Consider the following 52,323-nt stretch of genomic DNA (forward strand, 5'->3'; position numbering starts at 1 on the left):
CCTCTTTTATAAATATCCTGCCATACTCAAGTATCTCTCAACGTAATTTATAAAGACTTGTCTAAATTTTTTACTTACTAATTTAAGCATTAAAGTCTTTTGCAGATATACTACTCCCACACCATCCTCAGAATAGTACTAATAATTCATGATGATTATGGTCTGAAATGAAGTTAGTAACCCGCTACTCACTTGGAAACATGTCCTTGCACTTTTGCAAATTTATTCGCAAATGAGCTTTGCATTTACCTCTACAGGATTTTCTCTTTCTTTGCTCACGATAATAGAAAAAGTCACGATAGATCGAGAAGAAGTTTCCAAAGTTGTTTAGAGTATCAAATCAGAAGGACAGCACTATCAACGACTGTAGTGTGTGGGTGGGTATAATGTGGTCTAGAATCTCTAATGGAGACGAAATTTTTTTGAGATAGAAAAAACACAAATGGGTGAGTTATACAATATGTTTATGTACAGGTTACAGGAATCGTGACGTGGACATTTAGCTCTGATGACGGATGGACTGAGCACAAAGGATAAGCTAATAAGGAAAAATATCATTAATAAAAGAGATGATTCAGATGAAGCTTATGTATTATGATAATGTGTATTGGGTTGGACCAAAGGAAGTTAGAATTTGGTTTGAAATATGGGAGGAATAGGGGCTTGTAATATATATATGCCAAGAAAGAAATGGATAATCTTTTTCTTTGTCATAATATGGTCTATTTGGAGATGTAGGAATGTTAGAATTTTTGAAGACAAAGTTATCACATGAAATAGAGCATAGAAACAAGTGAAAGCTCAAGCTAATCGATGGTATAAGGATAAGAAATGAAGGAATGTAAGATGCAATAGAGTAATTCGTGGTGTATTGGGAACAAATTATTTTGAGAAATAAAACCATGAATTTGAAGTGCATCATACAAAATTTGAGTGTGGAATTTGCAAGCCAAAAAGAGTTCATATATAGAGAAGAGTAGAAAGAAAAAGAAAAGAGAAAGTCTAGAGACTAGCACTTTTATTAAAATTTGGCCAACACTTAACTAACAAAAGAAAAGTGAGTAATTTTATACCATTAAAAATACCAATAATAACTAATTAATGGCTACAAATCACAAAACCTGTTGGTCCTAACACTTCTCTAAAGAAAATATTGGAGGTGAAAGTTAGACAAAGTAGATGCAACAATGAGACGGATTAGTTGAAAGGAGATTTATGGAACCGAATGCACAAGGCAGATATCAATGAATTGATTTTAATATTAGCATACTTACTACATTTGTTGGGAGACATGGTGTTAAGAGAAAATGTTAAGTGATGAAGGGTATAATGTATATCATGAAAATGGGGTGACATGGGATTTGGAAGTCCATCATCTCGAGAGAGCATAAAGAATGAATTAATAAAAGGAAGGTTCATTGATTTTAATTGTTATTCATGTTTGTTGTTTTGCTTTCCTTTAGTTGTTAAAATTTTTACATTCTCTTCTTGTATTTTTGTACTTGTTTGGTTTGTGATCAATTTTGATGACAATATGGAAGGGGTTTATTCACAAATAAAAACTCTTCCCCCTAATTTTGGGTCGAGTAAATAAGCTATCTAAAAATTGACAAATTTTTTTTTTGAATTGAAAATCCTTATTGACTTGCATTTTTTTTTTTTAAAAAACAAATACTTCTTCTTCACTTAAAAAATTTTGACCAATAAAAGATATGAAATCATCTTTTTGAATTGCAGTATTATTTTTTATAACATCTAAATTTTGATATGATCATTTGAAATGTTCATTATTTTCTATAGGGTTAAGTATGATTTTGGTCTTTAAGGTATAGGTTGTAAATTTTTTCAGTCCCCAATCTTATAAAATCATCCCTAAAACTGTGTTTGTTTTTGTAGACAGGACAGGATATGACACTGATACAAAGACACTGAGACAGAAACATTAAAAATTACTCTTTATGTATTATGTTTGGATATAATGGACAAGACATTAATATAATGTCTAGTATTATATTTGGATTAATATGAACAAGACTACAATATGACATAAAATTACTAAAATAGACATATTTAGTTTTAACTTTCATAGCCACCTCTCATCACTGTCTCTCTCTCGGACTCCTTCACTGCCGCCCTAACTGTACCTTTCACGAAGAACTGTGGAAGAATGATTCTTGTTCTACCTGCACGACGTTGCCTGTTTTTCGCGCTGCTGCCAACTCGTTTTCTGTTTCTGCCCACTCAGTTTCTCTTCCTTCTCTTTTCAGTTGTTGTTCTGAATCTTCTCTTTGTAAGTTCTATCTCGTTTGATTTTTATTAGATTTGGAGAAGATGTTTCAAATCCTTGATTTGATAATATCCCAAGACAAGTAAATTGATGTTTTTCCCTTAACCTTGATTTATTGATTTAAACATGTCAAGGAAAAGTTTATTTGAAAAAAGAAATTAGGGTTTTAAAAAGCTCCCTTTTCAATTATTCTTTTTCTCAATTGCTCCTTGTTCACAATTTTAACATGAAAATTTGAACAATTTATTACAATATATTGTATAATACATCTCGTTAACTATTCGCATGGAGTTTCACAGTTGCTGATGTTCTAGCTTTTCGCATAGACTTTGGACACGTATGACCAAGAATAACACCTCGTTGAAATACTTACTTATTGTTTCTCCTGACCTATAAAATCTAACTTGAAGCGTGCGATTCTTTTTATGATGAGCTAGTATTATTAAAAACGTAATCACTTGTTCAGGTATACTTACATGACATTCATCTCTTAATCTACTTTGAACTTTTAGTAACTCACACAATCTTCCTAATGCATCTACGCTCATCCTTAATTTCCAAATATAATTTCTATCGCTCCCTCCTATTATGAGGTTTAATACATTCCGTCTTAAGGGATTAGTATTAATTTTTCTATTCCTAATCAACAAATGTTCTCTTATCCTATTTCTCAAATACAAAAATACAAACATCAAAACTAATATCGTAACAGCTTCAAGTTCAGCCTGAATCATAAAAAAAAAAAAAGAAATTGTCTAAGTTATTCAGAGCGGTACGTACGATGGTTCCATTCTTCCCTAATCAACACATAAAAAACAACTTATATAATTAACACATACTAAAAATTATCAACAATAATGAGCACAGCAGCCATAAGAGCAACAACAATATAACTCACAAATTATTTTAATTTTTCGTTCAAACTAATAATAAGAGACAAATTCAATACAATTTTTTCATTCATTCTTTCATTATAAACAAATACATCAACATATTAAAATTTAAAATTATTTTTTTATTCATTCATTCATACTATCATTATAAACATTTAACAATTTGTCAAAGAAAAGAATGTAGCTCTTCTTCTTATATGATTTTTAGATTGAAAAATCATAAAAAATTTAAAACAAAAAAATAAAGACAAAGCATAACGAATTTTTTTTAATAGAAAAATAAAAACAAAAATAAGAAACAATAAAGGGATAGACAGAGTAATACCTAATTATGTGACTGATAAAGATAAGAACAGGCTTCTGAAAATTGTAACAAGAAGGAGTAGTAATTGGCTGCACACAAAAATCAATAAAAAATAAAAAAGATAAGAAGATACAAAATCAGAAGAGAGAAGAATCCTAAAAAAATCAAGAAAAGAATCAGAAAGAAAACAAGAAGATTAAGAATCAGAAAAAAGAAAACGAAGAAAGAGAGACAAAAATAAAGAGCAAGAAGAAGATATTGTGAAAGAAGTTAAAGAAGAGGAAGAACAAATCAAAGTAGAAGACGACGACAGAATGAGCAAGAAGAAGAGAGAGTACCTGAAACGACGGTGAAGAAAACTTAAGGTTAGGATTTTTCACAAGATAATATAAAAGGGTAATAGTGGAATAATAAAAAATAACCAGGGACAAAAAGGAGAAAAAAATTTATTAAAAATCTCGTGTCCACCGTCTTATTTTTGTGTCCATCAGTGTCCTTCGTTTAGAAGTGGACACAAAAATAAAAAAATGTCCCAGAGACACTATGTCTAGTGTCCATGTCTCTCTATCCAAACACATTTTATGAATTTGGATCCTCTAAAGTTTGAATTTCACTTTAGAAAGTAAAGTGTGATCTTCTATCCTTAAATAGTTTCTCTTTCATATTTATTTTTGGTCCCACCTATGAAATCAATGGTGAGAGATCACACTTTACTCTCTAAAGTGAAATTCAAACTTTAGAGGATCCAAATCCATGTTTTATATGTGTACTGTCCATGTCTCTGTGTCCTGTTCACAAAAACAAACGCAACCTAAGGTTCAATGTAGTTTTAAAATCGTCCTTTTGACTCTTAAAATTCTGGACTTAATTACTCTAACGAAAAGAATTTTAAAATTAAAAAAAAAAAGAATAGAGAATCCATTAATGGAGGAAAAAGAACTACAAAGAAGCCATTAGTAAAACACCACCAACAACAATACACAATATTCAAATTCAAAAACATCAACATTATTTATTACAATCTAATATTTAAAATTCAACAACAACATAGAAAAAAAAAGAGAAGGAGATCCGAAACCGTTACCAAAACAAATTTGCAGGAATTCAGTTACCAAAACTATAATTTTTCAATACCCAATAAACTTTCACACCAATAAAACAAAATTCAATCACCAAGTTAGGTTTCTAAGATTTTCAGTAAGGCCTCACAAAATTGAATTCCCCTTGAAAGCTTGTTTCAGTTTGTGGGAGAAAAATCATAAAAATCACAAAATAAAACAATTGCCGGAAATAAGAACTAATAATCAGCATTAACAGAACAATAAGACCAAACCTTTATTCAATTTTCTTTAATTTCAGTATTGAATTGGTGTCAGTGCTGGATCAAATAACTTCAACAGTATTTGCTAAATTGGTAAAACCAAATAATCAAATCATCAAAGAATTAGCTCTAAAATATTCATTCGTCCTAAAAAATTTAAGAATGCATCAAAATCAACAAGTAAAACTAACTCAACTGCAAAATCAACTAATTCAAGATAAAAAAAAAAAAGAACAAGGGGAAGAGGAAGTGAATTGAAAAGGAAATAGGAAAGAAAAGGGAAAAGAAGGTGTCGAAGAAGACCTAAAGATAGGGGTGGTAACATGCACCCTACCCATGGGTACCCAACCCAGTCGGGTAGGGTAGGGTGCGGGTTGAGTCTCAACTCTACCCGACCAATCTGCATCATATATATATATATATATATATATATATATATATATATATATATATATGTTTTAAGTGGATTTTGAACTAAAAGACCTCTCACTAAATATAAAATATTCTTAGCTACTAAAAGAAGATCATTAATTGATAATTGAATACATTTATTTTTACATAAAAGTCAGTTCTATTTTAAATTATCGTCAAGTTATATAATAATATTGCATCTTTTTGGTAACCCGCGGGTTAAGAATGGATAACTCAACCTGCGAATAAGGTAGACCGATAGAGTTGAATTTATATAAAAATCTCAACTTGCGGGTAGGATTAAGGTTGGATCTACACCCTACCCTACCCATTTTCACCCCTACCTGAAGAAGCGTAGGGAATGGTCGTCATCATCCCCGTAAACAATCAAAACTCAAAAGGCATACCACACGGTTTGAAAAGTAAAATGATTTTGGTTTCTTGTCCTAGTTGTCACCACTTCACATGCTCCATTGTCGTTGCTGCTGTTTTTACGTTTTTTTGTTTTTGTTTTTGCTTCTAATGAAGAAGAATAAGAAGGAATGTTGTGATGAAGAAGAAGGAAAAAAAAAAAGAAAAGAAGGGTATTTTGGAAGTAAAGACCCAATCTGGTCTTTGTCCATTTTTATGAAGGACAAAGTGATTTCTGTCCAAAAAAAAGGACACTTCGAATCTCAACCCTTTTATTTTGGGACAATACGGTCCCTCTGTTAAAAAATTCATTAAATAATAATAAAAATTAAGTTTGTGGGAGTTTTATTTGTATTTTGTGGGGAGTTTTAAACCTTCACAAAAATCTTTTCAACAATATAACCAATTACTACCACTACTACCATTATCTTTTTCATCCTCATTATTATTACTCCTACCTCTATTATTTTTATTGTGTAACCATACTTTATTATTATCATTATCTCCTCTACCGTCATCATCACCAATACCAATATTATCAACATTAAAGTTCTCTTCTTTCATTTCTTATTCGATGTTATTTTTTTCCTTTAAAAGGTATTGTATTATAATTACTTTTTTTTGTGGCATCATTTTTATCAATGATTTTTCTTCACTTAACCACCATTAACAAAGGAATTTTTTTAAAAACAAAGTTATTAATAGTTTGTGGAAGTTTAAAACTCCCACAAATTATAAATAAAACTCCCACAAAATTAATTTTTATTATTATTTAATAAATTTTTTATAGAGGGACCGTATTGTCATAAAACAAAAAAGTTGAGGGTCGAAGTGTCCCTTTTTTTTGGGACAGGAATCACTTTGTCCTTCGTAAAAATGGACAAGGACCGGATTGGATATTTACTCGTATTTTAGTCTGAAAGACAATTTTAAAACTACGTTGAACTTTAGGGACAATTTGATATGCAAAAAAAGTTAGAAATAAAAAAAATTCGACTTATATCTTAGAGACCAAAATCATATTTAACCCTTTTTTTTAATATCTTTTGAAGATTCTTCAATTGTCTTTTTTAACTATTGACATAATACTTCATTAGGTAATGCATTCCAATCAAATTTGTCCAAAAATTTGGAAATTTTATTTGTACCTTTATTATTTGTTTTCTCTTGCTACAATATAAAACATGACAAATAAAAAAATTTTTCAAATAAATTCAAAAGTATAATGTAAACATACAACTCAATAATTAAAAGGAATAAAAATTTAAATTGTAATTTAGCAGAAATCATAGTTACATGAAGCAGTAAAAAAAAACAAATAATTACAATAGAGAGAGTAATTAACAAGTAAAAGAAAATTAAAAAAACTCGTTTTTAATAAATAAAGATGGATACAAATCTCTATTTTTTAAATAGTATTTTGCTGTATCTTTGATTTGCTTTATTTTATGTATGATAATTGCAAATAGACAGATAATCACAATTTTTAAAACAGAAAAAAGAGCAAATAATAGAGAAAGTGAATTGAATAGATTAAGAAATTAAAATAGAAATAAAAATATGTACTCCACTGCATCTTTGGTTTGCTTGTTTTTATGTATAAGAAAATATAGAGAATAAATAAAAGAATAATGTATAAGATCTATTGAGTTGTCACTAATAATTTTAGAGAATAATTTTAAAGAAAAATTTATACATATACTAGAGTCAAGAGTTAAATTGTACTTATAATATTTTGGAAGAAAATTTTAACAATGTAATTAAAATTTTAATTTAATCATAAAAATATGAAAAAAATTATATTAATTAAATAACATAAAAGTTTTAATTAACAGATATAATTAATGGTTTTTAAATCTATGTCCTCAGAACATAGGAAAGTGAAATTCAAAAACTTTTACTAAAAGGAGTTGTTATTATTGCCTGTTAGAACGAACAATTAAGTAATGTTAAATATAATAAATATATAATTATAAATATTATATATATAAAATTATGGATGTTAAATTAAATAAAATAATTTTAGTAAAAAAATATAATAAGCAGAGTTTAATAAGGTTAAAAATTCAAGGGACATTATAACATTTTTTAAATGTCTAATTTAAATAATATAATTTTTTCATACTTATTTAAAAGTTACGGGTTTGAGTTTTAATCTTAATTTTGGTTAAAAAAAGAAGTTTCTGTTAGTCAAATGGCAATAGTTACACATTACTCACCAAATGCATTGTACAAGGCTACAACTACAAGCAATCATCACTTGAATTTAAACCGACAAATATTATATATATATATATATATATATATATATATATATATATATGTTTGAAACAACTCATGTTTTTTGCTTAATCATAACGAAAGATTGTCGAACTCTGGTCTCAATATTTTTCAAACTAGATTTATTAGGAGCTTTAATTTGTGGCTTTTTGGAATGGCGGTTTCTCTCGTGTGATTAGCCAGCCTACCCCTCAATTAATTTCAAATTTAAACCCATCATTACACATGTTAATATGAAAACTTTGGTAATGAAACCACCATCACCCATTTATATATAACTTTTGAAGGGAATAAATTCCAAAGCAACAATGTCAAAAAGGGGCCATCATCTTTCTTGAGTGACGTATCATATGGCTAGCTCGCTATTAACTTTATTGTTCAATTTTCTTTTTCAATATCAAACATTCAGATTTTGACCTATAACTATTGAAATCATAAAAAATGGGCCATAGAAGCACTTTAGCGTGTAATTATTGAGCTCTCAAATAGTTTCCATTAGGAAATTGTTTTGTTGTGAACATATATATTGGCAAACAAATTAAATTGAGGTAGATAATGTGTAGTCACTACTCCTTTTGTGTATATAAATAATTAACTCACTGTCTTATACTATTGAAGGAAATATAAAATTTAAATTAATATCTATCTCACATTATTTAGTTTCATCCAAAAGTAAAAAATGAAAGAAGAAATAGTTACACGCATCTTTTAACGCATTTAATACATACTCTAAAAAATTACACAATTATTTATTAGTTTTAAACTTTTATGTAACTTTTAATATTATAAATAAAAGAAAAAGTCTAGGACCAGCAGTTTTATTGAATTTTGGCCAGCATGTAACTAGCAGAGGAAGGTGAGTCATTGGATGAAATCTCACACCAATCTCACACCATCAAATCATCATTAATGACTAGTTGATGATTAACAATCACAAAAATTACTGCCCCCTAACATTGCTCTAAATAAAAATATGTGATTATATATGTTTCCAAAATATACTCTAAAATATCTTTCTCATTTGTGGGGTGTTGTTGTGAAAACTCAAAAGCCATTTTACACATGCAAAATTGGATGTGAAGAAATTAAAGCCCCTCCACACACTTTTGTTTTTCCTCGTTGGTGATAAGAATTAATTAAGAAAATTGAAGCAACAGAAATTCTCAAAACTAGGGCAACAAGCAGCGTTGGCCCAAAGATATATATTAGTGTTGGTTCTAGGAATGCCTAAGCACAAGTAAAGTTTAGTACGCTACTTGATTTGATCTTCCTCTTTAATTTGTTTGGTTGTGTGTATCTTTCTGTTGACAGCAATGTGTGTTGGGGAATCTTAACACGGTTTTTTCTAACAAAGTTGGAGGTGAGGATTTTACGGAAAAAGGGTGGTTTCAATTATATGAGCAAAAGGGAGGGTTGCCAATTTGCCATTAAAAGATGAACTATTATAACTAACATGTGTTTAATTTAGGATAAAGTATTATTTTAGCACCAAATATTTTGATTAAATTTTAGTTTGGTACTTAAGGTTTAAAACGTTTTATTTTCGTTTCAAATATTTTATTTGATTTTCTCTTATTAAATTAATTTTTTATTATTATCTTTTTTTTCTTTTTCTTCTGTTACTTTTCATTTTTAAATCACTATAATTATCACTATAATCGTACAATTACGATTTTTGTCTTCACCTAAAAAAAAATCATAATAACAAAAAAAAGATATTTTAAAAATCTTGAGCAGAAAAAATAAATAATGATAATGTTAATATTACAAAACAAAATTTTCGGTTTGGTCTTATGCTCCTATCTCAATTTTTATCACTTATTGACGATGATGGCATGAAAAGACAAGACTTTGATGTTTTAACATAAGCATATATGATTAGTGTTGGTTTTGAATTCATGAAATTAAAGATATAAGCTAGTGACTTGTTCAAATAATTCACCATCAGCAATTAGCTATATCCCAATAATATATTTATACATTTGTGTTAAGTAGATAGTGTATTATCCAAGTCACATATGTGAATTAATTAGAATTTAGAATTAATGATTAACTTGGCTGTTAAGTCAATTGGCATTCCAGCCAACTCGCCCAATCAATCAATCAATTTATTTTAAGACCCTTGAATGATGCACCTTTGACCATTATAGTTTACTTAGTATATCAATCAACGACAAGATGGAGATTGGTTTCAACTTTCAACGATATGATGATTAGAATTACTGTGAGATCGAGACGAAAAACCTTGACCTACTATAAATGAAGAATATTATCTTAACAACAGTTACTTATAAATTACACATGTTCTAGCTTCTTAAAAGAGTGATCACGTAATAAATACATCTCTCAATACTCATTAAATAATTTAGATGAAAAATTTGTAGACATTATAAAAATGTCCTTAAAATAATATGACATACATAACTGATAAGAGAAGACATAACATAAAGGGCATTAATGATGGATTAGGAAAAGTACCAAAAAAAAAGAAAAATATCTATATTAAAAATATAATTATTTATGTATCATTTTTTATTCATTTAAATTTTTAAAAAAATAATTTTATAATATGATATTAAAATTTTAATAACCTAAAAGTCTAAAATTTGATCTTGACAAAAAAAATCAGCATAAGTCAAATTAAAAAAAGAAAGAAAGAAAAAAATCTATATAAAAAAATCGAAAAGAAACTCTTGTTTAAAAAGACATATTATTAGAGATATAACTATTTATATATAATTTTAGCTATCAGAAATATATTTGATATAAATAAATAAAATTTTGGGATAAATTTGTGACAAATTAAGAGATATTTTAAAAAATTTTAACAATTTTTAAAGACAAAAAAATATAATTTATCTTTAATTTATTTAATAGCTCTCCATTGAGTTTAATCACAGTCAAAACTAAAGGAGAATAGATATTGTCACTCTTTTTTTGTTTTTGTTTTTTAAATTTAAACATACATACAAAGTAAAAAATCATGTGAGGAGTGACATTATCAAAAATAAAAAGAAAAGTATAGGTAGACAACGAAAATATTAAACAATGTGAACAATAGATATATCGGATGTTCAATTTATTATGTATGTGGATGGTTATTCTAATATTAAGATTTAGGGTGAGTAATTTAGAGTGTAGCGTGTTTTACTTGAATTTGGCCAATTTTGGGACTCGTTGTTCATATTGTTCAAGAAAGTATTGATTACCTAGCATAATTCTAAATAAAATAAAATTCAAAAATCTGCCATGTGTCAGTATTTTATTCGCTAATGTGTTATAACAATCATACTCATCTTAAAATGTGGCCATAGTACAATGCAAGTTAAAGTTTGTAATTTGGGGTTTGACCGTTTGAGGATGGTTATTATGATTTAAAATTTAGGGTATGACCTCAGTGTGATTTCGCAAGAGCTGTGTTAAGCGATACACGGGTTTGTTGTAACTTCACACAAGTCATGTAAATTAAAGTTCAACGTGAATGTAAAAAATGTAATTCGTTACAGGACTTGTCTACAATCAGATGAAAAGTGTTAGAAATGAATAATCTCACACGGGTTGAAAATGGATTAAAAATACTATATAACAATATGAAAATCCCATATAGTGATTATGTTAAGGTTTTCATTTAAGATGTGTTATTCAACCTTTTATTATGGTTACACTATTAATTATTTGAGAAAATATAGGAGAATATCACTCATACTAAACAACATAAACATCAACATGTTAAAAAAAAATCAGATTTCAAATTTGAGGGAACATAAACCAAAGGTTTCAAATATGAGAAGCCAAGTTAGTTATAACAAACAAGTTTGAATTCTATATATATATATGTAACTTTTATATGTATATTATATGTAACTTTTAGTTTAATCCCTCCTAAAATTTTATTTTAGTCTTAATTCATTGTGTAAATATTTTTTGTCCCCCTCTAATATTTCATCTAGTTTCTTCCTCGATATATATATATATATATATATATATATATATATATTTGATTTAGTATCCTCTACTCAAGAATTTTCCAACTATGCAATTAATTAAAAAGAGATGGTGTTATATTTTGGCCATGATTGTGCACGTACAATTGCATGACCACAAGTCCACAACTTTATAAATGGCTGAGGTTGAACCAAGCAACTATTGGAGTCTTATTCTGCGTGTAAATAAAAACATTACCACTATTCTTTCTGTAGGGTGATGATGATGTCCAATGTCATATATATAACTACCAATTGGTGATGACTTGATGAGTATAGTACATGTAATAATTTTGTTTTGTACATTTATATTTATAGTTTTCCTTTTGATACATTAGTATGTAAAATTTGTAATGTTATCAATTTCTGTTTTTTTAATGTTATCAAATGATTATATTTATATTACTGAATAATTGTTGTAAGTATTAATATTTTTAATTCAATATTTAATTTTGAAAAATTAAATAGTATAAACTGATAATATATATAAATTAAATTACTTTACATTCTCAACCAATAAGAATTTTTTGATATACAGAATTAAATATATTTAAAAATCAATTGAGTTTACTTGTTTGGGACTTTATAAATTATAATTGGATAATGTAATTAATTTCACACCGTTCATTTCATGCAATTTAAGTCCATTTTTATTTGTTTTTAATAACATGATCAAGTTAAATAACCCTATAAAATTTTAACATTAGTAGCACATCAAATAAGTATTTTTAGATATTATCATTTTTTTAATTTTAGACATTAGTAGCGACTTCATTTCCGACGACGAGAGAAAACGATAGATCATTTTTTTTGTCAAGAAATATAATAAATGGTCTAATTTTTTTCTTTTATTTACACTCATAAACATGTCATTATTTATTAATAAAACTGAAACGTACTTCAATTTTTTATTTTATTTGGTTGAAAATATCATTTTGTGAAGTTCATAGCCACCATAGACACCAAAACTTGTGGCCACCATAGACTACACCTCTCTCTCTCTCTCTCTATATATATATATATATATATATATATATATATATATATATATATATATATATATATATATATAGTTTAACTCATTTTTAATGTGTATTTTATATTCTAATGTGTATTCTACTCTAATAACTGATTTTGGTGACTAATTTTGATGTCACCTACCATGATTGGTAAATTATATATGTTGTTACTTTTTAATTCGTTAGTGCAATCAATGTATGTATGTGTGGTCACTAACGTGAAGTGAATCATGAAACCATCTCGTGTATGATCCCGAGCAAGGTATCGTGCTATATTTCATGACACCTGTAGAAAGTAAAATCAAATTGTTTAGAAATTTTGTAGCAGATGTGGGCACATGCATGCGTAATTAATAATAATAATAATAATAATAATGATAATAATAATAATAATAATAATAATAACAACAACATACAATTGTAATCAAATCCCCAGTGTGATGTTTCTTTTCTTAAATTAATTGTTTTGGTAATGTCAGCAATATCCTTCTAACTATATATAATCTCCCTTCAGTACATACAAGGAGAATTTATTACTTTCCGTTGCCCTGCAATTATTCGGATAGTATCCAAGCACAGACATAAATCATTATTTTTTGTTTATGACAAGAGGCCTAAATTTTAAGAAAAAGTCTAGAGAGCTAATTACAGTATAAGCCAACTCAAGCCAATTTCTTTGTTTTTCAACTAATTGATTCTAGTTGGCTACACTTCTAGTTGATTCCCTAGCGAAAACGAAATTTTAATGACTCTGTCTCACTATAAATCTGTATTCTCTCTTAAAATAATAATAGAATATTTAAAAGTAAATCAATCAATATCGGTAGAAGTTTAGACCATCGTAATTTGAGTAAGAAGCCATAAACTAATTGTGTGAGTGCGTTTTAAACGAAAGAGTAGGGGAGAAACTTACCCGAAGGATCGAAGGGATACCCAGCCAAAGAGCAAAAGCATTCACATGGAGGACATGGAGAATGAATAGTTGTGGCCTCCTTCAACGGCCATTGGGAGAGTGGTCCAACTTTGAATACAATGAAACAAAAACTCATCCAAATAAGAACCCACTTCAAAACGCCATGTGGTGGATGAACCCTCCACGCCCTCATTGCAAAAATGCAAACTTTGACTCTCAGAACTTACTCAATGTTCTCAAGTGCAAAAGTCATGGTACCATGTTAGCATGACTCGGTGTAATACTGTGAAGCAATCGCGCTGTGTGTGTGTGAGAAAGAGAGAGAGAGATTGAGAGAAAGAAGATTATAGAATAGCACAAGTAAAGGATCAGGTCATGGAGGTTAGCTCTTTTCAATTATAAACTTGAGAATAAAAAACCACTATATTCTGGGAATTCAACCATAGTTGCTACATTAATATTACCAATAATCTCCACATGAACAAGATCCATTCTTAAAATGGTGAAATCTGCTATTATCCCTGACAATGATTTCCCTGTTAACAATCTTTGCAATAAACTTAATTGCTGTATGGCAGTCCACACAAACCCGAATATTCTTTATTACGCGGATAGTTGTACCTGCAGGAGTGCTAATGATGCCAAATGCTATGGCAAGCCTCTCACTGTGGGTGAGTAACAAGTCACGTTTGTGTTCCTCATCAACATCATGAAGTGCCTCACTTGTGTCAAGAACATAACCTTCTTTCTCCATCTGCTCCAATAATACATACAATGCCTCGTTTATTTTGTCATAATATGGATGTGACTTATCTCCAGCCGTAAAAGTATGGACTTTGTATCCAACTTCAATCCAGCTGCATGCTGGAGTCTTCTTCAAGCCCTTTTTCCTCATGTAGGTTCTCAACTTTGAAGCATCTTTCCATCTTTGAGCTGATGAATAGATGTTTGACATCAAAATATAAGCACCTATGTTTTCAGGATCGACCAAAATTATCTTGTCGAGAACCTTCTCGGCTAATTCAACATTCTTATGAGCCCTACAAGCAGCCAACAATGTCGACCACACACTTCCGGTCGGTTGAACTCTCATTTTGCAGATAAAGTCATAGGCTTCCTCCAATCTTCCAGCTCTGCCAAGCAAGTCGGCAACAGCAGCATAGTGCTCCAGGCCAGGAGTAATACCAAACTCCTGTTCCATACTGTAGAAATACTTCCAAGCTTCATCTACCAACCCTGCATGACTGCAAGCCGTTAGAACAGCCATAAATGCCACATAGTTGGGTTCTACTCCATCCATTAGCATCTGCTCAAAGAAAGAAACTGCATCAAGAGCATGGCCATGCATAGCGCATCCCATAATGATGGCAGTCCATGATACCATGTCATTTGCCTCTATTTTGTCAAAAATATATCTAGCCATCTTGATGTTGCCACATTTGGCATACATATCCATCAGAGAGCTCGCTATAAATTTATTATCATCAAATCCAATTCTAATAATATATCCATGGATCTGTTTCCCCAAACTGAGGGCAGTCAAGTGAGCACAAGCCGGTATTACACTGGAGAAGGAAACATGCATGGGTTTGACTTTGTCCTTCAACATTTGGCGGAAGAACATGAGCCCCTGATCGAATTTACCATTCTGCACAGAGCCTGCAATGATAGAGTTCCAAGAAATAGCATCTCTCTTGGGCAAGAGGTAGAAGGAACGAAGCGAGTATTCGACGCGAGTACATTTTGCGTACATGTCAATTAAGCTGCTTCCAATGAAAACATCCGCATCCAACCCATTTCTGATAGCATATCCATGAATCTCTTTTCCTTTAATAAGATCAGCATGCTCTGCAAAGATAGGGAGAATGCTTGACAAGGTATAGGCATCAGGCTTCAAGTGGGCTCTAGCCATCTCCCTGACCAAGGCCAATGCTTCCTCATACATGCCATTTTGAGCATTTCCGGCAATGACAGTGCTCCAAGAAACAACATCCCTCACAGGCATTCTATCAAATACCTTTCTGACATTATCTATGTTCATATTGACAGCAGCCATGGTGCTGCAGTTGGCTCTGCCTCTCTCAGACAATCCATCAAGCACCTTACCTGCACGGCCCCCCAAGCCATGAAACTTAGAGTACATATTCATCAAGGCATTGGCTGTGTACAAATCAAAATCGAAGCCGAGGCGAAGGATGCAGGCATGAAGAGATTGGCCGAGGTAGAAGTCCTTCAAGAGGGCGCAGGCTTTAAGGAGAGAAGGGAAGACATGGCGGTTAGGGCGAATGCCAAGTGCCCTCATTTGACTAAAGGAAGAGAAGGAATGGTGGAAGAAGCCATGGAAAGTGTAGCACTTGATGATGGAGCTCCAAGCAAGAGGAGGAGGGGAACGAAGGGAACGGAAGAGGAGGATTGAATCATGGTAGAGGTTAAGGTTGGTGTAGAGTGAGAGAATGGAGGAGTTGTCTGAGTGCCAAGATCCTTTGGTCTTCACAATGCGGGCATGGAGTTTTTTGGCCTCGCGCACGCAACTCATGCTTGCATGTCGTGATTCATGGATGAGAACCACTATTGAACAATGTAAAACTACAACCAAATAAAAATGGCATAATAAATCCTCACCAGAATGATTGAATAAAATTCATTTGGAATTGGATCTTGTTGAATTCCTGTGCTCCAGAGAATTTCTGATGCTTTCTAGGTGACAAAATATCATTACCAGAATGTCTAGGGGATTCTTTATTGTTTAAGGCCGATGAAACAGATCCAAATTTTTCAACAAAGTCAGAAGGCCACCATGAAACATTAGAGGACCCTTGCTCTGAAGGGCCTGCATCTTCTTGTGTCTCGTCCATGATCTTATATGTTTGGAAATTAAATCCATCTTGCCACAGTTCTTAACCCATAAGAGACATATCAAGCTAAAGATAGTCCTTTAATTGCAAATCATTGAAATATAAACTTCAGCAGCTTCAATTGTACCAAGCTGCAGCCTGAATGAGTCAAATAACAAAATATGAAAATGAGAAATCAACATTACCAAACAAAAGGAAATAGAATTTTCAAAATCGCATAACAAATGAAAAGCATGTACAAGTACAACTAAGAGGCAATAAAATCACCATATAAAAATGAGGCTTGCAATTTTGTTACAATTGCCTCGGCCCCATCCATATATCATATATAAATCTGTTAAGGTTGTAAAATCGTTCATTGATCCATTAGCCATCACGTTCAATTATTTATGAAAAAGTAAAATTTCAAAAGTGGACATTTATTTCTTAATGGAGGTCATATTTTTAATTGGTCCATGCATGAACTGAACTTTTCAAATACAATTTTTATCATATAAATGGACTAATGGTTTGGTTTTGACCCATCCATTTTCACTGATAAAAAAAATCCATATTTGGAGCTCATAGGATATAAGCAAACACAATGTAAGTCAGAATCATCCACATTTACAACAGATGATACTAAATGTGTGGGGCAGGTAATCTTCCATTACTCTCTGAAAGAAAGAAACCACATGATAAAAGGTTGACTATTGAGAATTTCTATATATCATTTCCAACAGGGATCCATTTTCCATTAATGAAAATTGTACATGACGCATCCTTGTACATCAATGATGCAGAAAACTGATTCGTAGTCTAGAAATACAAGGAAAACAAAAAACTAGGTTAAATGACAGAATTTATCTTCAGTATTGCATAAGTGGACAAGGTTTATACTGCATATCCATGAAGTAATCAAATAACTTGAGCATTCTTGTAATGGACAAACATCTTATGTTCACATCCTTGCCCATAATGCTCTCGGGATTTACATAAATGCACAAGTTAAACTATGATGTGCTAAGATAGAACTACACAGGTTACTGATGTCAAATTATGCTAACATCCAAGTAATGTTATTTATTCAATTGTAAATCCAAATGCACCATTGCACCATCATCTATAAATATATATTAATTTTTTGAACTTGAGTTTTACAATTATCTAAACCTATTACAAATTAATCAATAATTTTTAAGTACAAATACAATTAGCATCAATTTGTCTCTTCTAAACCTACATTAAAACAGCAAAAATCAAGTCCAAAAAAAGTAACATAGAATAACTTTAAAAAAAAAAAAAAAAAACCTCACGTCTACACTGCAGAAGGCCAGAAGTAGAACAAAAGTCAGCAGTCAGGGACAGGTTGGGGCCGTTCCACCGTTGCAGAGGCAGGCCACCGGCGAGGAGAGGGTGGCCGCATGAGCAGGGCTCCGGCACAAGCAGAGCAGACCCAGCAGAGGAGGGAACCAACACGAGGGTGACAGAGACGGAGGAAGAAGAGACAGAGGAGGCACGAGGCGGAGGCGGATGCAGAGAAGGTGTGCCACGGCGGAGCCAACACGGCCAGGACGACACAGACGGAGGCGAGCAGGGGCGCGGACGAAGCAGATGCGATCAACAACTGGCGGCACGGAGATGAGGCAGAGTTTCCAGCGAGAGGCGCGGAAACGAGGCGGTGACCGTGTGGTGAAGGTGAGTGAGGTAGAGAGGTGAGAGTGTGAGAGCCTGTGAGAGTGAGAGTGAGAGCGCAACTGAGGTTGGGATGCAAGTCTGATCAAAGTTCTGAAAACCGGACCGGTCATCGAACCGCTCTAGACATTGGTTCACTAGTTTACCGGTCCAACTGGTTTAACCGTCGTCTAACCGAAAAAATCGTTTTATAATAAAAATAATAAATTATAAATAAATAAATAAGTATGCAAATTGAATTAATAAATAAATAAATAAATAAGCAAATTAATTTTTTAATGAATAAAAAGAGCAACTAATTATGGAAGAGAAAAAGAACATGAATATATGATTACATGAAATGAAATGAGGAAAGAATTGAACTGATCAGAAGAAAGTGTGATAGATGAGTGATTGTTGAAAGAGAAAGGAGAGTGAATAGCAGCAGAAGAAATATTATAATTGAGCCTTAGGTTAAGCAAACCCATGACGCTGTTTCCAGAATTCAAGAGAAAGAGGAGATTCCATCGAAGGAAGTTAGTTAAATTGCTTCCGATACAACCACTACCAGTTATTCATCTTCCCTGAATTAAGATTAGCCGTATCGTTCGAAATGGGAAGATTAGCAGCCAAAATTATTATCCACAGATGTATATTCGCAAATGTTTCTTGGTTCATACTATTATCCATAATTGAAATCAATAAATCACCAAGGTAGTCACAATCTAAGTAAAAATTAAATCACAGAACAGTAAAACAAACACAACAACTCAGCAACACATCATTAATCAATAATCAGTAAATTAAAATCACAAGTTCAAACTTTGCAATGTGAAATTAACAACATTCAAACTTCACACACAATTACTTTCAAGTTGACATAATAGTGATTAATCAAATAATAGCTTAAGTGGATCTATACCTTATTTTTCTGATACAGCTACAATCACTACAATTTTATAAGTTAATCCCCTGTTTAGATGATAAGTACAGTTTATTTGGTTATAAAAGAGAAAAGGGTGTCATAGCAAATTCTGTTTTCGCAGAAACTTGGAGAATAACAACTTCGCTGGTTTAGTTCCCAGTGAACTCCTTAATAGATCAAAGAAATTAAAGGTTCACTATTATTGAGGCATGCATGCTTAGTTAATAGCAAATAGCAAGGTTGCGAGAACCGGACCGGTCAATAAACCAGTAAAGTTACTGGTTCACTGGTTCGACCGGGGTTCAACCGGTTTAATTAAATATTAAATAAAATTATTAAAAAACCTATATATAATTTCAAATATATTAATTCAACTTATAATCTTTTCATCAATAGAGCTAAGATGTCGAGTTTCATACCTTTTAAGACCAAAAGAAATAACTTAGATAATCAATTACTTATTAATTCCAAGAACTCCTCCAATGACCCCCAATAGTATTGCTGCTAGTACGTCGCCGGCGCTGTATGTTACCTTGGGAAGAACCAACATCATACATTATCAGACCACCTTCTCCGAATAAGCCGCATTTCCTGGTGGCGTAAAGCTGAATTGCAGCTCTTAAAACAATAGCAACTACTGCTGTGGTGAAAAACGTCCTCCACCAAAGAGCACTCCTCCACCTAAAGAAAAAGAAAGAAAATTATGAGTTTTCACTTTTCAGGCTATGCTATGTAACATCTTTGTTTGCTACTCTTTTTACACATTGATGATCAAAGCAACGTAAACTCTTACATCTAGTTAACATTTTATGGAGAATGTTTGAAAAATTGGATTGGTAAGTTTTTCTTTCCCTCAATATCAAATTTACAAGCTATAGATAGTATGAGATTGAGAGAGTAAGAATGAATAGTCTAAGCAGAAATAGATAGATACCATGAAGCTGCCTCTTCAAGGGCAAAGAGGACACCACCTACTGGTGCGCGAAAGGCAGCAGCAACACCAGCAGCCGAGCCACAGATCATAATCAACAAATTATTCCAAAATCATAATAATAAAAATAACAACTCAGAATTATTATAATCAACAAAAACAAAATAAAAAAACAAAAACAACAACTCACATTACAATCAACAAAATAGAAAAAAGAATGCAACAGCAACAAAAGTTCTATCCTGGCAATCACGCTCCAAAATCAACTAAAATAGCAATTCAGAATCTGAGTATCAGCATAACCAACTCCAGTTTCATAAACATAGGCAACTCAGCAAAACAAAATAAGCAAAAATTGACAAAATCTGTAACTCAGAATGACAAACCCTAAATCAGCAACTCAATTATTAACAACAGTAAAATCAGGAAACACAGAGGAGACGACGAGGAAGCGACGACACCGGTGAACACAGTATTACCAAAATCGAAGTCACAGTGCTTACCGGCGGCGAGAAGGAAGGGGAGTGACGGCGACGACAGAGGAGACGACGACACCGGCAAACACAAAGAGATAGAGCTCGAACAGAAGAGACGACGCAGGTTCCTACAACGGCGACACAGCTCCTGCAGCGACGGAGCTTCCGCACGCGATGCCTCTACCCAGTGGAGACGAGTTCGGCTATGACAACGAAGCGTGGCTGCGGGGTTGTCGGGGCTGCGGGGATGCGGTGGCTTCGGGGATGGAGAGCTGGAGGGATAGGGTTCTGTGCTCTAAATTTCAAATGTTCACTTCAGTTTCAGAGAGGAGAGGAATGGGGCTTCGCTTGGGTGCGGTGGGGAATGCGGTTTAGGTTTTTTTTTTTTTTTTTAGGAATTAAAACGGCGCCGTTTGGAGGAGTTTTCGAACCAGAAATCCTTTAAAAAATCGGCCGGTTTCAGCGGTTTATTAGTTAACTGCCGGTTCGGCCGGTTTTGATCAGTTTTTGCTAAACGATTTATAAGGGTAACCGAACCGGCCTAGTGATCGGTTTCTGGTTAATCTAGCTGAACTGGTCGATCCGGTTCGAGTTACAGAACTATGGCAAATAGTCAAAAATTCAAAATCTAAAATTTCTAATGACCAGTAATCAAAGATATTCTTAATTCTTGATCTAATTTTAATCATTTTATTTTAATCTGAAGATGCTATTGTGGGGCAAAATCTATACCTATGTAGTTCTGCATCATCATGCAACCAACACATCGAAACAATTGAGAAGAAGAAAAACGATGTACCTATTCCCGTAGTAGCAATGTAGCATTAGTTGTTGGAGTTTTTGTGCTTCTAATAGTTTCTGCAGCAGCTATAATCTTCTTAGTTGCCACAGTCCACGGAGCCACCACGGGAAGCCATATGAAGTGGGGCTGAGTAGAAGAAGACAACGTCGGACACCGAGTTCGAAGAAGAAACTGCGATTGGTGAGACCGGGAGAGTGAACAGGGAGAGACTTGGAGCACAACCACAACGCAGTGAACGATGGCAATTTCTCACTCCCTGCGGCAGTGGCCCCTGAGCACAATGGACGGCGGCGACGCTGAGTCTCTCCTTACAGCGGTGGCGAAGGTTATAACCTAGGGTTGAGAGTTGAGAGAGTCTGAGGAACTGGGAGAATCAGAAATGGCTCGAGGAGGAAGAGGATTTTTTTATCCCTAGGCACAAAACCTTAAACGACGACGTTTTATTAGAACCGGCCGGATTTCGGTTCGGTCTGATCAGCTGGTTCAATGGTTCAAAACGATTTTGAATAGAGCGGGTTTTGACAGTGGATCGAATTGTATCAGAATTCGATTCACGGTTGGACCGATTCAACCGGTCCGTCCATTTCGGTTTTTAGAGCCATATATTCCTATTGCCGCTCTGTCCGGTTTGGTAGCCCGGATATTTCGGTTCGACTGATGGATCGGTCTGATTTTTACAACAATGATACTAGGGTTCGTTTATTTTTTTTTTTTTCATTTTTTCATTTCTTCTTCCAACCTAGGTTTATTTAGGGGACCAGAGAAACTAGTCTGCTAGCCAGCTAGATGAAATGTAATATCCAAAATTGAATTGCATATCTAATGAGAGTAATAAATAATAATAGAATAATCTGAAAAAATATAATAATTAAAGACAGAGAATTAACCTTTAATTATAATATTAAATAACAAAAAAGTGCCAACTAAAACTTTTTTTAAATAAAAACTTTCATCAATATCACCATGGCGATAAATAAAAAATATTATACAATTATAATGTAATCACCATGGCGATGTTCTTTCCTTAAATTAATTGTTTTGGTAATGTCAGCAATATCCTTCTCATTTTGGGAGAATAATTGTAACTATATTCTATATATAATCTCCCTTCAGTACATACAAGGAGAATTTATTCCTTCCTGTTACTCTGCAAATATTCCGATAGTATCCAAGCACAGATATAAATCATAATTGTTTTTTTTTTCCCATAAGAGGCCTAAACTATAATTACTCTCACTATAAATTTGTATTTTCTCTTAAGTATAACATACATCAAATATCAATATTAACAAGGAATGTTTTAAAGTAATCCTTCAAGTTTTGATTTAGCATATTCCTAATTTTATTAGCAAGAAAATAAAAAAGAAATAAAGAAATGGACAAGATCATATCTTGTATATACAAACTACTTAAGTGACCTAACACGTAAAACACGTTTGGTCTTTTCCTTTGGCCCTGTGCAACAAATTTTAATTTCATCCATAGTCTTGGACCATATAGTATATCATTATTACAATCACTTAATTTGTCTGTACTCTGTACCATGATTTGTTCACCTTCATTGTTACACGATCCCACACGCCACGTGGCACCTAGCTAAAACTAATCAGAACATAATGTGCTTATACATAAGTTACATTCTGTTATTTTGATCTGCACACAAGAATTCAATGCTGAATTGAATAAAAAGGAACCATTATTATGCAATATGCATTTACCTGTGAAACCAACCAAGTATATGGTATTATAAACACAAGCGTACAAAATAGTTTATTCTAAAAAAACAAAAAATTCCTTTCTTTTCTTTCTTAATCTCTTTGCCTTCATTTCTCTGGTGCTCTCTTATGCATGACACCAAAATTTCGACACTGCTTCAGGGTTAGCCTTTTCCAAAGGAAGAAGAAAAAGCAGTGAGGTTTTCAAAAGCTTCTTTCACCTAAAACTCTCTTTCTTTCTTTCTTTCTTTCTTTCTTTCACTTTTTCTGTGTTAAGTGTGTTAGTTGGTGTTTCTTGCTTTGGTAAAATGATGATGATGATAATTGTACATTAAGGAATCTATAAGAAGAAACACATGTTTCTATTTGGAATGAGAGAATGCTTCTAGGTTCTAAATTGCAATGCAGCATTCAGAATTTTCTTGGTAACAATTCTTGTCCAATGAAGTTCTATAGTCTTGGCTCAATTAGAGCTGCAATTTGCATTTCTTTGATGCTTTGTTTTGATTCTGATTCTCATACAAGACCAAAATCTTGAAACTCTGCAGCTTCTTTGGAACTGTTCCTTTGTCTTTTGTCCTCTGCTGCATTGGATTCTTTTTCCAATTTCAATTCCATATTGTTTTCAATTTTCTTATAGCACCAATTTACAAAGATGAATGATATAATTAATGTGAATTCATCTATAATCAAAACATAATATCATTTTAATTTTCTTGATAAATTTGTTACATTCTGCTGGGAAATGCCTAGTTTGATTTTCAAATTACATTTGATTTCTGAGTTCTGCAGAAACTAACACTACATGTTACTCAAAGATCTAATGGAAGAAAAACAGTTAAACCTTAGCCAGCCACTTCTATCGGTGCGGCGATACTCATCGACAAAGTCCTCAAAAAGAAACAAGAGAGATAGCAATTCATCAACAAGATTACCCTCTCCACCTTTATACAAATCAGATTTAAAGTCAGGTCCAGTTAGAACTGCAGGTGCTGTCCCATTTGTGTGGGAAAAAGCTCCTGGAAAACCAAAAGAACAGAGCAATTCACAAAAACATGGTCTAATCACTCCAAATCCTCCACCAGGGAAGGTTTCAAAGGTAAATAGGAAGCAATGTTTTGATGCAGTTTCGACTTGTGGAAGCAATAATGTTTCTGATTCTGTAAGGATTTCGGATAAAGAGGATGTTAAGGAAAAGGAAAAGGTAGCAGGTTCTGATTCAGATGATGAGAATTTTGTAGATGCTCTTGAGACACTTTCAAGGACTGAATCATTCTTCATGAGCACTACTAGTGTTTTTGATGATCAAGAGGTCCTGGAACAATCTAGAAGCTTATCATCATTGTCCAGCAATCGCGATTTCATAATCGACAGGTTCTTGCCGGCAGCAAAGGCCTTGACATCCGGAACACAGCCATATGCATCATCCTTCAGGAAGACAATTGTAGGACAAGAACAACAACGAAAAGAGGTGAAGACAGTTTTGAGACCAGAAATTTCCCTGCCTCTTAGTCAGCATAGGCCTAAAGCTCTGCCTCGTTATGGCGAAGATAAAACCGGAGACTGCAATGGAGCCGAAAACTTCACGGCCACTGGTTGTGGATTGTTTCCTAAGCTATGTCTTCTTAGTCCAATTGGAGGATCAAGAAATGAGGATAAGACTCAAAGTTCTGCAGTTCATGGAATACAAGCAAAATCAGTTGCTTCCCATTGTGAAACTACAAAGGAGGTACTACTTTGTTTCTAACTTTCTACTATCAGCTTTTCTTTCAATTCTTGATTTTTCACTTTTCTTATTCTTGCAGCATGCTAAAACTTCTTTTCCTTGGAAAAAGTCATTAGATTCTCAACCTGGTTTCACAGAAGTAATAGACATCTTGTGTGTTTCTGAGAAATCTAAACATGGAACTGATCCACATCATAGTAGAGGCTGCAATAAACCATCATCAGCCAGTGAGATCCCTGTGGTTGAGAAAACTCTATATGTTGATTCTGTGCGCAAGGTTAAGTCGCATTCAAGTTCAATCTCTTCTGAAGTAAAGAATCAAACCATCCACAAAGGAGATAGTTCTAAAAATTCTAGTAGTGATATGAACATAATAGAAATGACAAAACATTCCAAGAAGTTGAACTCAACAGAAGTTGCTACCAAAGTTGGAGAAGATGGGAAAATTGACTTAGAAGGCCAATGTGTTATTCAATTAGGCCAAAAAGAAACAGATGATGATGATGATTCAAGCTATATGCAGGTTTCACTTGAACTTCCTTCACTGAAAGCTCCATCAGAGTCTTGGCTTAAGCGCACTCTACCTACAATTTCCACAAGCAACTTGCAATCAAGAACAAACAACATTGCTACAAACACTTGTGCAAGAAGTCAAACTCATAAGACAGCTTCATCAATGTATCCTAAGTGGGAAACAATTGTTAAATCCTCTAATGTACATCATGGACATCAGAGGCTCCCTAAGGTAATTTTTCAGTAACTTATAATATCTATTTCAAACTATAGCTAACCAAATAAAAAACAAACAAATTGGCAACTATGCATAGTTTGTGTTAATTATTTTACAAGTATTATATGTTAATTTCTAAACTTTGCTAATATTCAGTCCTTCTTTTCTCTTAGGAACTACTGACAAGCATTCCAGAAGCTTTGAACATCATGGTAAAATCTGATTTTTGCATCAGTAATATGAGTTTCTTTCACATCTCAACTGTAAAAAACAATAGAACATGGTTACTTTTTGTACATTGTAAATGAAACAAATTGTTCCAATAACACAGAAAATGATTGTCATTGTAAATTACATCAATCTTTAACATGATCAAGCCAAAAGGCCATTGTTTCTTCCAAATTAATTCATAGTTTTAAATATTATAATGGATTCTTTCATTTACCCTTGATTGGTTGAGACAAAAGTTGCCTATATATGTATATAGTTTGATGGGTTCTACTTCCTCATAACATTGCAACGTGGTTCCCATGATTCATCGCCCATTTTGGAGAGAAAAGGAAAAAAGAAAAAGTTGTAACACGTTACAAAGAGTGCTCCATTCACCGCCAAATGTTAGCATCTAAATCCTCAATCCTAGATATGTTGCCTCACACAATCATACATTGAATACCAAAACACCTTTGTGGCCACTTTTAGGTTAGTTATCTACCCAGTCCAGCTCTACAATATTCTTTCTAATACTATATTATCTTTATATAATTTTAAATTTGATAAATTATAAACAAAATTAAAATAATCGTCCAAGTTTTTTTAAGGGTATTTCTCTTATTCATAGAGAAGAATTAATCTGCTACAGGTTTAAATTTTTTTTAAGGATTCATTGCTTGTTAATGATTGATATATACACAACATGAGATTTAAACTACCACACTTATTTAAACTGATAACTAAATTGATTACTCTATTGACTCAAGTTGGTTAAAAAAAATAAAATATATTTTATTAGACTAAATATATATACAAAAATAATACTTGCATTATTTTATATTTATTTATAAAATAAATGATTAAATTTGTTCTGAAAGATTATTTGTTCTCTAAATTAGACTTTAAAAATTTTTTTAATTAAATTTACTATTCAAAGATTTTAAGTTAGTCATATTAATCATTTCGTCATTTTGTCACAATTTGTTGATATAGTATATTAAGTGATAGCACAAAACATATTTACTGTCTTAATTGACTTCTAACATAAATTTATGAAATTAAATTTAATTAATTCTAAATTTAGAGATGGTGTCATTTAATATGTCACCTTAGCAAATTTTGACGATACTGTCAGACAGAAAGATTGATGTGACTAATTTAAAATTTTTAAAAGATAAATTTAATTAAATTTTTTTTGGAAATCAATCTATAAATTGAGTAATATTTTAAAGACGATTTTGATTATTATAAAGAGTATATTTTTTATTTTATTATTTTAATCATTTTTATTATGAAAAGGTGTATTATAAAGGATATAAGATTAGAAAGTTTTTAAGTATATTAGTACAAAAGTATTTCAATAAATTTTAATTGTTAATACATATATTTTTTATAATTAAGATCAATAATTAAAAATAATTCAAACACATTATATATTAAAGTTTCCCTTAAGATTCGCCACTCCAGGCAACAAATTTATTTAAAATTTGATGGAAGGAGGCAGGGAATATAATTAATTAATTAACATACAAATAATTCTTATTATTAAAACGGAGTATGGCCTTTTTGACGTAGGAAATGGTAGCTAAGCAAACTTTGTGGTTATCGAGGACGCATCAAGATCTGGAAAATTCTGCAAGAGAAGGTTGGATTTGGATCGCTGAAAGATGAGCAGAGAATTGGTCGAAATTGTTGATGGTACGCACAATTCTGGAGGAGCCTTATCTCTATTGGGAATGTTCTTTCTCTCGCTTTGGATCATATCCATGGTAATATTTTCCTGTGGTGATGATGATGACGATCCCCGCCGCCGCAGAGGCGGAAGATCTGGCCTTAGTGGACTTGGCGGAGACGGTGGTGGTGCAGATGGTGGCGGCGGCGGAGGTGGTGGTGGTGGCTTCGGTGGTGGCTAGAGCAATGTGAGTTTAATTAACTCTTTGTTGTAATGGCATGTATACAAAATCAAAAGTAGATAAATTATTAGGCTTTATTACAATTGTTATATTACTATTAAAAATTCATCATATCTTCTTCTTCTTCTAACTGAGTTGCTTAATTCTACTTCTCTGTTTTCTTCATGAACTGCACATACAGAATTCTGCAGTTTATACCCTTAAATCTGTTAGATATCAACATGTCTCTTATTTTTTTTTTTTTTGTTTACGAATTACTTGCAGTCTTTAAATTGACAACAAAATTTGACTAAATTACTATATATTGATTCTTAATTATTAATTTCAGATAAAAATAACTGTACGTAAATTTTAATCTTTAATAAAATAGTTCAATTTATTTTGGATATGATGTTTCTTTTGTTTTTTTTTGAATAAAACTTCATCCTAACCCCTAATTATTTGACAATGACTCTTCGCTCCTTACCGAAAGCAAAATGCCATTGCGCCTCTGTCAATTAAGTCCGTTGGACATCTTGCTCTTTTTGTTAAATTCTCAGATAACGATACAATTTTACGTATAATGTTACTTGCCAATGTATAATTTATTTAATAAATTCATAGGAGTTTAATTATCCCATTTTTCTAAATAACAATTTCAGATAGTATCACCTACTAGCAATGCTCTAGAACCAAATGAATGGGATCATAGGAATGCGTTGCAATTGCATGATTTATTTTGCTCTTATGGTAGATTAAGATTTAATGTTTGAGGGGATTAGTGTACAAAAAATAGGTGTTTTATTTGTTCACTGTTGTGGTGTTGTGATTCCATTGATTGTAAGACGAGCAATATCATGTTATATTGTACATTATGTTTCTACCAATAAGAAAGAAATTGTGAGATGAGCATCAGTCTTTTTTTTTTCTTTCAAGTAAGTATCAACTTTTAAATTGTTCCTTTTTTTTTGTCATGAATTGTTTTTTCATTTGTCTATTGTGTCTTTCCACTACAGGCTACTCATTAGATAAAACTATAGTCCGATATTTATTGATTATATTATGCAAGGATCTCAAGTAACTAGAACTCATGTGTCCTACAGATAACAGAAACAATCAAGTTATTTTCTCCTTTGATGGTGTTGGTTACATAGATCAAAGAATGTTTTTATCACTGGAACGTAAGTTCTTTAATTGTTTTGGTTTTATCTTCATATTCTTTTATGTCTATTGATTCAGTTCCCTATCATCTGCCAACACAATCCTTGTGAAATTCACCCAATCCTTAATCTACACTTGACAAACCAAATAACAAAAAATTTGGTCATTTGTTCTTTCTTCACAATGGAAGCTACCTTATCGGAGGTGAACTTATGCATATTAAGTGTATCTATCGTTATACAATTTTACTAAGAAAATAGAGCTGATTATAGAGCGTGTACATTGTTAATTGGCACTTGAAACTAATGAAAATAGACTATGATTATCATATTATTGTTAAAGGACTATTATAATGATTAATAATTAATCACACACACTTCAAAAATTTGTTGTATACATACTCACTTCCTGGTTAATATGATATTTTAGTCGAAAGAGATTGTCTACATTTTGTAACACTTGTTTTGAACTTCTGATATTGCTCTGTGCACAGATAAGATATTTACCATTTGTCACAGTTGTCCAAGGAGCGCATTACTAGTGGGTTTATTAAGTAAATTTGGAAAAAAGGGAACAATTAAATCCCTATTAATTTATTAAGTAAATAACTAAATCTGCAGGAGATAATCTCTCTTTAACAAATTATAGCAAGTAATATCACATGTAATATTGTGTCGTTATCTGTTGATGAAGAGTTTAATAGAAGGGTCAAGATGTCCAATGAACTCAATAGACAGGGTCGCAATGACATTTTGTTTTTGATAAACGACAGGCAGTCATTTATGCTATATTTGGTTGGTGAGAAAATGAATAAAAAAGAAATAAATAAAAAGAAAATGAATGAAAAATAATATTTTTTTATTTGATTATAAAAAAGATTAGGAAAGAAAATTTTTTTTGTAAGTCCCATTAAAAACATTTTCTTTTCATCACAATTCACAAGCAAGAAAACAAGAAAAAAAATACTATATTTTTTATATTTTTAATACTATTTTTAGTAATATTATTATTAACAATTATTAATATAAATTTAATTTTAATATATTATTATAATATTTTATAATATTTATATTTTATTTTATAATAAAAATATTAATATAATTTTATATTATTATAATTTTTTATTTTATTTATTTATTTTTTATTTATTCAAACAACACACAAATAACTATTTTTTTTATTTAGTGAAATGATTAGGAGCTGGGTGATTTTTTTTTCCATGAATTTGCTTTCATTTATTCAATATTTATTTTTTTTTTTTTGGCCATGGGCTATAAGCCCAACAAGACAACCCACCTAAAACCTAAATTCAACTAAATCCTCCTAATCTATCTGAAACCAACTACCGCTTTTTTTCTTGAATTTTTCGTTGAATCAATTTCCATGGCATATTCAAATTAGCCAACTCTCACGGTGGGTTCTCCAAACTCTTGCCTCACGATCTCTTCCAACCCCTCCTAATGACAACGCCATTCTTCTTCTTCTTCAGCCTGGTATCCGTTGCCACCGTCGTCTTTCATCGGAGGTTGTATTGATACTGCGCCAAATAACCTGTTGAGTTGTTATTCCAATTTTGCGCTTTGCTGTCTTCTCTCTTCTCCTGCCATTGCTGCACTTCTGTTCATCGATGCTCCTTCCTTACAGTTATGTTGTTCCAACTTACAGAGTGCATCTTTGCACATCTGTACAATTATTTCTGAGGGTGGTCTGATGATCCGTGACCTTGGATGTTTGAGTTAAAGGCCTGTTAAGTTTTAAGGCCCATGTATACAACGTTGTTAGGACTGAGGATCAGATCAGCTTGTTCATTTGGTCTGCCTTTGACTTTTGACCAAAGTTATAAAATAATATCTGTCCGTATTGTCCCTTTTTGTTCACGCTAAGTTAGTTTAGTTTAGAAAAACAATTATTTACGATAAAAATTCAGGTAAAATCTATTTTATGTGAAATTGATATTTAAGAGTTGTTAGATAAAAATTTAGTCAAATCAGTTAATTCATCTAACAATTTTCATTTATTATCTTTATATAAAATTAATTTCATCTGAATTTTTACCGTAATTTATACTTTTTTATATATTTTTCCAAAATTTCCTTTTCTGTTATAAAAAATTATTTTTCATATTTTCAATTATTTTTAATACTAAAAATAATGAGTATAAAAAATATATACATAAAAATAATCCACATAATATTAGTGAGTATATATTACATTGATTAGGAGTTTAGGACAATTGGGCAAAGTTTTCGTGGCATTTGTTAATTGCATCAAGTTTCAAGTTAGCAAGCTACACCCGATTAAATAATAAATATAAATATGTGAAGAAAGTTCTATATCAATAGACTAATAACTAACCAATAAATTATAAGTCAAATAATATAGTCTTTTTATTTAGTTAGATATAGAAATTAGACTCAAAAATTTTAATATGGGAAGTAAAGTGGTGTTTTGGTTAGAAATGGGGAATAGAGTGTTTTACCCAATGATGGATTCAAGTTCAACACGCAGTGGCGTGGTGGTTGCGACAAGTATAAGGTGAGTTGACGTGGCGCAGGATGAGTGGGACACGGTGGCAGCACGTGGGGGCGTGCTGATGAGGTGGCGGAGCAAGAACAGTCCACGTAGGCACCACGTGGGGGCGTGGTGATGACGTGGCGAAAGGTGAATGGGCCACGCAAGCATCACGTGGGGGCGTGTTGATGACGTGGCCCTGGAAGAAATTGCAACGTAGGCATCACGTGGGGGCGTGATGAAGACGTGGCGGAAGGTGAATGGGCCACGCAAGCACAACGTGGGGGCGTGTTGCTGACGTGGCGGCACGTGGTTGGTCCACGTATGCATCACGTGGGGGCGTGATGTCGTGGCACGTGGGGGCGTCGTGACACGTGGCAGAACGTGATTCGCCTGACGCAATCAAAACGTGGGGGCGTGGTGAATGCTACTCTCTATATAAGGCAGTGCACGGATTCATTTTCATTCTAAGGAAGTGTGTGAGTGTTCTTTGAGGGTGTTTCTGGGGTAATGGAGGGTACCGCAAACTTGGTAGTGTATCGCGACGGTGAGATAATACGTAATACTCATGAGGGAGTGAGGTTTGTGTGCCAGAATCCATTTTCGTTTGTGGTTCCATGCACCATGACGTTTATGGAACTTCGGAATGGTCTCTGTCAAAGCATGGAGAACGGTACGTTAATGAGAGTCAGCAGAATTCTGTACCGTAATCCGGTTGTAGTTTTTGGTGGGCTAATACAGTTTGATACCATGCCAATCACTGACGAAGTGACTATGCATAATATGTTTCAAATTCACCGGCAGACTCAGATGCGACAGCCACATATTGAGCTGTATGTTGAGTTTGAAACCGTAGTGGCGGAAGGGATTCAAAATGACTTAGAGGTGGAGGATGATAGAGCTGCAGTGTACGAGGAAATGAATAGTGACAGCGAAGAGGACTTCGAAGCCACTTATGAAGCCGGCAACGAAGACGAGGATGGTGATGTGGGAGTTGAGACAGCAGCTGATAATGTAGTGGTTCACCCATCGATCAGTCAACCGATGAACGTGCCACCTTTTATGCGTGAGTTGGATCTCGACGCCATGTATGCACCGGAGTTTTCGGAATATTCAAACATAGGTACGTGATGACCGAATAATTTGTTATCTTTAATATATACTTCGGATTGATTAACAAACGATAATGGGCACTTTCTGTAGGCGTTGCTGATCCCGAGGACGGAGAGTTCCAGATTGGAGTGGAATACAGTTCTAGAAAGTCGATCGTGGCAGCAATTAGAAGTTACACTATTGCTAGAGGAGTTAACTACGACGTGTATGAGTCTGAGCCACAAACGTTCTATGCAAAATGCAAGATGTATGGGCGCGGGTGCGACTGGCTTATCCGAGCCAGCTTGATACAGAAAAAAGGTTGTTGGGAGATACGCAGATACAACGGTAGGCACACGTGCACGATGGGAGTGATTTCACAGGATCATTCCAAGTTGGACTCGGACACAGTTGCTGAGGCTATAAGGCCATTGGTCGAGACTGACCCGTCCATAAAGGTGAAAACTATAATAGCCGAAGTCCAGTCAAGGTTCAACTATACCATCAGTTACCGAAAGGCTTGGTTGGCAAAGCAGAAGTCCATAGCGAAAGTTTTCGGTGATTGGGAGGAGAGTTACCAAGCCTTGCTGTGGTGGCTCTCGGTTATGGTTCAGAAGATGCCTGGGTCAGTTGTCCAGATAGAAACACGCCCACTCTACAATGGGAATGAAGAGGCGCAAGGGGTAAAAATACTTCATCGCGTATTTTGGAGTTTCAATCCATGCGTTAGGGCATTCAGGCATTGCAAGCCCCTAGTTCAGGTAGACGGAACACACCTATATGAAAAGTACAAAGGTACACTTCTGGTAGCTGTTGCACAGGATGGGAACCAAAACATTGTGTCTATCGCTTTTGCCTTGGTGGAAGGGGAGACAGCTGATGCGTGGCACTTCTTTTTAAGGAATCTGCGAATGCATGTTGTCAGAAAAGATGGTGTGGGTATGATTTCGGACCGGCATGAGTCAATTCGAGCAGCAGTAAATCGTTCCGGAGGTGACTGGCAACCTCCAAGAGCATGGTGGATGTTTTGTATAAGGCACATCGGCAGCAACTTCCTATGAGCATTCAAAGTCCCTCACTTGCAAAAGCTTGTGGTCAATATTGGGTATTCAAGAACGGTGGAGGAGTATAACATCAACTATAAGAGGTTGGAAGAGCGAGGCGAGGCATACGCCAGGTGGTGCGATGCCATTGGACTTAGACATTGGGTATTGGCATTCGACGAGGGACATCGATGGGGCCATATGACGACGAATAGGGTCGACTTATCTGTGAATAGGGTCGACCCTAACAGACAAAAAATCTGACATCTCACGTATCTCATTATGGACTCTTCAGTATCCAACGGCTCTTCATCTCTGATACTTCGAACCCAACCAAGCTTTATATAGGATTTCGAATTACGACTGAGCACCGGTTGACGTCCGAATATTGCCATGCTCTGACTCTGAACGAAATCACTACTACTATCAGTCCATCCACTCACAGGCTCTCCATCAATTGGTAACCCAAATATATGTGCGACATCTTCCAATGTCACTGTAACCTCACCCACCAGCAACACAAAAGTGTGAGTCTCCGGCCTCCACCTTTCAACCAGAGCAGCTAACAACGGGTGAAATCCTCTTATCATCCCAATCCTAGATACGTGGTAGAATCCAGTGGCGCGTAAGTAGTTTTCGACCCTCGGATTCCAACTCTGTGGCGGATCCAATTTACGCACTAACAAATTTCTGTTAGGCTGCATCAACAAAAATATATTTGTTATATTAGTTATAACTATTCATTTATTATTAAACAAATATTACCATATCTATTTATAAAATGTATATGATCACTTCAATTAATAATATTATTTACATATTTATTTATTTTAATATTTTATTTATTAAAATTATTAACGTAGACTGCAGTACCATTAACATAATTAAAATATTTTTTCTAATATTTTAATATTATAAATAACAACTTATATATATTTTTAATATTTATTTATTACTTTAACATTTACATGTTAAACTTTTGAATATGTTCAAAATATACATATTTATTTACTTACAGTATATATATTTTTTATTTTATTAGAGTATTATTTTTATATTTATATCGTAGAGAAATATATTTTTTAAAAAAAATTTTACTATATCGTATAGTATATTATAGTATAGTATTGTGTTGTATAATATAATATTTTATTTTAGTATTTTTATATTAGAAAATTAATTTAAAATTAACAAAAAATAATTATTTAACATATTAAATAATAAAAAATAACAGATAAAATATACAATAAAAATATAATTTACCAACTTACATATATAGGATGATCCAAATAATTTATTATATGATCCTCCGGAGCATTATAATTACGAACCATTCTTTAAAATAGATACAAAATAATATTTTTTTATTGACTGTTATTTTTTCACTCTATCCACTAACAGCAACCCCCTTCCCCTACAACCCCCTTCTTCCCTCTCACTAATACCCTTTCGAAGCTCTCTCACAAACTAACCCTTTCTGTCTTGTATATGTATGATGGAGGGGAATGCTCTTTATATAGAGCTTGAAGAGGCCACACTTTGCTGTTTACCGGGGAACCTGTCCCCTGCATGCCAGCACCTGCAGCACGCCCCCCGAGGTGAAGGAACATTGGAACTCCGCGACGCCAGCTGCACCTCGCCCCTGTAGAACCTATGCACAATTACTTAAGAGGGGGGTGAATTGAGTATTGCAACAACAATGAATCTTTTTGCGAAAGTTAAAGACAATATACAAAAGTGTTATTGTACTAGTATTTTTCCAAGAGCTTAACTCAATTGCTAAGCATTTATAAGGAGCTTTTACTTTCCAATAGACACCAACTCAAATAAATTGATCAAGCTTTTCACCAATCAGACTTAAGCTACTCCTTGAGTACTTACGAAGCTACTTTTCGATCACAATTTATTTGCTCAAAGGTAAAAGACAATAAAATTGAAGAGATGAGTTTGGAGAGATGCAAACGCTATTTAGAGTGGTTCGGCACAATCCTTGTCCTACGTCCACTTTCTTTCTCAATCGCAATTGAGAAGTTTCACTATTGCCAAGCTTCAAGGTACTCGCACAAAACCTTTTACAATCCGAGTCCTTAGTTTCTAACACCTCACGGTATATGATCACCACTCGTATACTAACCCACTCCACTTAGAGATACCTTCTCTAAGATTTGCCTTGAGTACTTAGTATACCTCTTTGGTATCCTCACCGACTATAGTGTTTATAACTCTTGACTCAATCTTGGAGATCACACTCCAATTTACAAAGTGTACAAGAAAACAATTCTCAAAGAATTGTTGAGATGAAATGAGTACTCTCTAGAAGAGTGTATGATTACAAGTTTAGCACTATTGAACCAATTGATATTGCTCTCTCAAATTGTGTATTATAACACCTTAAAAAATGTGTAGAATGAAAGAATATGAACAATATAGTTTGCAAATACTCAAGTATATGAAATAAGGCTTCAATCCATCTATTTATAGACTCCCCAAACCTTAGAAACGTTGGAGAGTTAGTGGGATGGAGCCTTTTTGTCAAAACTAGCCGTTTTTTATGTTTTTGAATCATTTGCATCGATGCATAACACTTTGCATCGATGCAAATGTGTCTTTGAAGCTGAAATTTGAATTTTCAGCTAGGTTGCATCGATGCAAGATGAGTGTGCATCGATGCAAACCTTAAAGAATGGCTTAAAATCACTTCAAAATACTTAGGATTGATCTCAAACTTGTTGGAGTCAATTCCTATGCTCTTGTACCTTTGAAAACAAGTTTTAAACCATTTGGCTAGCATCGAATTGCAGGATGTGCATATGATATGATAATCAAAACATTTTGTGAGTGTGTGTTGAGAGATTTAGCAATTGGTTCTTAACAAGAAGTTACCTAAGTCCTAAGACACTATACTTGTCTTCAAATGTTGTGGACTTGGGTTTCTTGTTGTTGTTGTGTTGCTTTCAACTCTTCATTCCTCAACGTTGAATGTTGGTTGATCTTTCAACATGCTTGTTCATTCAAGTTGTTTGTTGGTTTGTCTTTCATGTCGTTTGTTGGTTTGTCATTCATCAAAACCTACGAATACAAACTTCGCATACAAGCAACATGATTTACAATTTCCCCCTTTTTGATAATGACAAACCAATTTTGAGGATATGCATTTATAAATGATTTTGAAAGCAACAATAATGCACTTTGTTTTATAGAAAGCTTTGGAGAAGACTTCACAAAAAAATTTTTGCAAGAGTTCCCCCTAAATATGTGCATTTGTTCCCTTAAAGGGCGTTTATCAAAGAAAACGATTTAGATATCAAAGTTTTTGCTTAGCGGAAGTCTTTTTGAAATCATTGTTTCGCAAACTTATTTCTTCTTTTCAAATCCTCAAACTTCTTCTTTTTCAAAAGTTCAAAACTTCAAATATCCTCAAACTTCTCTTCCCCCTTTTGACATTATCAAAAAGAAAGGAGTTTGAAATGTGTCATAGAAGCATGCATAAAACAATGAATTTTTTTTTAAGTATAACAAGCATGCATAATTCCCCCTAAAGAAGTGAAATATATCAAAGCATGCACATTAACTTAAAATAGGGGTACCAAGCCTATTTTGAGTTATTCACCAAATAAGCATACAAGCATTAATCATTAAACAAAATTATGAAGGAAATATCAAAGTATTTAAACCATAATAGAAATCCTTAGCTTACTAGGAGTTAGTTTAACAATTCATATAATCAAATAAACATAAAGCAATAAAAAGTGACTTGATGAAGAGGAGACAATAAATCTTGGTCTTCATCATCATCATTATCCTCTTCATACGGTAGGTGGATGCCGAAATGCTCATATAAGTCATCAATACGACGATCCAAGCGACCCGTGCGATGATCTACACGAGACACACGACGATTAAGTGCTTCAAGTTGCCTACCATGCTCTACTTCAATCCTTTGGATGTTTTGGTTGATGGATTGTAATTCTCTCATTACATCAACCAAGGAGGGTGGTTCTTGAGCTTGAGGTGCTTGTGGAGGAGCTTGCTCTTGAGGATCTTGTTCATCAGCATTTCTTCTTCCCATTTTGTTGAGAAGATGAGTGTTGATACAAGATTGAGGTGGTACTTCCTTGGCAATCTCATTTGATACATCAATACCAACATAATCAAAGACTTTAGACCATAGGCAAAGGAATCCTAATCCACCATTCCTATCCTTCATCTTGAGCCTAATCATATGTTGTACTATAAAGTATGGCCAATTAATCTTAATCCCATTCATCATAGCCCACATGACAATCAAATCTTCATCATTTACATTCGCATGCCCGGATATTCTAGGTTGCAATACATAGGTGACTAGATATAACAAAGTTCTATGTTCTGCACTCATTGAATTGCAACTAATTTTGGAGTGAGCTCCTTGTACAAGGTTGAACAAATGCATGGCATTGTCCTTTGAATAACCCCATTCATCAATTGGGGTTTTACCACCTTGAAACAAGTCACCTTGATTTGGCAACTCCCAAATGGTGGCTAACTCATCACCATCTAGCCTATAATCCTTTCTTCCTATCTTGAAGAATAATGTGAAATTTGATTCATCTTCCTCATCAATCTCAATCATGAGTGTACTATAGGCTATGGCAACTAAATCCGGATAATATTTACTCTTAATTTGAACAAAATCCATGAGGCCTTGATGAATTAGAATAGCCTTAAGAGTATCAAACTTATGAATGACAAGAAGGGTCGGATCCAAATACCTCGGAGGAATTTCCTTTCTTCCGGCGAGCCTTGCCTCATAGAATTGAAGATCTTCATTAGAAGCAAAGTACCTTGCCAAAGGATGATCATTTGGAGGTGGAACCACACTTGAAGAGCCTTTTGACTTCTTGATGGTTCTCTTGATTCTAGGCATTGTGGATGATTTTGTTTTATGGGTTTTGTAGAGGAGAATGTGGGGACTTCAAATATGTAATTTGTTTGTAGTGGGTATCAAAGTTTTGTGAGTTGTATGAAGCTATATGTGAGCTTGTTTTGGAGGTTATGGAGGTTTGAATGTGGGGATATGAGTTGTGAGGTTGAAGATGATGAAAAAGTGGGGTTTTGTTGCTCAAAAATGCCAAATTCACGTGTTTTTGTGCAATTTGGTCGTGTTTGCATCGATGCAATAGGCTTTGCATCGATGCACATAGCACGTTGTGTGCTTTGCATCGATGCAAAGCTTGGTTGCATCGATGCAACATGCATCATTTTGCCCAAAATCACCAAATTTTCATCCTTTGGTGGTTCTTTCTTCAATCCTTTGAGTTCCATCATGTATATACTCACTTAAACCATTATAAACTTCAATTTGTTGATCCTCCATTGTTTATAATCTTCAAATTCTTCAATCTACCTCAAGATTAATCACTCATTCATCAACTCATAAACCTACAAAACAATGGCTAATTGGATATCTCCAATGCTTAAGTTAGTAAGAGATACAAAAAGAGCAATATAAATACAATGAATTCAAACAAATCATATTAGATTAGAATCCAAGATACCAAGTTCATTTCGGATGTTAAAAAAACTTTCTTTACATAAAGGTTTAGTGAAGATGTCCGCTAGTTGTTTACTAGTTTCGACAAATTCAATAACCACATCACCCTTTTCAACATGGTCTCTTATGAAGTGATGTCTAATCTCAATATGCTTGGTTCTTGAATGTTGAACCGGATTCTTGGTTAAATTTATTGCACTAGTATTATCACATTTGATAGGAATGTGATCAAGCATGAGTCCATAGTCCACAAGTTGTTGTTTCATCCATAAAATTTGGGCGCAACAACTACCGGTGGCTACATACTCGGTTTCGGCGGTAGACAAGGCTACACTTACTTGTTTCTTACTATGCCATGAAACAAGAGAGTTTCCTAGCAAGTGACAAGTGCCGCTAGTGCTTTTCCTATCCAATTTGCAACCGGCAAAATCGGAATCGGAATAATCAATCAAATCACAAGTGGATCCTTTCGGATACCACAATCCAACATTTAATGTTCCTATGAGATACTTCATAATCCTTTTCACCGCACTTAAGTGAGATTCCTTAGGATTAGCTTGGTATCTCGCACACATGCATACACTAAACATGATATCTGGCCTACTTGCCGTTAGATAAAGTAATGATCCTATCATGCCTCTATACTTCTTTACATCTATGCTTTTACCTTGTTCATCTTTGTCAAGGTAGCAAGTAGTGCTCATTGGTGTGTCCATTGCCTTAGCATTGTCCATTCCAAATCTTTTGAGCAATTCCTTGCAATATTTGGTTTGGCTAACGAAAGTTCCTTCTTTTCCTTGTTTGATTTGAAGACCAAGGAAGAAGTTGAGTTCGCCCATCATGGACATTTCAAATTCACTTTGCATGAGGTTTGAGAAAAACTTGCAAAGTGATTCGTTAGTTGAACCAAATATTATGTCATCGACGTAAACTTGTACCAAAAGGATATTTTTGTTTTCAATCAAGATAAATAAAGTTGTATCAACCTTCCCTCTTCTAAAACCCTTTTCTATTAAAAACTTGCTCAAACGTTCATACCAAGCTCTTGGAGCTTGTTTAAGACCATAAAGAGCTTTCTTGAGTTTAAAAACATGATTAGGATTTTCATAATCCTCAAAACCGGGAGGTTGTTCAACATATACTTCTTCTTGAATGAAACCATTAAGAAAGGCACTCTTAACATCCATTTGATAAAGTTTGAAGTTATAAGAGGATGCAAAAGCAAGTAACATCCTAATTGCTTCTAATCTAGCTACGGGAGCATAAGTTTCGTCATAATCAATGCCTTCCTCTTGATTATAACCTTTAGCTACTAATCTAGCTTTGTTTCTAACAATTGTACCATTTTCATCGAGTTTATTTCTAAAAACCCATTTTGTTCCTACAATTGTTTGATTACTTGGTTTAGGCACCAATTCCCAAACGTCATTTCGTTTGAATTGGTTAAGCTCCTCTTGCATTGCCATAGCCTAATGTTCATCATCAATTGCGGACTCAATGGTAGATGGTTCAATTTGAGAAACAAAAGCACTATATGCAAGTAAATTTCTAAAAGTGGATCGAGTTGTTACCCCTTTCGAAACATCACCAATGACGTTGTCTAGAGGATGATCCTTTGAAGTACGCCAATCCTTTGGAAGTGCATTTATTTGTGCTTGTGATGGTTCAATTTCTTCAACTTGAACACTATCCTTTGTTGAGCTTGTAGAGGCTTCATTTAAATCTTTTTCTTTATCTTCACCATTCAAATTTAGTGAATCAAGGTTTTCTACATTTTCATCAAAATCTTTTCTAGCACAACAACGGTTAGTTTCATCAAAAGCGACATGAATACTTTCTTCCATAGTCATGATGCGTTTATTATATACTCTAAAAGCTTTGCTAGTTAAAGAGTAGCCTAAGAAGATTCCTTCATCAGCCTTAGCATCAAATTTACCTAAGTTATCTTGTTCCGCTGCGTGTTGACTGGGTATTCCACCACCCGGTAAATCACCCCAGCCTCCAATATTCTCCCAAAACACCACTTGCTTTTCCATAATAAAAATAAATTCTGTAGAAATTAAACTTTTTTTTATTAGTGATATAATTTTTGTAGTAGTTTTGTCAATTTTTAGTAAAAAAATATAATAACAAATATTATATTATAAGCAATGAGTTAAATCTCAATTCAACTTCTAAAATTTAGTTCGATACTCAAAATAATCTCCACAATTTCGTTAGTCCTAATTAGAACTTTTAAATTTGTAATTGTGACTCCAATTTATCCCTGTGACCATCTCTATCACCAGGATACTGATTTGATGCAATTGCATGATACGATGGACACTACTTAAACGACAGCGCATTGGTTTCGCGTTCAAATCCTTTGGAAACCACGTCATTTCAATTTTTTGTGGGTTAAAATTCCTTTTTTTTCCACTACGACGATCATAAGTAGATCAAATATTAAGAAAACCCTTACACTACGTGGTTTTCAAAAGATTTGAACATGCGCCGTCGTTTAATTAGTGTCCACCGTGTCATGCAATTGCATCAAATCAGTATTCTAATGACGGAAATGATCGAAGAGTCAAGTTAGAGCCACAATTATAAATTTAGGAATTCTAATTAGGACCAATAAAATTGTGAAAATCATTATAAACATTAAACTAAATTTTAGGGACCAAATTAAAATTTAACTCTACGAATAATTGTTAACTTTTCTATGGCATTGATTCCTATAATTTAGTGGTTAATCATTAGCAGTTTTATTTGAGTTGAGTTCTAAGTTTGACTCTCATTTTTATTTTTTTTTTTCAAACGTTTTCAAGAGTAATTTCTAACTATTATTAAATAAATAGAAAATGTTTACTTTTCTATTATAAGTTTTTCCTTTTGAAAAGAAACTCCTATGCACCACGAAACCTGCCATCTGTCCATTTGTTTACTATCTATTAATCTTTTAATGAATGAAACGTTTAAGGCTACGATATTATTTCTTAGAAGATTTTGGTTAATCTGACCATGGCAGAGGATAACTATATATTCGGGAAACTCAAATACATACATACGTATATGTATATAATTATATTAGTTATGGTAAAAATCAACCATTAAAATTAATTATTAATATAAAATATATATTAAAATATAAAATATTTATTAAAAATAAATTAAATAATATATATTTATTTATTTAATAATTAATTTTAATGATCGATTTTAACATATAAATAAACTTTTTAATATAAGTAAGAACTCATGAAGACTATAAATAAGAGAATTTGGCCTAGTGATTTTGGGTATAACGAAAAATGGGAAACCACTTCCTTACCTTACAAGGCGGCCATGATCATGCTGAAGAGGTCAAGATAGCTTTAGGCTTAAGGGTCTTGTATTTGTTTGGCGTGTTCCTCATTTCTCTCTCAATTATATCTATGGCCATATTTTCTTGCGGTGAAAATGGTGACTCCAACACGCCACGACGAAGAAGAGACAGAGGTGATGATGGTGGCGACAGAGATAGTGGTGGTGGTTGTGGTAGAGATTAGCTAGAGAAATTGGCCAATTTATTGTTTGAATATCGTAATTGTGTGGTTTAATTCTAGATTATATGATTCTTTATTTGTATGTCTCTATATATACATTTATAGTCTATTGTAAAATAGGGTTAAGATACTATAACTATCCCTTAGTTGGCCACAAATACATGTTATTTTATTGGAAGCGTTTTACATGGTATAGGATTCAAGAGATTTTTAATTTTGATATGAAGGGAATGATGGTGTATAACAGAGATATGGGAGTTTATGGTGTATCATCGAGCTGTGATGGCTGTGCATAAGTAATCGGATGGACTAATTAGGAGTATTGAAATCGAACGGTCCAATTTCACAAATCGAACGGTGCATAAATCGGTGAATTTGATTTGCGTACTCCTTCCACGTGACCCGCATGCAGATGGCTTCCTTGGTTGGCTTCGTTACACTATACTCCAAACACGAGTGTTTCCCCCCTCCCAGCAGACCTCTCTTTTACTCTCAAACCCCTCTTGTCATGCTCCCCAATCCTATCATTTTTCTCATTATTTATCATTGTTGGACTACAACAAATTTCGAAAAAAATCGAAAAAAAATGTCAAAAAGACCAAAAATCAAAAAAGTAAATCAACCAAAGTTTCATATTGTTAATTATCTTGGACATCCTAATTATATAAGTCTTTATTTTTTAATAATTTGATTTAATAATAATAATAATAGTGATAATATTAGATTTTATTAGCAATATATATTATAATGGCACTAAGTAAAGATTAATCATGTATGTGTGTATGATTTTACTGTTAGGTGGTTAGAAATGAAGATTAAAATAGGAATTAGTCATGTATGTATGTATGATATGGCACCGTTGATTTGGGTTTTTTTTATGATTATTGGTTAAAATAAAATGAAATGAAATGAAAGAATGAATGAATGTGAATGAAAGAAAAAGGAGAATGAGATCTGTACATATTAGATATTGTTATTGGTATTAGTATTAGATATTGTTATTGGTATTAGTATTAGTCTGGTGGCTGTGGTACATAATAAGGAAACAGCTCAAACACTATATATTGAGGTGGATCCTGAGGTACTGGTGAGTGGTGACTGATATCGATGCTGAGGAACGTGCTCCGACAATTTTAGCAGATGTTCGTACGAACTCACGTACCAATCCTGGTACTCCACTGATGGTCTAAAGTCCCACACCAGAAGTGGGTGCAGATCCCGCAACCGATTGTTTCGGCGGTTGTCTCATTCCTCTATCCATCCCCCATGTAAAACTGTCCAGTCATGAAGTTACACTTCGTGAAGAGTGATGCAATGCTGGTCCAGTGGAATGTCTCTTGCTACTTGCGGGGTGGTTGTGCATACCTAAATTGACGCATCACTCAATTCATAGGGTGTCATTCGACACACTCAAGTGACAATAACGGAGCAACTATGTCACACACCTCAAGATGTCCATGTAACTCGTCGGTATGATCAATCCTTCGTATGGTCGCCACTCAAACTGCTAAACATTATTGGAAAATTAGGACCCTAATATTAATGTTTGGAAATGGGAATCACACAAAACCTAAATATTTACCTCGTTCATGTAGTCTATATCCTGCCTAAATTTCGATGTGATCTTCGATAACCACACTGTGGTCCGTGCCGAATGACTCCACCTGAAACATGGTTCATTGAAAAAATTTTAAAAAGTCACCGTAAATCAAATATGCATCGTGAATATAATGCAGGACTAAAATAGGAATTATTACTTCATGGCAACTGGTATCTCAGCTAGTGGAAGAGTTTGTCTCGATACGAGCGCAATACACGGCAGTTGTTCCCATGCCCAAACAAACAACAGATTAAGAGGACCATCCATCTCCTTAGTATCATACCGTAATACACGATATAGTGCTCTATAAAGATGTGTGAGACATACTTACCCCCAACTATAAGTATGGATCCGTTTGAAATCGCGAGCAACGATAGATACTTTGCATGGACATATGCGGTCGACTTATCCTTGAATAGAGTCAAACCCAACAAATAGAAAATCTGGCATCTAACGTATCTCTTAATAGACTCTACAGTGTCCAATGGCTTTGCATCTCTAATACGTCAAACTCAACCCAACTTTATATAAGATTTCGAAGAATTATCGACAATCGGTTTGCGACCGAATATCGCGATCCTCTGCCTCTGTAGGAAATCGCTACTACTATCTGTCCAGCTGCTCACAGGCTTTTCATCAATGGGTAGGCCATAAATATGAGTGACATCTTCCAGTGTCACAGTAACCTCACCCACTGGCAATACAAAGGTGTGAGTTTCCGACCTTCACTTTTCCACCAGAGTAGTCAATAAGGGGTAAAATCCTCTTATCACTCCAATCCTAGAAACGAGGAAGAATCGCATTGAGCGTAAGTAGTTTTCGACCATCGGATTTCATATCTGCGTCAGATCCAGTTTACGAACCATCAAATTCCTATTAGGATGGTTCAACAAAAATATATTTATTAGTTTAAATAAATAATAATTATTACAAATAAATATTTATTTATAATACAAATCGACATCAATATAAATATTGTTATCTCTAGTCATAATTAAAAAATATTTATTTCTTTAAATATTATAAATAAATATTTATATTTATTTTTGAAAATAAATAAATATAAATAATTTTTATTTTTGAAATTAAATAAAATATTTAGCTAATAAAATAGTTTTAGGTTTACCAATAACAATAACATTAGTTGAAGAAACTTCTTTGGTTATAAATATTATAAAAAGTCAATTATGTAATCATATGGGAAATGAATTTTTAAATGATTGTTCAATAACATATATAGAAAAAAAAAGATTTGATTGTTGTATTGATAATTGAAAGGAAATATAAAATCTATTTAACTTATTATTTTAGTGTTTAAATTTATTTGTTAGATAATTTAAAAATTATTATATTTTAATAAATTATAAAAATTATTATCATATTATATATGCATTGTCTTCACTAATAAAATTTTCTGGATCTGTCACTGACAGCGATTGATTCGTATAATTTAATGATTAATTTTCGGAGTTTTATTCGAGTTTAAAGTTTTAAGTTTGTCTCATTTCTACTTTTTTTTTCCAAATGTTTTCAAGAGTAATTTCTAAGTTTATTATTAAATAGATAGAAAATGTTTACTTTTCTATTAAAGTTTTTCCTTTTGAAAATTAAAGAAAGTCCTATACGCTATATACACCACGAAAGTTGCTCTCTATCCATTTGTTTACTTATCTATTAATCTTTTAATGAGTGAAACGTTTAAGGCTCCGATATCATTTAATTTGTTAGAAGATTTTGGTTAATCTGACTATGGCAGATCAGAGGATAACTATTCGGGGAATTCAAATATATATAGTGTATAAATCAATAATTAAAATTAATTATCAATATAAAATTTATATTAAAATATAAAATATTTATTAAAAATAAATTAAATAGTATATATTTATTTATATAATAATTTATGAAGAAGACTAAAGAATCAGTATTTTTGTTAAATTTTGGCCAATATTTAATTATAAAAAAAATTAAATAATTCTACACTATTAGATGCAATCTCAAACCATTAAAAATATCATTAATAATTAATTAATGGTTAAAAATCACAAAATATATGCTGGTTCCTAAACTTTTTTATAATTTATTTTAGTGACTAATTTTAGTATACAAATAATATTTTTGATATAAGGATACTTCATGAAGACTATAAATAAGAGAATTTGGTCTAGTGATTTTGGGTATAACGAAAAATGGTAAAGCACTTCCTTACCTTACAAGGCCTTCATGATCATGCTGAAGAGGTCGAAGTAGCTTCAGGTTTAAGGGTCTTGTATTTGTTTGGCATGTTCCTCATTTCTCTCTCAATTATATCTATGGTCATATTTTCTTGCGGTAAAAATAATGGTGGTGGTGGTGGTGGAGGCGGGTGTGCTGGAGGTGGTGGTGGTGGAGGGGGATGTGATGGAGGTGGTGGTGGAGGGGGATGTGGTGGAGGGGGGTGTGGTGGAGGTGGAGGCGGGTGTGGCGGTGGTTAGCTAGGGAAATTGGCCAATTTGTTGTTTGAGTATGTAACTGTGTGGTTTAATTCTAGATTATATGATTCAAATATTTGTATGTCTGTATATACCTCTATAGTTTATTATAAAATAGGGTTAAGATTCTATAACTATCCGTTAGCTTGGCCACAAATACATGTTATCTTATTTAGTTTCCTATTATGTAATAATGTAATTGTTATTTCTTTTTTATAAAGTCGATATATTCATGAAGAAATTGTGATCACATGAGAATTGAGAGAGTAACTTGATAGTGAAGTCAAGAACAGAGACCAGAAAACGGAGAGAGAAGAATACTGATTTCTTACCCATGAACTAACACTGAACTAGCCTAACTGAATAACAAACTTGTAACCACTTCTAACTAACTGCTTTTACTGCTAACAAGTAGCTCTTCTAACTAACTTCCACGTCAGCAGAATTATCGGGAAAAAAAACCTTCCACATCAGCAAGATTACTAATAACTTAATCAGCGTCATTGGCTTAAGTCACAATTCTCAAAAGTAAGGTTAAAGATCGAACACCTCTATATACACAAATATGGACTATACTTAATTACTTCCTTAATCCTAAAATCCAACCTTTTAGGTTTCAAAGTTAATAAGGTCAAATTAAAACTTTGGAAGCTGCTAATCTAACATCTATTATTATTATTATATATCGTGCATGTTTTTACATCTTTATAGTAATACAAATGGGGAGCTCATTTGCTGACGTGGCGCTCATACGTTGAGTCTGGGAGTTTATTTGCTTACGTGTCGTCATTAGAAATTTTTAGATTTATATTTATAAATTATAAATTATTATTTGCTTAGGTTGTTATTTTCAAATTTTAAGTTTGGGTTGTTTTACTTAGGTGGTTATTTTTTAAATTTTAAATTGTTTTATTTGTTTGGGTTGTTTTATTTAGGTTGTTGTTTTTTAAATTTTAAATTAAAGTCAACCAAATTTAAAAAAATTTAGTTATGATGCAACTATAAAAGGATAAATTATGAGAGATGTAAAGCACCACAATTTAAAGTACATCAATCCTACAATCGACAATTTGTGTGTACGTATACGAGTGATACAGTTATGGACACTATCAAATTACGGAAATTCTCCATTGCCATACTCAATTGAGATGGTTTGGCTCGATGAAGACACGAGTTTTCTACTAATATCCTTTTATCCATGACTCCAAGGTTATTTATTTATTTTTTTAAATTAAAGTCTATGTACATTTGATTAGATATTGAATAAGTCTATATTAACTTTTTTTTATGTTATTTTCTTTTTTAAGCAGGTATCGAATAAAGCTTGGTGTCATTGATGGTTCTAACGTGCATGTTATGTAGTCTTTGACAAAGATGTAAAACAAGTTTTGGGAAAGAGCTGTGTAGAGATACTTGATCCACTCCTATTGATAAGATCTAACCAATATTTATTTCTAAAAGCATTAGTGAAGATATTTTTATTGGTACTTTTTATATTATTTATTATTAATATATTATGTAATACCCTGCAGAAAGGAGATCTATCGGATACACCTACACTTTTACTCAACCTAATTGATAAGATCTTTCTCTTCATCGTTGAAGTTCAAATATCTGATAATCCACATTTTTCCCCTTCTTATAAAGTTAAGAAGATAACTGATAATGTGGATCTCATAAATAAATTCAAAGAGGCTCACCGTATTCAAATTGTGAGTATATATAAGTGTACTTTCTATTAAAAATTAATTTATTTTTTGCTTTTTTGGTCATTAGTAGTATCTAATTTATAAATAATAATTAATTATAATTTTAGGAAGTTGACTACACCGGTGGTTTGCTTCCAATTTCAAAGACATCCTCAATCATTGAAGGGGAGAAAGTAAAAGGTGCTAAGGTATTTGTTCAAAAAATATATATTTTTTTTGTTCTCTCAAAATTAGATCTTAATTTTATTCAAAATATATTAGTGAGATAAAATCAAAGGTTAGAAAGAAGTCTTTAATTTAACGTAGTTTTTTGTACAGAATTTGTTGATTGAATTCTCCAATGAAGTTACGGCCAATGATGAATCCGAATTATTGGAAAATGCTATTACACCAACTAAGCGACTATCCTCGGAGTCAGAAGATTCGAAGGTGGAAGGAGATACCTCAACTTGCAAGAAGATCAATATTGAGAAAGAAACTTGAGAATTTTGATGCACATGTTTTGAGAATCCCATTTAGAGTCTATCTAATAGAATAATGCCAAGTATATGTTTGTTTTGGTGGAAACATTGTATTTTCTTGAGTTGTTATTTTTTTTTTTGTTCTTTTCGATTTTTATGTTTGAAATTTCGAATTTTTTTAAATATAAATTGAAGTTATTTGGTTATTACTTGTGGTTTTATTTTTAATTTGATTCTCACCGTTGATATTCTGATAATTTTTAATTTAATATTTAATGTCATAAAGTTATAAATTTCTTCTTTGAATTATTGTTGATACAATTAAGTTAATTATTAATTTTTAATGTGTACTTATTTAAAAAAATCTAATTATAATTTTTAATTAAAGTATTATGTTTAGAATTTTAAATTTAAATTCAAATATACTTTTTTTAATTTTTACGTAAGCAATTGAGTTTGAGAATATTTTTTAAAAATTTATATAATTTATAAGCTACTGCTAATTACAAAGGATTATAATAAAGTAAATAGAATTATCTTATTAAGATGTGAAGTTATTTATACTATTTAAAAAAAATATAATACTGTTTAAATTTTAGAAAAAGTATAATAAAGTTAATACTATTTATGATGAAACTAAAAAAATAATTTTTAAATTAACAAATTTCTATATTCCTAATGGACAATGGATGTTTGATTAGAAAAATTTATTTAAAAATTTAAAATTTATACTAGCTAATTAGAAATTTCTATTTAAAAATTTAAAAATTGAATTTCTAATACTAATTTCTAATTAAGTAAGTTCTTAACCATTTCGATTTTTAAATTTAAATTTTTTTACTTGCCATATTTATAAATTTTTATTATTATTTTTTAGATTATCTCTCCACAATAGAAGTATTTTCATCTTTTTCTCTCTTTTTAAATATTTTTTCTAAATTTACTAATTTATAAGGTTATTAATTTTTAGATTATATTTAATTTTATTTATTTTTATAGATAAATAATAGGATTGATACTATTTATGACGAAACTAATAAAAATTATTTTTAAATTAACAAATTCCTATATTCTTAATGAACAATAAACATTTAATTAAAAAAGTTTATTTAAAAATTTTAAATTTGCACTAGCTAATTAGGAAATTCTATTTAAAAATTTGAAATTTAAAATTCTAATACTAATTCCTAATTAAGTGGCTTCTTAACCGTTTTGATTTTTAAATTTAAATTTTTTTATTTGTCACATTTATAAATTTTTTCTATTTACTTCGTTTACATTGTTATTTTTTAGATTATCTCGGCACAACAATAGATGTACTTTCATCTTTTTCTCTCTTTTTACTTATAAGTTATTCATTTTCAATCTCTTTATTTAAGGAAATGAAAAAAAGATTTTAACTATAACTTGAATTTATTGATCGTGAGATTAAACTTATATTTATTTGAAAAAAAGATACTTTTATAAAAAATATATATATTATTTTTCATAAAATATGTTTATGTAACTAAATAAATGAGAATAAAAAAGAAATTAAAGCAACCAATGAAAATAAAAGCTGCGCGATTTTACATAGACATAAGAAGACACTAATTTCATATTCTATATGGTAAGTTAGACATGAGAAAAAATTGTAAAAAAATTAGTGTCTCGGTATTTTAAAGAGACACAAAATACATATTTTTAATAGGTATTTGTGTATGACCATGTCTTTCATTATTTTTGTGTCAGTAAACAAACACCATACATATACTCTGTATACTCCTATGTCTATGTTTTGATGGACATGTATACCAAAAATAAACGCTGCCATATGTGTACTCCTGTGTACTTTATTTTTTTAATAATATAAAAAAATTAATAATAAAAATGTATTATGTATAATGTATATATATTTTTAATTAGTTAAAAAATTTATTTATTTAGTATTTTCAAGTATATATTGAAAGATGCAAGAAGTCCAAAGAGAAGCAAGATTGAAGAGAAAATTGATATCAAAAGACAAAGAAAATATAAAACGGAGCACAATTCAAGATAGATTTTATACAAAAAAATAACTAACATGTCATGAGTATTTTGGCCGAATGAAAGTCCATAAAATACAATATTCTCTATATATTATTTAGCTATTGACAAGTATTTGTCTGCATGTGAGACTGTGTGGAGAACCTTAGCGTATGATATTCATCAAAGGTGGCCTTCAATGATGAGATTAACCTTTCATTTGCCTGGAGAGCAAAATATTATCTTTAAAGATGATGACGATCTTGAAGAAATCGTGGAAGAAGAGGAAGAAAAATGTACGATATTCTTAGCATGGATGGAGGCCAATAAAAAACTTGAAGCAGGTCAAACTTTGACGTATGGTGAGTTTCCAAATCAATTTGTTTATGATAGAGAATCAAGGGAATGGCATCCATGCAAAAGAGGGTATTCTATCGGGAGGTTAAATTATGTTCCACCGGGTACAGGTGATATTTATTATATGAGAATTTTGTTAGCTGTTCAGAGAGGTTGCACAACATATGAGTATATTAGGACAGTTAATGGAATTATATATTCTAACTTCCAAGATGCTTGCTATTCCATGGGACTACTGTGCGGTGATAGGGAATTCATTGTAGCTATTAATGAGGTAGCTGAACTCGCATCTGGTCATCAATTGAGAAAACTATTTGCGATACTACTGATATCTAATAGCAATAGCAATCCAGAGCGTGTTTGGAATGCAACTTGGACATTATTAGCTAATGGAATACTATATGAGAGGAGAAAAGCTTTGAAAAACCAAAGTATTTTACTATGTCTTTTTTTATATCAAAATTGTATTCTCTTATTATCTTTATTTTTATTAATAATATTAATAGTTTTATTTTGGAATTACTTATTAAATATTTCATAAAATCACCATGTGCTTTTACTAGGACTAAACATGACTCATGACGAATTGAAAAATCTCTGCTTTATTGAGATTGATGAGAAGATACTCAACAGCAATGCGAGATCTTTAAAAGACTATCAATTAATGCCATATCCTGAGATGTCTGATGTTCGCCTTTTTCAAAATAAGCTAATAGAGAAGGATTTAGCATATGACACAAATGAGTTGACTCATACAAACTTATATACGAAACAAAAGATGACTCATGAGAAAAGGTTAGTATTTGATGAGATACTCAACGCTGTTATTACATACTCTGGTGATTTTTACTTCTTTATGGGCATGGTGGGTGTGGTAAGATATTTATTTGGAATGGACTTTCTTCTACTATTCGGTCTAGAAGAAAGATTATTTTAAATGTCGCATCCAGTGGAATTGCTTCTTTACTCCTACTTGGTGGCAGAACGACTCATTCTAGATTTTCAATACCCATTACAATTACTGATGAATCTACTTGCAACATCAAGCATGGCAGTTTGAAGGCTGAGCTACTCATTCAAAGTAGCTTAATAATTTGGGATGAAGCTCCAATGCTCA

The 52,323-nt window shown here is 32.5% G+C and overlaps 3 protein-coding genes and 1 long non-coding RNA gene across 11 annotated transcripts; 2 read left to right on the plus strand and 2 right to left on the minus strand.

Moving 5' to 3' along the window:
• Nucleotides 1-14,190: 14,190 nt before the first annotated feature.
• Nucleotides 14,191-21,035, minus strand: LOC112707203 (putative pentatricopeptide repeat-containing protein At3g23330). 7 transcript variants are annotated; one of them, XM_072201223.1, is made up of 5 exons: nt 20,690-21,000; nt 20,190-20,229; nt 19,675-19,936; nt 17,973-18,387; nt 14,191-16,815 (listed from the first exon to the last, which is right to left on the minus strand). In XM_072201223.1, exon 5 carries the CDS (start codon nt 16,356-16,358, stop codon nt 14,283-14,285), a length of 2,076 nt encoding a protein of 691 aa, XP_072057324.1. In that variant the 5' UTR covers nt 16,359-16,815; nt 17,973-18,387; nt 19,675-19,936; nt 20,190-20,229; nt 20,690-21,000; the 3' UTR covers nt 14,191-14,282. The 7 variants fall into 7 exon arrangements, with proteins under 7 accessions (XP_072057324.1, XP_025614634.1, XP_072057322.1 ...); XM_025758849.3 differs by having other exon boundaries at nt 17,973-18,521; XM_072201221.1 differs by lacking the exon at nt 17,973-18,387 and having other exon boundaries at nt 20,690-21,035.
• Nucleotides 21,036-23,308: 2,273 nt separating this feature from the next.
• On the plus strand, nt 23,309-26,037 carry LOC112707205 (uncharacterized). Its single transcript, XM_072201224.1, has 4 exons — nt 23,309-23,604; nt 23,972-24,908; nt 24,985-25,650; nt 25,809-26,037. Exons 2-4 carry the CDS (start codon nt 23,985-23,987, stop codon nt 25,941-25,943), a joined length of 1,725 nt encoding a protein of 574 aa, XP_072057325.1. The 5' UTR covers nt 23,309-23,604; nt 23,972-23,984; the 3' UTR covers nt 25,944-26,037.
• Nucleotides 26,038-27,419: 1,382 nt separating this feature from the next.
• LOC140174847 (uncharacterized) lies at nt 27,420-29,294 on the plus strand. 2 transcript variants are annotated; one of them, XR_011864803.1, is made up of 2 exons: nt 27,420-27,764; nt 28,400-28,638. It is a non-coding gene; the product is annotated as an uncharacterized lncRNA (long non-coding RNA). The 2 variants fall into 2 exon arrangements; XR_011864804.1 differs by lacking the exon at nt 28,400-28,638 and adding an exon at nt 28,841-29,294 and having other exon boundaries at nt 27,422-27,764.
• A 4,345-nt stretch (nt 29,295-33,639) lies between these two features.
• Nucleotides 33,640-35,154, minus strand: LOC140174718 (protein MAIN-LIKE 2-like). Its single transcript, XM_072200218.1, has 2 exons — nt 35,017-35,154; nt 33,640-34,242 (listed from the first exon to the last, which is right to left on the minus strand). Exons 1-2 carry the CDS (start codon nt 35,152-35,154, stop codon nt 33,640-33,642), a joined length of 741 nt encoding a protein of 246 aa, XP_072056319.1.
• Nucleotides 35,155-52,323: the final 17,169 nt, after the last annotated feature.

The sequence above is a fragment of the Arachis hypogaea genome, chromosome 8 (genome assembly GCF_003086295.3).
Source record: "Arachis hypogaea cultivar Tifrunner chromosome 8, arahy.Tifrunner.gnm2.J5K5, whole genome shotgun sequence".
NCBI classification, from domain to species: domain Eukaryota; kingdom Viridiplantae; phylum Streptophyta; class Magnoliopsida; order Fabales; family Fabaceae; genus Arachis; species Arachis hypogaea.

Excerpts from the sequence above, each read along its gene's own strand:
- LOC112707203 (XM_025758847.3), bottom strand. The coding sequence starts at position 16,358 with ATGAGTTGCGTGCGCGAGGCCAAAAAACTCCATGCCCGCATTGTGAAG.
- LOC140174718 (XM_072200218.1), bottom strand. The coding sequence starts at position 35,154 with ATGTTCCTTCACCTCGGGGGGCGTGCTGCAGGTGCTGGCATGCAGGGG. Across the intron at positions 34,243-35,016 it reads ACATATACAAGACAGAAAGG|CCTAACAGAAATTTGTTAGT; the intron begins GTTAGTTTGTGA and ends TTGTTGATGCAG.
- LOC112707205 (XM_072201224.1), top strand. The coding sequence starts at position 23,985 with ATGTTACTCAAAGATCTAATGGAAGAAAAACAGTTAAACCTTAGCCAG. Across the intron at positions 24,909-24,984 it reads ATTGTGAAACTACAAAGGAG|CATGCTAAAACTTCTTTTCC; the intron begins GTACTACTTTGT and ends TTATTCTTGCAG. Across the intron at positions 25,651-25,808 it reads GACATCAGAGGCTCCCTAAG|GAACTACTGACAAGCATTCC; the intron begins GTAATTTTTCAG and ends CTTTTCTCTTAG.